Source organism: Gymnoscopelus braueri, assembly GCF_963280865.1.
Source record: "Gymnoscopelus braueri genome assembly, chromosome: 20".
NCBI classification, from domain to species: domain Eukaryota; kingdom Metazoa; phylum Chordata; class Actinopteri; order Myctophiformes; family Myctophidae; genus Gymnoscopelus; species Gymnoscopelus braueri.
In genome coordinates, this window is record NC_137622.1 from 2,619,496 (window position 1) to 2,691,584 (window position 72,089).

General features: G+C 42.9%; 2 protein-coding genes across 22 annotated transcripts in view; one reads left to right on the forward strand and one right to left on the reverse strand.

Annotated features, from left to right (window-relative positions):
* Positions 1-660: 660 nt before the first annotated feature.
* On the reverse strand, positions 661-55,505 carry ankhd1 (ankyrin repeat and KH domain containing 1). 19 transcript variants are annotated; one of them, XM_080415924.1, is made up of 41 exons: positions 55,027-55,505; positions 47,076-47,229; positions 42,084-42,207; positions 41,103-41,265; positions 37,671-37,818; positions 35,983-36,216; positions 35,389-35,483; positions 33,260-33,421; positions 32,272-32,353; positions 29,016-29,207; positions 28,339-28,448; positions 28,077-28,164; positions 27,238-27,365; positions 25,798-25,941; positions 25,153-25,252; positions 24,333-24,610; positions 23,466-23,753; positions 22,815-22,970; positions 20,831-21,296; positions 20,098-20,237; positions 19,864-19,975; positions 18,768-18,913; positions 18,081-18,223; positions 17,206-17,419; positions 16,452-16,627; positions 15,319-15,481; positions 14,592-14,687; positions 13,443-13,559; positions 12,876-13,044; positions 12,223-12,422; positions 11,037-11,404; positions 10,195-10,347; positions 8,882-9,031; positions 6,580-8,122; positions 5,954-6,143; positions 4,855-4,971; positions 3,924-4,166; positions 3,504-3,584; positions 2,589-2,773; positions 2,052-2,216; positions 661-1,345 (listed from the first exon to the last, which is right to left on the reverse strand). In XM_080415924.1, the coding sequence occupies exons 1-41, from the start codon at positions 55,327-55,329 to the stop codon at positions 1,286-1,288; spliced, it is 8,346 nt and encodes a 2,781-aa protein (XP_080272050.1). In that variant the 5' UTR covers positions 55,330-55,505; the 3' UTR covers positions 661-1,285. The 19 variants fall into 19 exon arrangements, with proteins under 19 accessions (XP_080272050.1, XP_080272052.1, XP_080272051.1 ...); XM_080415926.1 differs by having other exon boundaries at positions 33,260-33,415; positions 41,103-41,250; positions 55,027-55,504; XM_080415925.1 differs by having other exon boundaries at positions 41,103-41,250; positions 55,027-55,504.
* Positions 55,506-63,317: 7,812 nt separating this feature from the next.
* Positions 63,318-72,089, forward strand: part of LOC308076011 (heterogeneous nuclear ribonucleoprotein H-like) — a 14,299-nt gene continuing 5,527 nt past the window's right edge. For 2 of the 3 annotated variants that reach the window (XM_080416067.1, XM_080416065.1), the window contains exons 1-6: positions 63,318-63,438; positions 65,257-65,355; positions 65,649-65,804; positions 66,460-66,603; positions 67,610-67,748; positions 68,731-68,942. In XM_080416067.1, the coding sequence (XP_080272193.1) occupies positions 65,274-65,355; positions 65,649-65,804; positions 66,460-66,603; positions 67,610-67,748; positions 68,731-68,942 (733 nt within the window). In that variant the 5' untranslated portion in view covers positions 63,318-63,438; positions 65,257-65,273. The remainder of the gene's footprint in view (positions 63,439-65,256; positions 65,356-65,648; positions 65,805-66,459; positions 66,604-67,609; positions 67,749-68,730; positions 68,943-72,089) is intronic. The other variant, XM_080416066.1, reaches the window with a different exon arrangement.

A 72,089-nucleotide genomic window follows, 5' to 3' on the forward strand; every position in this document is an offset into this window, starting at 1 on the left:
ATGGAAACATGTGTTCATTTGTCCCTGTAGGTTGTTTATTTGAATAGCTATGCCGTTTTGTCTTTTTTTACATTTTCGTATTTGGGTAGGAGTTGTGTAAGAAAGGGTTAAGAATGTACCTCATGGGACATTTTTTCAGCCTGTTACCTGGCAGGATCTTAAAATACAGGCTTCAAAGATTACGAAAAAACAGGTGGCGTCAAAAAGTCCACCCTATGCGCGTGGACCCCCCTTTCCATCTAGACTAAAGTACTGTCTTGTATCAGCCAATTGTATATAATTTGAATATCTGACCTGCTTTCCTTGTTCCATCCTTTCTTCTTGTGCACAGCAGTGGCTCAGAAGGTAGAGCAGCTGCTTGGGAATCTGAAGGTTTCCGGTTTGTGAATGTGTGTGAGAATGTATTGCACATTGTTAAGCGCTTTGTATAAATGCACCATTTATCGTCTCCTTGTATGAAACATTATTTCACCCATTTCTTTACAGTTGTAAACCTGTAATTGACAATTAAGTTCAAGTTGATTTGGGAAATTCTTGTACACCCGAGCCCTCATAACCCAGCTTTTCCGGCACCTCAGCTATTCAGTCATATATTTATTTAATTATATCAGTCATAAACAGACAAAAACTATTTCAGAAAAGAGCACACATACAAAGAAGTACTTTTCAATATTTTTATTGAATATTAAGGTAAATATTTCACATTAATACAGGCTACATAAAGTAGAGCCACTATACGACATGAAATTTACTCTCATTTTAACCCTTTTTAGTATGTAAACAATTATACATGTATTTACCACTCTAAAAGGTTTGATTTCTCTCTCTTTAGGTAATCATCAACTAGTTCTGGGCCGAGTTTAAATAGCTACGTCACGTTGAGCGCCCCCCGCAGCCCAAGAACGGTGTATGTGGGTTTAAGTCTCAAAAAAAAAAGAAAAAAAAGAAAAGAAATGGCTAAACTACGCAGAGAATGTTTCCTGTTGAACAGGTAATCACGCATGTGTTTGCAGACATCATCAGGACTTTTGATAATAGCCCTCGCCGAATTTCTTGTTTCTTATCTGACATAGGCACATCAAAGAATGGTGTCAAGAGAATTTTTTCCAATTCTTCAACCGCTTGCTCTGCACTCTCTGGTCTCTACTAAAGTTAACATGTTGCAAATTTTATTTTTTCATTTTTTAAACTCTTTAAAACTTCGTCTCGGTTCGTCGGTTGGTACTTCAGGTTTTGCGCTGTTGGGTCATCATGCTGTGTGCGTTTTGATTGCTGTTGACGCCGTCTAGTTGACGTGGTTCAGGTGCACGTTGCCCACGTGAGGGGCCCAGGTACCGGGCCACACCTGGCAAGGGCGAGAGAGGAGAAAGATGAGGCTTCCACCCTTCCACTATTAACCACTTAAACCCTCTATACTAAAACAGATCCGAGTTGCAGCTGTACTTGGCATGCTCTTTTTTCACTCACCACACCAAATCTCTTTGCCAAAAATGTCTATTTGCACGTTCCCCCCAGAAAAGGGATGCTGAGGTTCAAGTGGTTAAAAGTGCAAGACACAACATTCAGTCACTAGATGTCACACTTTTGCATCAGAGGTGATGCAATCATGTTGGTTTGCAATATAGTAACGTGATGGCAACCAAAAATAACTTTAGAGGAAACAAATACCGTACCCAACAAAAACACATGGATAATGGCGGATGCCAGCTTACGGCTTACAGAGATAAAGAAAATAATATTTCTGGAGTTTTGTCGAACCAACAAAGTTATAAAAAAAATATTATTTCACAAACAAAATAATTCTGGTGTTTTGCAAAACCACCCAAATTAATTAAGTGATTATTTCACAATCATAATACCTTTTTTTGTGGGGGGGAGGGAAGCAATACTTTTATTCCACCCCTTTTTAAAAGCTCTGTGGATGCATTATTCTCTTTTACTAATCATTTAATAAAAAAAAATTTATTATCTTAATACCCTTTAAACACCAACACAAGCTTTCTACCTGTGAACAGTGAACCAATGTGATGTGACGGACTGGATCAGGTTACCTGCTGTGGGTCAGAGTTGTCTGCGTTATTTGGGACCACTTTGATAATGGGGCTCCATGCTGGGTCGCCAGTGTGCAGGCCGTTGTACATCGGTCCTCCTGGGCCCTCTGCCATGGGAGGATGAGGGGGCAGCATGGTTCCTCCATACATCGACATAGGCATCCCCTGCAAAACACACATGGAGCTTAACGGTAAGGACCAAGAAAGGATAGTCATTTTGTATTTTAAAACAAAATGCCAGAGGGTTACCTTTGCTTTCATGAAATATCTGAGATTAGGATTTTCTGGAAGATTGAACTGAACACGCATTCTGTTGCTAGTTTGACCACTTTGATTACCCTTTAATCTTAAGATAATGAATAACCGAAAATAGGCTATCTGCAAGCTTACAACACGTCGCAGCACGACATGTTGTAAGCTTGTATATAGCCCATTTCTTTTGCATGGCATACTTTCATACTTCCATGGAATCCCAAATGACTGAAATCGGTCGTGGTGACTTAAGTTTAATCCGTGTGTGTGTGTGTACAAACCCACCTTGGGGAAGTCCATGTAGCTGTTGGGTAGATGCTGGGGCTGGTGGTAGTTGTTGGCGGGGTTAGCGATGCCCGTGTCGTCCTGCTCCATGGGCTGGTGCTGCGAGAAGGCTGACTGCTCCGCCTGCAGCTGAGGGTGCATCATGTGACTGCTCATCAGCGGCTGCGACCAGCCAGACATGGCCTCTGTCACAGCAAACAAAGGAAGAGGGTGAGTATTCGCATGGTGGCAAAACCACACACATAAACACCTTGTTTGTTGTCAATTGTTTTGTTCTTTCAATTCTTTTTATCATTTTCCCCTTTTTCTCCCAAATTTATAATAAGCTTTATTTTATAGCACCTTTCAACACAAAGATAAAAACCAATGCAATAACAATAAAGGTAGCTCTCCACCGCACCGACATCAGCGGCGCTAAGTGCTTGAAAGCGTCTGTGGCTGAAAATCAGTTGGGCGGTGTGCATGCTGTCGTGTCGGGTCGCAAGTTGTAGGGAAGTGTCGAAAGCCGACCAAACTTGCTCAGTCGGCTACCGACAGCTACTGCCCGTCGGTAGCACTAGTAGCAGGGTGGTGGAGAGGGGGGTAAAGGCTCCGTAGAGAAGTATACTTCTCGTCTGCTTCTGGTGCAGGAGCAAGCCTAGATAAGCCAGAGACATTGCCCGTCGCACATTTCAACTAGATACCATATTCTCAACTCTCAATTCCTATACAAATAAAGCAGTACTACGACTAGTGAAAAAATACTCAGTGTTTTTGTTTTGGTCCAAGCTCTCTGAGGCAAGACTGTGTGTCTGCAGGCTCCTGGTGTGGAGAGTTATTTCATCTGATTTCCGCTGACGCATGCGCACAACAGGGTGCCATCAGCAGACCGTTTGCAATAGTTTGTGCGGTGTGGTGACCAGAACTTTTGGGCACCTGAAAATCGGACATCATCCGACGTCGGACCCGACTGCCAGTGTGTAGTAGTCTGAAGTAGTCGGTTTGGTGGAGAGCCACCTTAATGGAAAACAAGAAATACATTAAAACTAAGAGGCCTGGGGGTTAAAAGCAGCTTTATACAGGTGTGTTTTCAGAATGGATTTAAAAGAGGTGTAAAAAAAAAAGTGGGTGAAATTATTGTATGCATAGCATGTGGAGGAACATGCCATTGTTAAAAAATGTAACCTAAATTAAAATAAGTAAGATTACCTTCAGGTATTGGTTCTAAATATCAGTTACAATATATTTCCGGTTAAGTGCCCATCCCTATAAACAAGGTTCCCCCCCGCCCCCTTTATCGTGATCTCAACACTCCAGCATCCCATAACAATTCTCTTCCAACATCACCGCTCTCACCGGAAGCACTGCCGACGCCGAAGGACCAGATGCCTCCCTGGCCGACCGGCGCCGTGTAGCTGGTGGTGAGGAGAGGCGGGTTGACCGAACCCGTCTGTCGGATCCGGGCGAGCCGCTCCGTGCCGATGGGAGGCGGGACCTTGCGGTCCTGCTGAGACGAGTTGCCCTGCTTGGGCTGCTGAGGGGGAGGGGCCACGGCCGAGGAGGACACGGTGGAGGAGGGAGGGGGCACCGGAGACTCTCCTGGTTGGGGAAGAACAGTTCAGTAAAGTGTTCAGGAAAACAATCAAAATCTGAGAGAACCTTGAACAAAATAAAACTACCAAATGTGAGAATTCATTTATGGGGTTGCTCATCAATGACATAAGTCATTGAGCAATCCAAACATCCAAAAGACTTTAGACTGTAGAGGGAAACCTAAATCCCATTATTCTGAAATGAGGACATCAGATAATATCTAATATCTACACACTATATACTATATCTATAATATAACACTATGCCCTATAATCTTCTGTGTATTTCTCAGAGACATGTGTACACTCACTGATATCAAACATCATTTCACATCACTGGTGTAAAACAATGGTATTTATATATATGATCTCCTCAATCAGAAATGTCCCTTAACTGGGCTGTGTTCATTCAGAAAGTTGGGCTGTGTTGTGAGCATTCAGATTGAACTGTGTTGTGAACATTCAGATTGAACTGGGCTGTGATCATTCAGATTGAACTGGGCTGTGATGTGATCATTCAGATTGAACTGGGCTGTGATCATTCAGATTGAACTGGGCTGTGATGTGATCATTCAGATTGAACTGGGCTGTGATGTGAGCATTCAGATTGAACTGGGCTGTGTTGTGAACATTCAGATTGAACTGGGCTGTGATGTGAGCATTCAGATTGAACCGGGCTGTGTTGTGAGCAATACCTGAGGAGGAGGCGCTCCAGGGATGAGGGGAGAAGTGCTGTCTGCTGAATGAGGGGGTTCCATGGCCGTGCAGATACACAGGGCTGCCAGAGATGCTGGTGGCATAGCTGGTCAGAGCTGCACACAGGGACAAGAACATGCACTTCATCACATCACAGAACGCATGGAAAAGGACAGTGGAGCTCAAAACAACACATTACCTTTTAACAACTTTCAACCTGGCGTCCATGTTTTGGGAATTTAATTATAGAGAAATTGTCCCAAAAGAATTTGGGGAGCAAAAATAGCAGATCATCGCGACTGCTGTGAACATTACAGGACAATTCCAGCATTTATTTTTTCCCCAACGTGTCTGTTATCTGTTGGTGTAAATGAGAGTTATGAATTAAATATGGGGCAAATGTGTCGTTTGAATGTGAAAACTACAACTCACTGCCTCTGTACAAAATAAATCTATTACCTTTTTACACCTCAAAATTGTTGAGGTCTGTTTCAACTCTACTATTTATAAGCTCTAAATGCCTGAAATGAATTTTAATTTGTAATTACTGGTATTAAAGGGATGGTAATGAAATCGACAGAGAATATGGCAGTTAGCTGAAAAACAGTATCATTAATCACAAATTTATGTTGCGCTGCAATGGAAATATATTACCAGATTTGCCCCAGTAAATCCAATCCTCTAGGGCTTTTATTGAATCAAATAGAGAACACTACAGAATGGTCAAATGACGACCATACTTTATAATTCTACATTTTAATAGTTGAAGGAACAAGGGACTTTTATTTGATCTGAACTACAGCGCTAACTACGAGACAACAGTGAGTGAACACGGCAGCTGCCTGTCTGCTATTCAGACGCACAATGCATTGTGGATAAGGTAGGAAATCCTCCATCCCTTAGTGCTTGGTAAATGTTTACTTTGTAGTGCACTTTGACAATCTATTTCAAAGTCCATTTTGCGCTTGTTGTGGAGTTTTTCAGATAGTGGATAGGACTCAGGAATCTCACTTTACCACCAACAGATACAGAGAGATGAAGTTAAAATAAAAGTCTGAGTTGTCCTAACTGTGAAATAAAAAGAAAATCTTTTCGTACCGATGGGGCTGTTCACCATCCTCTGGGAGGCTGAGCGATAACCTGGGGCCTTGGAGCTGTCGGGTGGAGGCGGGGGCATCATGCTGTCCATCTGACCCATGCCCATGTAGGCTGGCGGGGCCGAGTAGGACTGCTCGGGTGGCGAGCGGGTAGGCAGGTGACACGCACCCCAAACCTGGTTGTTACCAACCTGCAAGAGACAAAAATACATCAAACAAGGAAATCAACAAGCTGCAACTTTGTTGACTTTTGGAGGCCATATTCTGTATTTTATGCACAGGGGTTAACTTAATACATTTTCTATTACATTTTCATTAAAATATTTAAATGGGTTTTAGGGAGGGGATTTTTATATTGGAAAAATAGATCAATAAGCTTGTAGATCAGCTATTTCTGTTAATTTTTATTTCTCTTAAATGGCTAATCACACTAAACAATTTAGTCAATTATAAAAGATCAATTCGAATTTTGTTCAATTTGTTGATATAGAAAAATCTATGCTTCTTGATTATTCAATTCATCGAAAAATGAATCGATAGAATAATCTGCAAGAAACGGACCAATAGATGTAGCCGTAGCTGAGACCAGATTGTATATTTTCAGCACAGAGATGAACTTCCACTCACCTGACTGTTGTTGTCAAAGATACTGCTGAAGTTGAAGAGGCCTGCAGGTCCAAAGTTGGGGGGAATTTGCTGAGGCTTGGCCGCACTGGGGACGTGCTGCATCTGGGAACCGTTCATCATGCCCATGTTAGAGGACACCTGATGGGGGCCCTGCTGCTGCTGCGGGGGCAGATTCGAGGGCTGGTTAGCCTGGCTCTGGGTCTGTTTAGGCGGTTCTTGTTGAGCGTTGAGGGGCACAAACACAGACTGCTGCTGCTCAGCAAGGGAGTAGTAGGCACCCTGAGGCTGCATTCGATGGGAGACTCTAGGAGCCGGTGCCGAGAAGTGGGGTACGGTATTGTTGGGGTGCGTGACGGCGTGCGAGAGGACCGGCACCGCGGGGGCCGACGAGATGTGGGAGCTGACCTGTGGGGCGAGGAGGGGAGGCGGGGCGTCAGAGGAGGGCGCAGCAGAGGTGGGAGGGGGAGGCAACTGCTGCCGGGGCTCCGGCTTGGGGGGCAGCGCCATGGTGGGGGCGGGGAAACCCACAGAACTGACACTGTCACTGGCGGAGACGGGCTGGCTCTCCAGGGGCAGGGAGGGCTTCTCTTTTCCAGGAGCGCCGGCGGCCTCCGTCTTGAGGGGCGGCTGGATGGGGGGCTGCTGCGTCACAGGTCCGACAGGGGGCTGTGGGGCGACGGGGGCGGTCGTAGCCGTGCTGTGGTGGCCGGGAGAGCCTGCGCCTCGCACCGCGCTGCTGCCGCTAGGAGCCATGGCGGAGGTGGTGGACACGGGGTTGAGTCCGGCCGGCTTGGGGTCTGGCGCGAAGAGCTGTTTTCTGACGGAAGAGGGCGTGGGCACGCTGGGCTGTGAGCTGTAAGGGGCGGGGGGGTTGGGGGGTGTGTGTGGCGAGGCCGCAGCCGCGGTGGATGTGTGTGCGTTGGGGGCGCTGGTGATGACCGGGGAACCCGCGGAGCCGGCAGTAACGCTGTGCTCGCTGTGGGTGGACGAGTTGGAACGGGCCTGCTGGCCCGCACTGCCGCCGGCGCCGCTGCCACTCCCGCCGTTGTGCTTGGGGGAGCTGTTGGCGCTGCCGGGACTTACGGGCCGCACGGGGAACGGTCCCCAGGTGCTGGCGGCGGGCGAGAAGGTGCCACCGAACTGGGCCATGGGCAGACGAGGGTGTCGGATCTGATGCATGGTCTGAGCAGCCAGCAGAGCCAGCTGGGGGTGAGCGTAGGCCAGGGGCAGGGACACAGGGAAGGGCTGCCTCACACCGGACGACAGCCCCTTGCCCATCTTACCCCCGGGCTGAGAGGACGACGAAGATGACGATGAGGAGGATTGGAAGGAGACCCCCGTGGAGGTGACGAGAGAGGAGAGCGCCTTGGGGCCGACGGAGCCGCTGGTGGAGCCCGCGGAGGTGGGGAAGGGGGTGGAGGAGGTCTTTGAGCCCGGGGCTCTGATGTGGTTGCGGGGGATCAGGTCTTCCAGCTCCTTGGCCGGGTCTTGGATCAGAGCGTTGATGAGTTGGACCGCGTGCCTCGTGGACTCCGTGCCACCTCTGAAACACCACCACACACACACACACACACTAATTAGGAGACTGAACACACGTTAGTGGTCCAAAGTAAAGAGAAGGACATGCAACACAGGTCTCCAGTCGTAACCGAACCAGGGTATATCGAATATGTGGTTGACGCACTATCCGGTCTTAAGGCCAATATATGCTCCTTCCGAAGACTTCGTAAAGGGAGATGATTTAACTACAAATGTAAGACATTCAGAACTTCTGATGGGCGGTCTCAGAACCTTTTCTCAGAAAAAAAATCATGTGGACCCCCATGATCCACATGGGACCGGTGGTATGAGTACGAGTCATCCATGACATATCTGTGATGTATATTGATCAGAGCCCCTTTGACTTGCATTATGAAATTGAAGATAAATATTTAAAAAATGATAAAACATGTGAAAAAGTGGAGGTACTTCTGTGGCCTACTAGCAGTGTGCACAAGACATTTGGCACTGATCGGTCTAGCGGTTTGCGAGATTGTCTCCGGACACGCAGACACACAGACCCTCATATAGACGGCTACACTCCTGCAGAGCCACGCCGTGAAACTGTCTTTCTTCTGTTTTAAACAACTGGGGAAGGCTAGACACAGGATACTATTGGCTGTTCTACTTTTTTAGATTGTCACATTTGGTAATTATAGACACAGAATGATGGATGCTATTCATGGTGGCTGAAAATAACCAGGAGGAGAGCGTGCCTTATCAGCAGTTGCCTTTACTGTCCACCAGAGGGCTCCCGTCCTACCTTATGGTGATCATCCTCTCCCCGTTCTTGTCTTTCTGTTTGTCCACATCGATGTGAGCGCCAGTCACGTCCTGGATGGCTGTGATGTTGCAGCCTCCTCGGCCCATGATCCGAGACACCACCGAGGCGGGGACAGACAGTTTCTTAGATCTGACACAGAAAACCAGTGAACAGAGAATTAATTTATTTGTATAGCGCGTTTCCAAACAAGGTTACAAAGTGCTTTACAGAACAAGGTAATAAAAACAAAGCGGCAAACAGCAAAGTAAAATCTGAATACATTACAACAATAATAGACACTTGACTTAGAAGTATGTTTCCAGAAGGCACTGATTTTGCTAGCCTTACATCCTCAGGTAGGGCGTTCCGAAGCCTAGGCGCCCCGGGCCGCAAAAGCCTGACCACCCCAGGTAAGGAGGCGAGTTTCAGGAGCAACCAGGAGGGCCCTACCTGAGGATCTAAGGCCGCGCACAGGCTTATAAAGGGACCAGCATATCCGAAATGTGACTGGGACCTTGTCAATGCAGGGCTTTATGCAAAGTAATCAGTAAGATCTTAAAAATTTACATTGAGGGACAAGGTACCAAGTTCTGACTGGAAGGAGTGGGTGGAATAAAATAATCTCAGATTTTGCCTCATTTACCTGGAGTAAGTTCTGTGACAGCTAGTGGTTTGAATGGGTCGGTATTTGATCGTGTCTGTGCCGATTTTCTGATAACAGAGCTCTGTGTGCGTCCACATGGATTAAAGCAAAATCAAATCTCACGACTGAAAATTTTGTACGGTCAAGTCCTAATGTGCGATTTGTGAACCATTATGAAAGGAGCCCCCCCCACACTAGCATGGATTCCTAAACAATTAACACAATATGTAAAATGATGATGCTTTAGTAATATTGCTCCTACTGTTCTTCATACTGTCAACCAGGTGAAGAAATCCCAGATTGAGGCTTTAACCTTTTTATATGAAATATCCATATTGCTTTGACCACTTCAAATGCTCTTATCTTGAAATAATAACCGGAAATAGCCCTTCTCAATGCGGAGAGCTTGTAGATCGGCTATTTTTGCTGCGCGAAATGCTTCCATAGAAGACATGCTGGCTTGTATGGAATTCAAATGACTGAAATCAGTCATGGCAACTGAGAACTTTAATCCATGCGTCCTCAAGGTATGATAAAAGACGAAGGATTTCCAAGTCAGGACAATGGCGTGTTGCCCTTATTTGCTCTTGCAAATGAGAGCCAGGTGCTGTACGTACGAGGGGTTATTAGGATCAATGACAAAAGCGAGCTAATGAGTTTGCTTACTGACCTTCTGACGACCTCTTTCCAGCCCTCCTCTCTCTTCTGGCCTCGCTTGGGGCTGGTGAGGCTGAGCTTGCTGTTGGGGGAGGTGACGGGCAGAGACATGGTCTTGAATGGAGACGGCAGAGAGCTGAGGGTCGACTCGCTCGTATCGGGAGCTCTGAGGGAAGCGAGAAGACAAGGTAGAGTTCAAATAATGAATGGATAAAGGATGTGTCCCCTTTAGGTTGCTGTTGGGGTATTGGCCGAGTACATTTTCACAAGGCTAGAATGTCGTCTCCTGCATTTAATAAATCTAAACATGGAGGGTAGCGCTCAGAAATAAAAATCCATATACATCAAAGTCCATATTCATCAGCACTGATGAAGGCTATCCAGCCAAAAGTCTGGTATCATTCATCTCGACTCATGCTCATAAAACATTTGGAAAATACGTTCTCATATAATCAGTTTCTCGGCTGAGTGTTCCTCTTACAGGCGCTCGCACTTCCTTGAGTCATGCTCACACAGTTCCTTTCACGAAGCTCTAGGGATTTATTACGATGAACGTCCTACACGTCTGCTTTTGAAATAAACGAGGAGTTGAGACATGCGTGTCCTTCGTTAGGGACGCACTACAGTAGGTCACCTTTATGCATGCGTCTTTCCTAATCCATTTCACAGCACCAATGTCACGCCCAGGAATCAAACCCAGGTCTCCTGCACAGGAAGGGCCACTAAAGCCAAACATCTGATCCACTAGCCTAATCGTTGATATATAAAAAATTATCGACAGAATAATCTCAAAGAAAATAATCTAAAATCGCAGCCCTGACGCATCACTAAACGCTGCGGCATCAACCGACTCACTTTTGCGTAGGTTTGGAGATGGAGACTGTGACCTTGTCCACCTTGCTGTCGTTGTACGGCGGAGCGATGGTGGAGGGGCAGTGCCTCTTCTCCGGGCCGGGCGGGAGCGTCTGAGAGTGGGGGGCCATTCCCGACGGGGCCGAGGAAGAGGAGGAAGAGGAAGATGAGGAGGACGAGGAGGAGGACGAGGGGAGATCAGGGAGGTAGTTGAGCTCCTGGCTCTTGCCCCCACTGCTGCTGCTCTCGCTGGCGCAGTCGGTGCTGTCCAGGGGGTCCGAGTCACTGGTGCCTCCCGTCACCCCCCCGCCCCCGCCCCGCGGCTCTCCGTGGATCTTGTTCTTATCAGCCTTGTGCTGCGCTAGCGCCACCTGGCGGGTTAGGAGTGGACAGAAACACAAGTCAAGTTTAACTTCTCCCCAGACCACTGATACAGAATGGAAGACAGTGTGTTTATGGCAAGCTTAGATTGTATATCACACACCATGTAACTTTCACCAGCAAAAAAATAAACACATTTTACCAATGACCTTAATATAAATATATATCTCGTATCGACCAATTTGACCATGCATTTAATCGGATATCGGCCAAAATTGCATAATCATGCAATCGATTTGATCGATTATTGATAATTTTGTATATCGTTGCTGTCCGGCAGGAACCAGCTAACTCAATTTTTCCGCTTTTGCTTTTTTTTCCATAAATCAGTGCTATTGAACACCCTTTACGTCTGTGTGTTGGTAAAACAAATATTGAACCAATGAAAAGTATTAAAAGGTGCTTCTGACAAAACCAGCTAACGCCTCAAACTTTCTGCTAAACCAGCTAACTCCATCAAAGGGGGGGTGGAGTGAGCTGGTTTTGCTGACTCCAGGCTCCACCCCCTTTTGACCTCCAACCTCATTGTGAGATTGGAGGTCCATTCAGCTGTTCTTATCAATGACGAACAAAACCTCCTAACTAAATTTTTTTTTTCATTTCCTGAAAAATGAAAATTTTGGGGTTAGCTGGTTCCTGCCGGACAGCAGAGATATATTGATTATATTGACTAGTTCGATTAACTGTTGCACCCTATATCGTTGTCAGCTGGAAAGCGTCTACAAAAGGCTGTCATCTGCCATAATTTCACCCAAAAAAAAACTGTAAAAAACAGTTTTCACTGTAAAAAAAAAAACATGGCAGTTACCTGCGGGTCTTGTAATATGATTGGTTCGTTGGGCGAGGAGTCCTTGGTCTTGTTCTTCTTGCTCTTGCGGTTGGCGCTGGGCGCGGCGGCTACACTGGCTCGCTTCTTCCCGAAAGCGGTGGTGAAAGTGGTGGAGGTGGCAGATATACCGATGGTGGTGGTGGTGGTGGCACTGGGAGGCTCGATGGGAACATCTGCTTCTGTGTGTGGGAGAGAGAGGTGTCAAATTGTTTAATGCAACAAAAAGTGCTGTTAACTCGTTAAGCTTCAGTTGATGAAACGGGCGTATTTCCTACAGAAAATATGCAATTTTTGTTAGTCTCGCTTAGCCAGTCCAGCAGAGATCTCCACCTATGGATACGTCTGGTTAAATTCAGATTCAATGTTGAGGCTAAAACTGGGTGGGAACAATTCAGAAATGTAAGAAGAAATGACTGCATTGCAGAACCAATTCAAAGACTTTAGGGCGGATCCTTCATATTGGGATAGTGATATGACTCGTTTTCAAAGCATTGCCACCAGACGTATCGGTAGGCGGAGATCTCTGGCTACGCAAGACTAAGCAAACGACGTCATGTGTATAAATCAGCCGTCAAGTCTTAGAAAAGCCCAAACCAGCAGGTTGGGAGAGAGGCTTTCGATCCATTCTTTACCTTCAGCAGAGTCCTCCTTCAGCTCCTGCATCTCAGCGTACTCGTCCTTCGTCTTCTGCTCCTCCTCCTCCTCCTGCTTCCTCTTCTGCTCCTCCTTCTTCTTCTTGCGTTTCTCCTTGCGCTTCTCCCGCTTGGCGGCCAGGGCCTGCTTCTTGCTCTCCTCTCTTGACTGTTATGCCGAAAACACATTCAACACGCGGTCAGGGTGAGCAGAAATAAATAGCAGATCTACAAGCTCACAATGTGACGTGTTGTGAGCTTATAGATCGGCTGTTTTCACAGCGTTTTTTGCGAGACACTGCGTTATGCAATGCAGTATAAAATAGGGATTAATTGATATACAGAGTGTCAGTGTGTGTGTGTGTGTGTGTGTGTGTGTGTGTGTGTGTTTGGGGGTGTGTGTGTGTGTGTGTGTGTGTGTGTGTGTGTGTATTATATATTTTTTTAAACATGCGCTTCGCGATTATTCAATTAATGAAAAAAGCAAAAATCGGTAGAATGCTAAATACTGAGAAAATAATGGACAGGTGCAGCCCTAAAAGCTAGTCCAGGTCTCCATTGTTTTACCTTCTCCAGGTCCAGCTCCTTGAGCAGGATGCTAGCGTTCTTGTTGGCCTCCGCTGCCTGCTGGTCTTTGGCTTTGACGATGGTCTCCATGCACTGGTGGCACTTCTTCAACAGCTCCTGGCAAAGCAGCGAACAAGAGGTTAATAGTGATGCACCGATTGTGGGCCGATACCAATAAGACGATTTCTCAAATACTCTCATTGGCTGATACTGATATTTTGTTATTTAATGACCCATTAGAGCCCTGGCAAAACAAGTCTAGGGTTAGGGTTATTCTGCCTTCATTACATTTAGCAATATACAGAATAAAAGGAACTGCTTCAATTGCAACATTCTTTCACATAATGAACAATGAACAGATAAAAGTGGATCTTTCAAACAGATTATCATTAGCAATGCAATATATGTTGATAGATATATTTATATGTATTCATCCGTCACTACCACTGGTAAATTAAATCAGCCAATGTGCATTGGCAATGTGCATAAACATATAGTCTTAAGCAACAGCTTTTATTAACATTATTTCACATAACCAACAATGAATCAGAATTATGTAAGCAATGCAATATATATTAATGGAAATATTTTTATATAATTATCGGTCACTACCATTTCTGAATTAAAACTTATTAGCAATGTCCCGATTGTATTCAATAAAAAGGTCCAATTCCTACATTGAACAGATATATTGGTACAAGTGCAATGCTAATGTTCCATTCCTGGGGAGGGCAATTGCTAATGAATGTACATACAATACATTTACAGACACTACCAGTTACTTTGGTAGGAAGCCTGCCATCATTCAAAGGCCCTGTATGGTTTTTAAAGGCCTAGTCAGTGGCTCATTACATGTTCATTTAATCAGAACAAATAGTTGCAGTCAGGAAGAACCTCTCTTATCTCCATGCCCTACTTGATCATACTACAGCGTCACACAAAAGTATCAAAATTAGCAGATCCGCAAGCTAGAAACGTGGTGCGAAGCTGCACGTTTCGAGCTTGTAGATCTGCTACCTTTGCCGTTTTGGAATTTGAATCCTGAAAAGTAACAGTTTTGGACATCCGAGGTTTCCACCCCGACAGAGACAAAATATTCTATTCCTGTGTGGTGTGTTAATACATATAAAGGTGTCCCCTCCATCCTACCTTGTCAGCGATGGTGGCGATGTATCTCATGCACTCGATATCTGAAGGAAACTGGTTGACCTCCTTCACTAAGTACTGCACCACCTTCACGTGACCCTGGAAACGTTCAAAGTCAAATTGATTAGACACCAGAACCATGTTCCACCAATAACACTTTATCCCACTGGACAGGATGAAGAATCACATGTTGGAGTCATATGTTGGGACGGCAGCGCTCGTTTTCCACTAATTAGTCTGACCCCCTAAGGACAAGGCAAGTAGTCAGCATGGCATTAGAGCTGTCACGATCATGACAAGTTAATTGACGATAAATGTGCAACTAATGATTTGATTTGGCATTGAAAATTGGAACATAATAAATAAAAATTACATTTCTATTTGTCTTTTAGGCTATGTAAACTAAAATTGCACAGGGGAGACATGACAAATAGCTTGATAGCAATTTTTCTTTTCTATAAGTAGTGTGTAGATCTGCTATTTTTATTTTTATTTTTTGAAAATAAATAAAACCTTTTTTCCCAAAATTCCTTGGGAGTCGGTTTTAAGCGCTTAAGAGATTGGACAATGACGTGGAAGCAATGATGGAAATATGACATTTCTGTTAATTTCATCCAGCTGTTTTCATCAGATTAATCAAAAAAAGTAATCAATAGAATATTCAGTAAGGACATTATGGAGAGTTATAGCCCTACACCACATCAAATGTGTTTTTGTGTTGAGAGCGAACCTTGCGAAAGGCAGCCATGAGCGGGGTGATCTTGCGGTTATCGGCTGCATCCACGTCCGCACTGTCGTGCACCAGGAGCTGGACCACATCAAAATGGCCGCCGTTGGCTGCCAGCCAGAGAGGCGTGTTCCCTTTCTTGTTACGCACGTCGATGTGAGCACCCCTGGAAGGAGAGGAGGTGGTTATCATGGGTAAGATGTCAAGGAAGCCCACAAAACAAAACATGTATGACTGTATGCCAGAGGGCCTTTATGCGAGGAGAGAGAAGCCTGAGTCGATCTACAAGCTCACAATTCGTCTCAGTGATGGGCGACAGCGGTGTGCAACCAAGTATAAATCAGGCTATAGTGGGATGAACCGACAAGAGGAGAACTCCATTCTAGGCACAGTAGGCAGTGGTGGAAGAAGTACTATTTGTTTTACTTAAAGCTGCACAATATGACTTTCCTGTTCTACCCTGGATTTGAACCCGGGTCTCCTGCGCAAGTGCTGCCATTTCTTTTTACCACTGAGCCAATGCTTGCTTGCTTGCTCGGGGGAGCATGAAATTTGACCTGAAGGTCAAAATTCATGTCAAACCATAAACAAGGATTGTGTCAAAGGTCTTGTCTAACCTAGACACAGAATCTAAATGTCTCAATAGAAGAGCAGGGAGACCAAATACAACCACCCCAATTGTATGAGTTATATTGTGTTAACATAACTCTACCATACAGATTGGACAAAATAAAATGTTATTCACAAAAGTACATACTGTAATACAGCTTTAGGTAGCAATACCACAATATGAAAATACTCTGTTACAAGTAGAAGTCCTGTATTCAAATTCTTACTTGAGTAGAAGCACAACATTGTTAGCAGCTAAATATACTTCCAGTACCAAAGTAATTCGAAGTATAAAATAGGACTTAAGTGGTTAATGCATGTTTCGTATTAATAATCTAAATCTGCTAAGTACCTAAAGCTGTCAAATAACTAATGGAATAAAATATACAATTATTTGCCTCTGAGATGTAGTGGAGCAGAAGTTTAAAGTATAAAAAAACGTGAGTAAGTGTACTTAGTTACTTTCTACCCGTGATTCTAGACAAAGTAAGATAACGTGCTTGTTTGCAGCAGCATGAAGCACTCACCTGTTGATGAGCAACTCGCAGAACTTGTAGTGACCTTTATCGGCGGCGATGGTGAGCGCGGTGTCTCGAGACGAGGGGACAGGGGGAGCGTTGACGTCGGCCCCTTTGTCCAGCAGCACCCGGCCCACCTCTGCGTAGCCCCCCGACGCCGCCTCCATGAGAGGGGTGAGACCCGTCTGATGGAGAGGAAAGGAGAACCATCCAATGATCAAAACCACACAATGCCAGTTAAATAAACAGCAGGAAGACCGCGGATTGTTTCTCACCAACTCCAATTTAGGCATTTAAGCAGAAGCTCTTATCCAGAGCGACTTGATAAGCACATAACAAATAAATCAAATATATATATATACACACACACACACACACGCACACACATATATATACACACACACACACACATATATATATACATACATACACACACACATATATTTGTGTCCTTTGTTTTGCAACGCGTCTGAGCTGTTTGTGTGAACTGCTACCAAAATTACATATTAACCTTGTGGTCAAAGAAGAAAAAAACAAGCCTAAAAACTAGGTCAAGTGCTCCGGGCTAAGATGGAGTCTGAAAAGGTGAGTCTTCAGATAACGGCGCCGGAAAATTGGGAGAGGTCTTGTAGTGATTAACCATTAAGTCGGTGTCATGCAAAAAACAGTATAAATAGCTCAGATCTGCAAACTCACAGTAGGTCACGATGCGACACATTGCGAGCTACATCCCGTAATTAGCGAGACCAGCAGACTGTCTCACCTTAGCGCGGTGCTCTACGTTGGCCTTGCGGTCCAGCAGCAGACTCACGACCTCGGCGCGCCCTTGGAAGCAGGCCAAGGTGAGAGCCGTGTTGCGGTTGGTCTCGATCTGAGCGTTGATGTCAGAGCCCATGTCCAGCAACAGCTTGACCGCCGGGACGTGGCCGTTCATGGCCGCCAGCATCAGAGGAGAGATGCCCAGCTTACTGCCAGTCCTACACACACACACACACACACACACACACACATATAGAAGAAATTTTAAATGAGTTAAATGATCAAAGAAATCATCTCTTTGATCCTTTACTATGCACAGAGAACGCCAAGGAGGGTAGAAGAGGATTATCTGGATCAGGTTGGGTGTAGCTTTACGCCCCGTCATGACAGCATGATGTGTCATGATCCGTTCAGTTTGACAAAAGTAATGTATTATGGTTTGAGAGGCAAATGTTAACATTTGTCACATACCAGTGGTTCTCAAACTTAATTTCAAAGACGGCCAGTTTGGTATGCATTAGGCCGCTGACCCCCATAATTCTGACAATGTACAAATGGAACCAAATGGACTCATAAGGGTTAATTTGGTTCCATTCCTACAGACCTGTAGGGTCTATTTGGTTCTTAACTATCAATGATTTAGCTGAGGGCCCCCCTGGAACCCCCTCAAGAACCCCACTTTGAAAACCACTGTTCTATACAGCTCGCCCTGTGGGAGCTAAGCAGTAAAAAATGGATAGGTGTCAATGTTCAATGTGTATCTTGCAAAGAAGAAGAAAAATGGCATGCTTCTTCAAATGCGAGTACAAATACAGATCCTCTATTAATACAACACTTCTTGCAGGAGTTCTTTTAGCAAACTAAACAGTTGCTGCTCACCTGGAGTTGATCTCAGCCCCGGCGTTGAGGAGGATCTTGATGATGTTGACGTAGCCTCCGGAGGCCGCCAGGCTCAGAGGCGTGTAGTCGGAGACGTTGCGGTGTTCCTTATTGGCTCCCCGCAGCAACAGCAACTCCACCACCTGACCGCACACAAGACACAACGCTCCGTGTTCCAATACCAGTATATTCAGCACTTTATAGCAACAGTAATACTATATTATGCTTTGGCACAACATATGCTGTACTTCATTAGCAAGAATTTCTGAGTGCGCTGCCGATTTTACTAGACATACAACACTTCGACACAGACTGGATGGCTTAGGCTGGAATCCAGACTGATTAGCTCCGTTCAGCACTTTTTTTTTTACTTCGCTTGTCAGTCTGGCCGTCTCAAGAACTCCGAACGTCACCTAAACGTCATTGCTGATTGGACAAATCACAATAAGCCCGCCCACAGACCAATCAGAATCCTCTGCGCCTAAGTGCCCGAGACCGCCCCTTTCACATAGGAAGCTTCCCAGACTGAGAAGCGAAGTGAAAAAAATAAAAGGCAGCTGAACAGAGCGAATCTGTCTGGATTCCAGGCTATGTATGGCTAGGCTTTTGCCTATAATTTCATGCCCAAAAACAGGAGACGCCTGGTTGAAATCGGTGAACTCAAAGAGTTTTTAAAAGTGGATTTACCTCCTGCCTTCCCCCAGAACAGGCCAGAGAGAGTGGGGTGTCTTTGGTTCTCTCCGACTGGGCCTCGATGTCACCCCCTTTGTCCAGGAGGACCTCCACCACCCCTACATGGCCGGCGGTGGCAGCCAGGATCAGAGGGGTGAAACCTGAAAGGGGAGCAGACATTTGTGATTTTTTTTTTATACCATTATGTTCAGGCCGCTATGCAGCCTTCACACCTAGATTTTACAGTTTCCACAAAATCTGGTTTCAAATGGTCTCCATATATGGACGCGTCACGTCCGCGACGTAACCTAAGAAAAAACATGGTGTCCCAAAACGTGAAATTCCAAACCAGTCCAACCCAACATTGAAATACAAAAGTCGCATGACGTCACAGGTCATGTTTTGGGACAAATCACACCCTTAAACTTGCTGTTCTCTATCTGAACTAAAATTGAATTTTTGTGGTTTTTATCCCCAGTCGCAATTTACCTAATTTCCAGGTAATTCTAGCCGTCTAATTGTGTGCTAGTTAGACCTAATAGGATGGGAAAAAACAGCTAGCCCAGTCTAGACTTTTCTTCCTAAGGAAACAAAGATCTTTTAATGTCAGTGTTTATTATCAGAGCATTTTAGTATTTGCTGGAGTGGCAGTATTACGGCTGATTACATTACAGAAGATAGCAAAACACTAAATTAAGTCAATCAAAAAGCCTTGTTCCATTATTGGAATTACCCCCCAACTCTTTGGAGATTGTCACAGAGCAACGTACAAAGAAAAAACTATGCACCATACTGCAGTACGAGGGTCATTCTCTGCCCAGGATAGGCTGAGGAACCCTTTTAGTGGTCGTTTAATCTTAAAGTGTTCAATGAGGTAGCAGTCTAACTGATGAACTACACTGTATGTTTAGTGATCTTTATGATACTGTACAGTTGTGTCACGGAGGAACATGCTATTCCCCCTGGTTCCACACCCCACTGAACAGGCCTCAGGATCAACCTGTAAGGAGTCACTAGTGCAGTGACAGAAATCTCCCTCCCTGCCCGTCTTCTCTCCCGTGGACAGAGCCAATTGTGCCAAGCCAAAAGCACGGAGTGCGTAGTGTCCTACCTTTCTTGTCCCGGTGTTCGATGTTGGCTCCTCGCGCGATGAGGACAGACACCAGCTCCTCGTGTCCCCCAGCGCAGGCCAGCGTTAACGCAGTGTCATGGTTACTCTCCGTCTGCAGTAGAGGGAAAAACGAAACAAACAAAACATTTTAAGTCATTCAACAGGCATGCATGTACATACAAACTTTTGTTAGCGCTTGAAGCGTTGTGTTGTGTCGATGGCTCGAGGACTTACATGTGCGTCAATGTCAACGGAGGGGTAGAGGGGCAGGACGGCGGGGGGCGAGGCCATGTTGGTGGGCGTTTGCGAGGGCGGCTGGGACAGGGGTGTGGGGGAGGTGGTAGTGTTCAACATGGGCACACGGTTGCTCACAGCTGCAACGCAGAGAAAAAACACCTTAAACTCTTTGTAGCAAACATTTATGCATTTTCAACTGAAAATGTGTTCAGGGGCGCACCAATAGCTGACCGGATATAGTGTGTCTTTCCTACTCTCTACCCTCAGTTCCTTGTTTCTATGCTATACGCTATCTAATAAATAAATAAACTAAAATATATAAATAAAAGTGTTGTTTGATGCTAATTTAGTTGAAAATACACTACAGTGCAGCAACTTTAAAAAATTCAACTTCGATCACCTTCAACAAACAAAACTCCAAACTTCATAATAAATGCAATTTTGTAAAATTTTTTGGGGGGTCATTTTTAACCTTAACCACAATCCCCAACTACTACACCTAACCCCTAAATGTCTAATACCAACCCTGACCCCATATCCCCTATCTTTTCCTAATTGTATCCTTAACCCTAAACATCTCTGTTAACCATGAAAACAACACTTATTTTCTGGGGTCCACGTTCCTACACGGTCGATTTCTTAAATTCTACTATACTTTGCGGGGACATCTGGCCCTCACAAGTATAACAATACCTAGTGCACGCACACGCACACACACACACACACTGACCTGCCATGATGTCATCCAGCGTGTCTGTGAGTGTCTGTGCGGGCGTAGCCACCATGAGTCCGTCTGGGGCCTGCTGCTGGGCCAGCATGCCCGGTCCTAACCCGGCCAACTGCTGACCCGGCACCTGCTGCTGTTGCCCCAGCATTTGCTGCCCCGCCAGCACCCTCTGCAGCTCGGGGCTGGTACTGCCCGGGTATTCTGCAGGGTTGTAGTCCGGTAGGGGCTGGATGGGGACGAAGGCGGCCTGGAGAGGCAGGGGCGGAGGTTGGGGCTGCTGCTGCTGTTGCAACGTCTGGGGCGACGGGGGAAGAGGCGGCTGCTGTCCGTCTCGGTACAGGATGGTGTCCACCTGAGGCAGCTTGGCGTAGTCCACGTCTTCGCCTTCCGCCTCCTCCTCTTCCTCCTCCTCCGAGCCTTCCTCCTCCTCTTCCTCGTCGTCCTCATCGTCGTCGTCGTCCTCTTCCTCCTGGCCAGTGCGGAAGCAGATTCAACATTAGCATCTTGTGTTTTTCTTTTTCTCCCAATTTAATCATCATGCCAATACCCAATTCCCACAGACCCCCATTTGATACATATTTCTACCTCTAGGACACCAATCTACACTGTAAAATGTTGTCTGTTAATCTAACTGCCAGAGTTTCGAAATGTAAGGGTCCCCTGGTGGTCCCCGCCCGGACCCAGTGCTCTAGCTCTAGTCCCTCAATACTCTCTTCTCTAGTCTCTTCCGATAAGCGTGACATGAAGGCTGCTTCTTTTCACCCGACAGTGAGGAGCTTCACCAGGAGGATGTAGCGCGTGTGGAGGAACACACCATTCCTCCCAGTTACACACCCCACTGAATAGGAGAGTCGCCGCCGGTGCGGCGACAGAGATCGACCTCCCAGCAGCCAATGGGTGTTCGTACAGACGCCCAGCCAGGCCTGAGGAGGATTCGAGCCCCTAGTCTCTGCGGTGGTGGGCAGTCAAATATCATCGCTTGTCAGGCAGAAACCTCGTATTTCCATGTTGAAACTTTTCTGGGGGGGGGGGTTCTTAAATTTACACTACAGTGTCCCACAAAGCTGATCCTAAGATATCTACAAGTTTTACATTTTAAAGTGAATGTGGTGAAGCCTGATGATTTATAAATACACTGCTTAAAATAATTAAGGGAACACTTTGATCCCTTAATTCTTTTGAGCTGTTTTTGTTCGCAGTATGTACACAGTTCATGAAAACTCAAAATAATTAAGAGATCAAAGTGTTCCCTACATTTCTTTGAGCAGTATATTTAACCAATGGAGAGTATTAACCCATTAAGACCTGGAACGCATCTGTGTCACTTTAGATTTCTTTGGCTATTCAAAAATAGCAGATATACAAGCTCATAGTGCGGCACCGATGCCGCGCTATGAGCTTGTAGATCTGCTATTTTTGAAAAATCTTGAAACTTTAGGATTTAGAAAACATTTGTAAGAATCGCCTCAGGTCTTAATGGGTTAACAAGAGCTTGTGACTAAATAACAACTACATTGGATCCATTGGAACTAGGGTTGGGATCCTTTAGGATTTTAACGATTCCAGTTCCTTAGCGATTCCCTCTTAACGGTCCCATTCCTGAACGGTTCCCTTTAACGATTCCTATAGGGGGTTCCAAATGGACCCTTACAGGTCTGTAACTCTGAGAGTGTACAAATGGAACCAAATGGACCCTTACGGTTCCAACTTTCATGTGTACACTCTCAGAGTTAAGGGTCATTACACACCGGCGATTATGCGAATATACGCTAAATTCGGACTCGGTCCGAATAAATAAAAGAAGTTTTTTCACTCCGTGAAACTGATGTGGAAGCTTGCATTGACTTTATAAGATTTTTAAAAAAAACATTATTCGCATGAAAAAAATCGCCCCCGGTGTGTAAGGACCTTTATGGTGATCCTTGAAATGAAAACGTTTGAGAACCACCGGTGTTGTAATTGTATAGCAGACGTGAAGTCCACATACCAGCTCTGACAGTGTGACAAACTGGATAAAACGGTTCCAAATGTGAGGGAACCGACTCCGGTTCCCCAATGCTGGATCCGGTTCCTCCGGTTCCGGATCCCAAGCCGAATTGGAACATAGGTTCTTTCTTTTTTTCCACAATTTCCTGAAAAGTAACTGTTTTGGACATACAAGTACACTCAGCAGTAGTCAGGGATTAAAGCAAAATAAAAATCTCACAACTGATAACATTTTGTATGGCAAAGTCATAATGTGTGACTAGCGCTGTTTCTTAAACAATAAGCCAACATGTAAAATGATGATGTTTTAGTAATAGTGGCCCTGCTGTTCTACATACTGCCAACCATGTGAAGAAATCACTGACTGAGGCTTTAATATAACTTTGAATTTATGAAATATCCGAGACTATTAAGTTTTATGGAAAATGCTTCTAAACATATTGCTAGTTTGACTACTTCAAATACTCTTTACATTTTTTAAATAATAATAGCTTATCTACAAGCTGTCAATGCGTCTGACGCATTGACAGCCTGTAGATCGGCTATTTTCGCTGCGCAACATGCTTTCATAGAAGACTAGCTTCCTTCTATGGAATCTGAATGACCGAAATCGGTCATGGCGACTGAGAACTTTAATCCACGAGTACTTCACCTCTTCCCCTTCCTCTCCCGGCTGCTCCTCCTCCTGTCCGACGCCGTCTCTGTGCTGTGCCTCCTCGTCCGTGTCGGAGCTGGTGGCGTGCGTTAGGGCCCCCGGCACGGTGGGGAGGGCCCCCAAGGCACCGGGCCCCGGGCCGGGCCCCTGGCTCTGGCCGGCCTCCTGCTCCTCCTTCAGGCCCTTGGCCTCCATGTACTCTTTGGTGAACTGCTGCTGTGTTTTCAGCTGCAGCTGACGCTCCACCTTCTGCAGCTCCTTTAAGATCTTCTTCTTCTTCTGCACCTTCAAGACAGACGCAAAACACTTTAGCGTTTATCGGATTATCAAAGTATCACGTTAAAGACTTGTTGTAATATATCGTCGCGGTCGGGCAGAATCCTCACATCTCCATATTTAAACTTTTTCAAGTAGTGAAAATAGCACATCTAAAAGCTCAAAGCGTTTTGCGATGTGACGCGTTGTGAGCTTGTAGATTGAATATTTTTAAATATTTTTGTATATAAAAATACAAAAAACAAACAGTTTCTACCCAACAGCGAGGATATTGTATTTACAACTTGACCAAAATGTGAATGCTTATCTTTGGTCCCTTTAACGTGATTCTACCATTAGAACAAAGTTGAAAAGGTGACAACTTAAGTCCAGGTGGTTAAGAGGTGCTCATGAAGTCAATGACAATTCATAGATCAAAAGGAAGCCTTAATAGACGAACTCTGAGCACACATTACAAACCATTCCGATATGGTCTATAAGGGTGAAAAGACCCTTATAGACCCGTATGTGTCCTTTTCTTAATGGACACAAAACTTTGCTACATTTTGCTATTTTTCAAAATGTGATTATATTTGGTGCGGAGCCTACCGGTGGCCTCACCTGCTCCTCTCTGCTCTTCTTCAGCTCCTCTATCTTGTCTTTGGTGAGCGGCTCCCCCTGGATGAGCTCCAGCGACTGCAGCTGGGCCTTCTCGATGGCACTGATCCTCTGGCCCAGCTCGTTCAGCTTGCCCTCCGTCTCCTCCACGATGCACTCCAGAGGCTGGCACAGGTGGAAGGGCGGTAGGGGCTCCACCTCGGGGCCTCGACCCGCCGAGGTGGGACTGCTGCTGGGCTGGAGGGCCGCTTGCCTCTGTTTGGACGCACCTTAAGAGTGGACAGAGAAGGTTAATCTCACAGTGATTTATGCCGTTCACATCAAGCACTAGAAATATAACTGCAAAGATATAGTTGATGTGGATGGTCCACACCACAACTATAACAAAGACTATGGTGAACGATATAGTTATCTACAGTGCAAACCAGAACGGTGATATCTTTTTTTTCTCCATTTGTGTATTTGTATTGCATATTGTCAATTGCAATGTTCCTGCATTTTGTTAAATGCCAAGGTCTAAAGATTTCAATTACATTCTTGCCAACTCCGACTTGTTTAGATCACATATTATTTTATATGGATGTTAATTAATGTGCTGTAATGTAATGTAATGTAATCAAACAAATAAAAACAACAGAGGGATGCATTTATAGAAAGAACGGCAATGAAATAATTCAAATACAAAAGCAAGAATGTGAAGCAGCAACTGAAACTGAATAAAATAAACTAATATTATTTAGGATTTATCAAAAAATAATGATTTTGTGAATGAATGTGAAGATTTTAAGGCATAAAGGTGTGAGGCTGTCACCTTTGCTGGCGACAGGTGGGGGCGTGATGTTTGAAGGGGAGCGGTCTGGCTCCTGGGGGGGCACCACCATGGCGAGAGCTTGGAATGGGACACGAGGAACCTGCAGGAGAAGAAGGGAGCCATGTCAGTTCTGGTACATTATGCACGCACGCTAAATACTTAAAGAGGGATTGTCTTCAGGTGAACTTATAGATCGGCTATTTTTGGTGAAGAGATTTGGAGTGGACGGAAAAAAGCAGTTCAAATACAGAGCCACCTCAGGTCCAGTTTACTAAGACTGGGTTTAAGTGGTTAATTTCTCCACGCTATATCGCAGTGGGAGAAGACGACGGAACAGGAAATAAGAATACATTTTAGTCATATGTTCTACGTACATTGTATTTAGAAAAACAGGCATGTCATCATAGAATATTTTTATCATTATAATTTGTTTAAAAAAATACCCAATATACTAGCTCACAATGCGACACATTGGAAGCTAGTAGACGGCTATTTTCGCTATTCGTCCTTCAACATGGTATATAGGGATTAAGTGGTTAAGACGATGGAAAGAAATCTTCTAGCCTGGTCACCACTCGGGCCAAATGGCTCTGGAATAGTCTTGCAGCCTGGGCCATCGGGCAACGTTGAGGGTTCTCTGCTTACCTGAGAGGCGTCTTGCGAGGGAGGCGTGAGCTGGGACAGGTCGGGGGTGGGGACAGACAGGATGTTGTTGGGGTAGTCCAGCAAGTAGGACACCACGTTGGTGTGTCCTCCCTTAGCAGCTTCTATCAGCATGGTCGAACCATCCTAACGACACAAACGTATGGATGGATGGATGGTGGTTTACAAATGCAGGAAAACATGGGTATATTGGAAGAGTTGCAATTCTGTACAGTCATTTTGGGGGGAGGGCGATTGTTTCATATTCCATGATTTAAAATGTGTATAAACACAATATATCTTGTAAACATCCCAAAATATAAAAACAAATGTCAAAAATGATCTACATCAGTATTCCTTTATTTATCGAGTGTATAATCCCTTCTATGATGAGCTAGGTGCAATGAAGAGCACTTTCAGCCACAGACACATCATCCCCTGGTACAAAAAACAAAGTGACTTGGTCAGTTCTTTGTGCCAGTAGCCATTAAACTCCATAACCAAGCCCCCTGCTCCGTTATTGAATTAATGACTCCTGCTTGGCACATACAAACCACAGGAATGTACACAGGAATGTACACTACAGAACCATGACAGATGCATGTTTGGCTAATTGCTGTAAATGTTTCATTGTTGATAGATTGTATATGTAATCATTACATTCACTGTCGGGCAGAAACCTCATCTCTCCATATTTAAACTTTGTATCTTTTTTCATGTCAAAACATACAGAAGTAGTGACAATAGCAGATCTACAAGCTCCACAACGTGTCGCAATGTGACACGTTGTGAGCTTGTAGCTTAACTTAGCTTTTTTTTCTCTCTTTTTTTTAAGAACGGTTTTGGACATACAAGGTTTCCACCCGACAGCGATATATTTATTGATATAATAGTGCAGATGGCTATGGTCAGACTCTAAGTCTATTTATTAGAACTTATTCTTATCCCTGTACTCCTTACTGCAGCTATCCAGTGTTTCAATCTTACTGCTTTTGCTGCTACGACACCTGAATTACCCCATGGGATCAATAAAAGTTTATCCATTCTGTCGGGTTACGTTTTCTAAGCTCTGTATTTTATAATGACGGTCTTGTTGTGGCGGTGATGTAAAGTGAATATGTATTTGACGGATTGTTTTTCATGTGTTTTTCTGTGTTTTTGTTGTTGCTTTTGATAAAATTGTGTTTTGTCTCATGTGCTTTTGGTATTTTTTTTGGAATGTATCGTCTGTACTGTCTGTGTGGTTGAATGTTACAAAAACAAAATAATTTAAAGAAGTAGAAACATAACAGTTCAAGTACATTCAATCTGTGTGTGTGTGTGTGTGTGTGTGTGTGTGTGTGTGTGTGTGTGTGTGTGTGTGTGTGTGTGTGTGTGTGTGTGTGTGTGTGTGTGTGTGTGTGTGTGTGTGTGTGTGTGTGTGTGTGTGTGTGTGTGTGTTACCTTGAGTCTGTGTGTAGGATCTGCCCCATGCGCCAGCAGTAGCTCCACCACAGCCAGATGTCCGCCAGCGCAGGCCAGAGACACCACGGTGTGGTCGTTATTAGCTGTCGCTCTGTTCACGTTAGCACCTGGACAGGACAGGTCAAACACACATATTCATTAAGTCATGAAGGATTCCGCCATTGGTCATGGAAACGCCAATCGCTTAGTTAGATAAATCCTAATCAACCGTTAACCATTTTGGCAAGGTGTCGATAACGACACATTTGTAAGATATGATATGGCTGTCCTGTGGTCAAGTTATGGACCACAGGACCACATCTATACAAGAGCATTTCACTCTCAAAACCGACAGAATCACACGTTTATAGCAGATAATAACACTAATAACAAGTGTGGTGAATGTCAACTTTTAGTGTATGAATTCAATTGACAAAAACTAAAAACAACGCCTCTCATTTCCTAAAATTTTAAACTCGTAATAATAATAATAACAATATCAAAATCTAAACATTTCCTGATGAAGTTAGTCTAACATTTTGAACAGATAGGGCACCTGTCAAGACCAATTCATTTCCAACCATTCTCTGGGAAAACATAATTTGTTTAATTCCCTTTGTATTTAATCAACGTTTTTAACAAACGGCCTACAACACCCGGTTCGATCTGACGGCACCTCTAGGTATTGTGTCAAAGTGTGCTAACGCAAGACACTGAACCCCCTGTGATGCTCCCGGTGAGCAGGTTGCCTCCAGTGTGTGTGAATGGGTGAATATAATGCACATTGTGAAGCGCTTTGCACAAAAGGGAAAGGCGCTATAGAAATGCATTTAACTGACCTTTACTGATGAGGAACTGTACAGTACAGAGGTGGCCTGCCCTGGCAGCCTTCATTAGAGGAGTCCTCCCCCCTTCTGACTCGTGTTCCTGGAGAAAACACGACAACACGCTCAATTAAGGTGACAAAAGCCCATTTCAGAAACCACAAAGAAAGCGCGCTACATAACCACAAAGAAAGCGAGATGATGTGTGCATTATTGTGAGAAATGCCCAATTTGTGCTCCGTCGTACGACAGAGTAGAAGTTGTGCTTGATGCGTACCAGGTTGGCTCCAGCCTGCAGTAGCACGTCCGCCACGTCCGTGTGCCCGTTCTCACACGCGTACGTCAGCGCTGTGTCTCCCGTCGCCGTGGTCGCGTGAACGTTTGCCCCTGAACAACGACAACCGAGTGGTTAGGAATAATAATTGTGCCACCCAAAAAAAGTGGAGAGTCCTAGGGTTCCCAAGGAGGAAAAAATCCAACATAAAAACAATTGAGGACGGATACCACTGTACAATGCAAAAGAATAGTTTTAATGCCTTCAAAAAGCAACAACAAAAAAATAGGCTTAAAATCTTACAGACTAGATACCAGGGTTGTGGCTCTTTCGGAGCGGGAACTTTGGGGGGGTGGGAGGGGTAACATACATTCACTGTTTTTGTATGCCCTTTGTTATAGACCTGTATGTGAAAATATAAAATAAAAAAACCTTGAACAAAAAAAATACTATCTTACAGACTTCCCAACCACTCATTGCTGCCTGAGGAAGAGTTCTTGTACTCGTGGTTCTTGTACTCGAAACGCGCTGCCGGAGTAGTGGCTGAGAAATGGCTGTTTGAAGGCATTAAAACTATTCTTTTGCATTGTACAGTGGTCTCCCACCTCAATTGTTTTTGCATAGGAACAATAATCTCTTGCATGTTGCCATGTGTGCATTTGGTCTCTCTCCGCGCTCACCTGCAGCCAGCAGGTACTTGACCAGCTCCAGGTGACCCTCCTGTGCAGCCTCCATGAGGGGAGTGGAGCAGCCCAGCTCGATGTCGGCCCCGGCCTTGATGAGGAAGTCGGCCACCTCCAGGAAGCCACCGCAGCAGGCCAGGGTCAACGCTGTCTCCTGCGTTTCCTCTGTCTGGGCGTTAATGTTAGCACCTGGACAACCAAGCGGAAGGATTTATAACCGGATGTGTTAAGATTCAAGGTAAATCTCAAATTTATTGTGCCATTTTGATAGAACTAGACATGGGCTTCCGACCCTCACACAAGCTTACACGTTACATCATGATGTGACATGTTGTGAGATTGTACTGCTTGGGAAAAATACATTTAAATTTCAAATTAAAAGATTTCACCAATAATGACATGCCCAAACTAGGGATTGAGTGATGAAATATATTTTTTGTACGGAATTTGCCTCTGTATTGGGAAATGAGTACACAAAGTACTGATATAGTAAATTACAAGGTAATTCATAACTTTATGTATGGTTGCATTTATATAGCAATAATAAATAGTCACAAAATCCCAAGGCACACCTAGACTTGTCTTATAGAACACCGTTTGAGAACCACTGACTGTAGGTTATGGGAAGCAAAGTCATGTACACTGTATGCACTGCACAGCAAAATGAGGCATCTTCCCTTGCAAGCTACTTGTTATCCATTAAGTCAGTTGCCAAGCCACAGCCTAAAACCATGATGAAAAGTCTGTTTAGATTGTGTTCTACATATTGCCAAACCACTGTGAAACAGTTTGACTAATATTCTCAACAAAGTCTGTGGGAAGAGATTTTCTGTCTCCATTATTAGACAAAGAAAGAAACTGGGAGACCAACAGTGTATTTATAGTGGAGACAGAATGTGTCAAGAATTACTATGGCTGCAACCATAAACCACCCCACATACATTATGTACGTTACTGGTTCAAATCAATAGCCTACAATTAGCCTAAATGAACCAAAGCCTGCAAGTTATTAGCGTCATACTCAACCATTTTGTCTGACCCAAGGCATTTACAGCAGCTTGCCAAACATTTTACTGGTGACTAGAGGCTTTGTTTCACAACAGAATCTCCATGTTTTTAGACTACCTTCTGAGCTGGATTGCAACACTGATAAACATGGACACTTTCTCCAATAGAAAGAGAGTCACTGACTCTGCTTGGAAATGTACCTAGGGGTTCATCAATCAACCAGCCTCCCTCTTTATTTATCTCAACACCAAACTGTGTCAAAAAATAATATGCAGATAATATTTGGCCAAATGCCATTACCCCCCTGTGACTTCTGTGCTAACATAACGAAGTTTGGCTCAGCCAGACAGACCATATGGTCCGACTCCTTGTGAGTCGCAAGGAGCTGAGTTTGAATCCAACTCCTGTCATGTCTGTCAGCTCGCCTAGTAGAGCCTGTGTTCAATAATTAGGCATGAAAATGTCTGCTCGAGCCAAGCAGTCAAACATTCCTCCACCCCATTTCACCTATGTTGAATATACACCGCCCCAAACCACTCATCTGACCCATAGAGGGAGGTTTGCTGGTACAATAATAATGTTGTAAAGCGGCCCCATGGAGCAGATAGTGGAAAGATAAGAGAACCAAACAAATACCTATAATTTCATAAGCTACTTGATATAGACACAGTCTTGCACAGAAAAACAAAACCAATACAATTCCCTAGCCCCATAGCAAGCCTCCTAATACAATAACACAGCAGTAATTGTTATTGTTTGAGGGCTGATGTCCATCTAGTGGCTTTGATCGAACCCAGTGTGACTGCCTGGGGATCAGCATGTTCTCTGGTTGATGAGTGATAGAAAATAGCAACATATGAAGGTAAAGTTCAGACAATTAAAGAGTCCAGTTCACCCCCAGCGGAGTGAGTCCCTCTGAGCAGTGAGTCAGAATGACATCACACACTGCAGTGCTGGCTCTTACGTTTCCATTGTTTGGGGTAGATGAGGATTTTCGTTGCACAACTGAATACGATACTGAACGTATACTTAAGCAGGTGTAAGAATAATACGCAACCTTTTGAATTATTTTATACTAGAGGAACTCTAATTAACCAATTTTTTTATGCATTCAGGTTTTGACTACTCGACTGTTAAATAATACCATGCATGCATTCAGAGCACAAAGTTAACATACTACACAAGCTTGTAACTTTGGTAAAAAGTTGCTTGGGCTTATAAATAAAAATAGACTGTGTACAGTGCTATTAGCACCCAACTTTGGGAAAGAGTTGCTTGGGCTTATAAATAAAAATAGACTGTGTACAGTGCTATTAGCTCCCATTGTTTATTTTGATCAAGGATCTTAATCAGGATGACATTTTTTTATTGTTATGCTGATCTTCTGATTGTCCTGCACCTCCTTTATTGCCCAGGTTTATAACCACAGACATCTCTTTGTCATGTGAATTATTTTAATTCTCTAATTCAGAATGAGGCCTAGTCCACTTTGAGACACCATTGTCTAAGCCAGAGGTCTTCAACAGGGGGTCCGCGACCCCTAGGGGGTCCGCGGAGGTACTGCAGGGGGTCCGCGAAATTGTTTGATTAAAACCCTTTTTTTCCTTTTTTTAAAAAAACGTTGTTATTTTTTTTCCAAAAATGTCAATATGTCTTTAAACATAACATGACATATTTGAATAGCTTAGTATTGAATGCACAATAACATGGTATGTTTATACATATTTTGTAGAGAAAGAAAGGGTCTTTTGTACACCTACTGGGACAACCTGTGGGTAGGAGCAGGCTCCAGGCAACCATTTGTTCATGTTTATACATATAAAACACAATTGTATACATAAATATACGATATATGTGGTGGTCCCTGCTCCATCACCCCATCAGTTTGGGGGTCCCTGGCCTGAAAAGGTTGAAGACCCCTGGTCTAAGCAACAGATTTTCAAACTGTGGGCCTCCAGGGGCTGCCAGGAGGGCCCATCAGAAAAGATAGGAAAAAGAAGAATAAAACTGTACATTTATAAGATTATTGTACCAGTTTAAACATTTTCAATTGGTATCTCTATTTTGGGGCATGTCACTGTCAAAAATACGCAAACATTTTCAAGAATTTTCTAAAAGTGCAGCAGACCTACAAGAGCACAATGCATCCCTTGTGCTCGTAGGTCTACTATTTTCATGGGTGTGGCTAAGTCTATTTGGGGGTCCTGGGACCCCTAGTGGTCTAGGTGTGGTGAGAGTTCCTTACCTTGAGCCAGCAGCAGTGCCACCATCTCCTCATGGCCTTCTCTGGCTGCCTCCATCAGAGGAGTGTAGCCCTCATCATTCACCTGCACGCAAAACACAAGCACCAGCATGGTTGAACACAAGCAACAACATGGTTGAACACAAGCAAAACACAAGCACCAGCATGGTTGAACACAAACACCAACATTTGTACACTCTGAAAGTCCACAACTCCTGTATAGACCTGTAAGGGTCCATTTGGTTCCATTTGTGCACTCTCAGAGTTACAGTGGTCCTTGAAATTAAAAGGCTTGATAACCACTGGAATTGTAATGTATAGCAGACATGAAGTCCACATACAAGCTCTGACCGTGTGATAAAAACCGGTTCCAGAAACAATTCCAAATGTGATGGAACCGATTACGGTTCCTCAGTTTTGAATACTGTTCCTCCGGTTCCGGATTCCAACCCGAATTTCAATGTTTCTTTCTTTCTTCAAAAGAGGACAGGAAGTTTGAAGTGATGAACCCTGATTTTATGACTGGACTCTGACTTGAAGATTATTAGTGTTTATGATGATGTATATTCTGTAGATAATGACCGGGCTAATGTGACTGTGATCTAGGTATCACCGTACCTGAAGAGTTGTTTTCCTTGTGTTAAGTGCCAGGGCAATTTGTCCACATTTCATGTAGAACAGTGGTTCTTAAAGGGTTGGAGGACCCCCAGGGGTCCTTGAGAGGTTCAAGGGGATCCCCAGCAAAATGGGTTAATACAGCATAAAAATAAGTATAACCACTTTAACCCTATATATCTAAAAACTCTACAAGCTTGTGCATACAACACAAGTCTTGTATGGAAGTCCATGGCACAAAATATTTTCACACAGAGTGTTCGCGGCCAAATACATATTAATTTTGGGGATCTTTACATGAAAACTTTGAGAACCACTGATGTAGGAAGTGTGTGTGTGTGTGTGTGTGTGTGTGTGTGTGTGTGGGTTCTCCTACCTCTTCCAGATTTGCTCCTCGTTCTATGAGCAGGGCAGCCAGCTCCACGTGGCCCCCGCAGGCTGCCAGGGTGAGGGGAGACTCGAAGGAGTCGGCCGGCATGTTGACCTGCGCGCCGCTGTCTAACAGCAGTCGCGCCACTTCCACATGGCCGTCCTGGGACAGCGGAGAGAGAGACACAATGGAGGGGAGAGGTAAGCACCTGATGCTTGGGGACACGTGCATGCGTCTAGGGCAGTCACGATTACAAAAGTTAAGTTGATGATTAATTGCCATACAAATAATTGCGATTAACGATTTAATTGTGTTTTTGGCATTGACCATTGGAACATATGGATACAAATTCAATTTTTGTTTGCCTTTTGGGCTTCATAATCAAAAATTGCACAGGGCAGATATGACAAATAACTTTACTGAAATTACTGACATTGAATAATTTTTTACTTTCTAAAAAAAAAGCTGATCTACAAGCTTACATTTTTGAAAAATGTATGAAAATGTTTCAACATGGAAACAATTATGACGATTATCCCGATCTCAAATAATAATAATTGCAATTAGGCGAGTAATAATTGTGACAGTCCTACACGCATCTTTAAAGATGCAATCCATAATTCTTTGCAAATAGCAAAAATCCAATCTGTATGGTATAGTATGTTAATACAATATAACTGCTGTGATTGAAGGTGGTCTCTTCCATTGAGAAATTTAGATCCTGTGGTCGGGTAGGGCCACTAGTGGCTGACAAGAGGTATTGGATGAAGCTCAAAGCCTACTGCCCAAATCTCTTAGCTCAGCGGTAGAAACTGCAGTGCTCACCCGGAGGCCCGATTTCGATTCCCGGGAATGACATAAATCTTACAGATTGCAGCTTGAACTCTAGGAGGAACCACCGGATATGTTGCTAGGCAGATGTAAGGATTTAAACTCAATAATCGGCAGTAATCCATTGCTTTTTCCGGTCTAATATCAGAAGCAGTACTGCTTCCAAAAAGCCAACATCAGTCACCGGCAGAGATAACACAACAGTAGTACACACAAAAAGAATTAAGGTTACAACATATACGCACAGTTTAACCAGGTGTGAGCTTAAACTGGTGCTTGTTATTCCTCAAAAAGGCTTCCCTTGAGTACATACATACGGTGGAACAAAACTGTCTCTTATGACAACCTTGATGCCCAATTAGTGCAGTGAGTCTCCAGACTCTCCACCCTAAGGCTGGAAGGTAGGGTGGAGATAGAGAGGGGTGGAGATTAGGGATGCACTATTCTGTCCTAAATGAAAATCATTTTCTGGCTTAGAATTGACATGATTCTTAACCCTTTAAGACCTGGAACGCATCTGTGACTTCTTTGGCTATTCAAAAATAGCAGATATACAAGCTCATAGCGCGGCACCGAGTGCCGCGCTATGAGCTTGTAGATCTGCTATTTTTGAAGAAAAGAAAAATAAAAAAACTTAGGATATTGGGAAAAAAAATAAGAATCGCCTCAGGTCTTCATGGGTTAAACACACCAATGTTGTTAATTTATGCTAAACATAGCATGCTAACTCCAATCCATATATTAGTTTTACATACATTAAATATAAAAACATATCTCAGTGTGTAATCAGTCCACAGACAAAGGCTTCAAGGCCCTAATGTAGTTTACACAAATACGCAAGGACGAAATCACGAAATATGGCAATGTAATACAATACTCTACTAAATAACTCTTCCCAATGTCAGGATTGGGCAAATGTGTCACCCCTTTCCCATCATCAGCAGAATCTGCTGATAATGGGACTTCTATCTGCGGATACCTGATGAAGGTCAGTGCGACCGAAACGTTGTATTTGCACTAAAACTTTTTGGCTGTAATTGAAGACCGCGTGTTCCTTTTTTCCCAAATTATTCTCTCCTGCCACAGTATGCAGTTGACTGCCGTGGGCTTCAAAAAATGTAGCTTCATCTACTCTGCTATTTCATGTCGCCTTCGTCTCAGTGGGTGGTTGCAGTCACGTTGGCGTAGCACGTTGGGGCCGCTCGTTTTAAAGTCTCCCAAACGCTGATCCCAGCCTTTTCTGATTGAAAATTGCACACAACAATGAATCATCACCGCTGATGTGTATTGAGGGTGATGCTCACCATGCAAGCCTCCATCAGCGCCGTGTGCATCTCGTCCGTCTTATGCTCCTGGTCTGCTCCAGCCTCCAACAGAAAGCGCACCATATCCAAATGACCTGGAAAAAATGTCTTTGTTACATTTTTGTTTGGGAACCTTGACAGGACACTGATAAAAAAAAAAAAAGATTTTAGATGGCACTTGTTCTCAATAGAGGGTAACTGACATTCTCATGGATTCAAGCAAATTAAAATCTAATTACTGAACATTTTTGTTGGTCCAGTCATGATCTGCAATTTGTGAAACAGCGTGAAACAACACTAGCGCTGTGTTTCCTAAACAATTAGCACAATATGTAAACTTATGTTTTAGTGATATTGTTCTTAACCTATGCTCTGGCTGTTCTACATGCAGCCAAACACAAACACAAACTTCTGCTTTTATGAAAAATAAAATTAGGTTTTTATGGAAGATGCTTCTGAACATGCATATATCTGCTAGTTTGACTAATTAATAACCAAGGGTTAGAGTTATGCTTCCATAGAAGACATGCTGACTTCTATGGAATCCACAAATGACATGAAATCAGACGAGAACTTTAATCCAGGCGCTCTGACCTTTGTAGCAGGCGAGTGTGAGTGCACTCTCCTTGAACTCGTTGGAGTGTGTGTTGATGCCAGCGCCAAACTCCAGCAGCACCCTGGCCACTTCCACATGGCCCGCGCTGGCCGCCTCCATCAGGGGCGTGTGTCCGTTCTCGTTGTGGTCCTCGATGTTGGCTCCTTCTTTAAGCAGTACCTTCACCACGTCCACGAAGCCGCCCGCGCACGCATACGTTAGAGCCGTGTTACCTGGAGGAGAGGAGCACAGCAAGGGGGGCCGTTATCACATTATCTATATGGATCGGGGGCACCGATGGCCTTGCGGTTAAGGCGCATACCACATATAGGCTCTAATGCAGCCTGACAGTGAGTCGTGGGTTCGATTCCCGAGCCAGGCGGCCTTTGCTGTGTGTCAATCCCCGTCTCTCTCCCAATTTCCTGTCACACTCTACTGTACTATCTGAATAAAAGGCAGAAAAGCCCCCCCCCCCCAAAAAAAAAACATTATCTATATGGATCAAACACAAAAGTATTTCCTTTAGGGGTGCAACAGTAAACTAATCAAACTAGTCCAAATTAATCGGTTAGAAAAATGCTAAAAACTTCATTGATTAATATTCTCTTTATTTTGTCAATATAGGCAAAAAGCTTAAAAAGAATTATGCTATGACATCTGAATTTCCCCACAGTGTTAAATAAAGATCAATCTATCTATTAGAAGAAAGAACAGATTAATTAGGTGAATAATATTCCTCTCACACCATTGAATGATACAATGCTATTTTTGATACCTCCATATAAAATGTGTCTTATCGTTCATTAAAATACCATCCATCATACCGGAGGATTCAAAACATTGCCCAGCCCCGATTAGAAGGTGAGGAATCAATTGATTCGATTTGTTTCCATGCGCTACAGCTCTGTTTCAGATAAGGTTCTCGGAATCTAATCGGGGCCCTGCTCAGGGGGTGGTACTAACCCAGAGTTCTGGTAACCTAGAACTTACACTTTTTGTAAAATAGGGAAAACGGCAGATATATAAGCTCACAATGCTTCCCGTTGTGAGAATGCAGATTGTGTATTTGTTTGACAAGGTTTATTTTAACACATTCACTGCCAGAGGTTTTTTTAAACAGGGTACAGCCAGTGCCAGCGTTTTTAACGATTTAGTTAGTTACAAAATATTTTCCGTGATCACCGTCCTCACGGTGATCCCCTCATTACAGACACACACACACACACACACACACACACAGAAGTCTCGTAGAATCGGGGGGGGGGGGAAATCCGATCACGGTAATCCGTGTATTAATTGCAGCCAGTTGAAAATAGCATGTCTACATAGTAAATACATAGTAAAAAAAATAAGTACACAGGAGCCGAGATACAGGATTTTAAAGTAATACGTTAACCAGGAAGTGAATGGAGCAGTAAATCTTCGAATCACGTTATCTTGGGTTATGGACTTTTTTTTTCTTCGTGGATATAACCGTGATTGGCAGATAACAGGTTGGATTTGCATTCACGGATATAACCGTGAATGGCAGGTTAATGTGTTAATGATGTACCTCCCACTTCAGGGATGGAAAACAAACAAAAAACAATCACAGCACTTCACATGTTCTGGAAAGTTTCAGGTTATGGAAGGTTCTGAGTCACCCTTCGCAGTCTAAAAGAGACAACAGTTTGCGTTGAGGTTTCACCTGTGGATGACTGCGAGTTGACGTCTGCCCCGTGGACCAGCAGCAGTTTGACGATGTCTACATAGCCTCCACTGGCAGCAGCCATCAGGGGCGTTATGTCACCTTTGATGCCCCGATCCTCCACGTTGGCATGCATGGCCAACAACACCTAGAAACACCAAAAGAACAGGATCACAGGTTGGAGAAGGAGTTGTGACATTTATTCACGGGAATACCTCAAATTATTGTGAACTATCAGGTTAGGGCAATAATTTGATACGGCAATATCCAGAGTTTCCACGTTAAATCAAAAGCCAGGTTTCTCTATTTTCACTTTTAAATACTGGTGAAGTCGTTACATCTTAAGGCTGTGACACACACCAAACTGACTATAAGGACTACGCCGGGAGATCAAAATGGGAGACGCAAATTTTAAAAAGGGCGCCCGCTGGCCTAGTGGTCCAGGCGCATACCACGGCACATATATGCTCTAGTGCAGCCTGACAGCGTGTAGCGGGTTCGAATCCCGATGCCGACGACCTTTGCTGCGTGTCACACCCCGCCTCTCTCTCCCTGTTTCCTGTCAATCTTCACTGGTACTATCAATAAAGGCAAAAAAGCCCCAAAACATATTCACAAAAACAAAATGTGTTAAAAGTCGCTGTGTGCACAGTAAACTAACACACTACATCTGATGGTCGGCTGATGTGCGCCTGCGTGAAGAGAAAATAAATCTACCATAATGGCCGAATCAGTGAATGAAAACATTATACGGTTATGTTATAGACCCCTCGCAAAAACACGACTAGGTCTGTAATGAATGCAGCTGTTTGAGTTGTTGAACAAAGCCCTGCAGTGGGCAGAGGTATTGTTCATCTGCAACATTGACAGCAACATTAAACATGAAGTTTGTTTGCCAAAAGTGAATGCAAGCCATAACATACTGTGCCAATGAAGTCAGTGCGTCTCTCTCTCTCACCCTATCCGTCTCACACACACACTTGTTCTCTGCCTTGCTCTTTTTTTCTCTCTTTGTGTTTGCACTGGGCAAATGCAAGACAGTTCTCCCCACCTCTAGCTCTACACCCCCCCTCGCCATCCCCTCTCTCTTCCGCCACCGATTCAACATCTGAATCGGGTGACCAACCTACGCAGACATCTGACTACCACTGATGGCACAGTACACACTGCACAGTCCACGACCAATTTTCGGGTCAGCTTGGTGTGTCACAACCTTTATCAGGGCTTGACGCTGACCGCTTTCCCTAAGGAGCGCATGTGCTCGCATGTGCTCTTAAGTTGATAATGTTTTTCCTTAATAAAAGGGATGGGAGACCAAGGGGTATGAGCATGATTCAATGAATCCAAAAAAAACAATTAGCAGTACCAATTATAGGTTGATGTCAACATTATAGCAGCCTTTTGATGTTTGGATCATAGCGTTTATGCTAGTTACATACAGATGAGCAACTGGGTTTGGGATAAGTAGTAGAACTTAAGATTTCTGCAGTCACATATTTGGCTTCAGGCCGGGCAGTACATTTATAGGCTATATTTACAATAGCAGCGCAGCCTAATAGCCTTTTATATTACGAACCTAGGACACTAGGACCCAGGAGCAACTGAAGAGCAGCTACTGTCAGTGTGTAGCCAACGAAGCAGGCAGACAGACAGCCTGCCTCTGAAGAGACAGTGTTGGAGCTACAGTAAAGGTTAACAGCCTTCGATTAAAGCTTTAATAAGTAGCACCTATATTAAATCAATAGAAATGTATTATTTAAAAATATATTGCACACAGCATGGCTTTTTTATTTAATACATATAGATTATAGAGAGAGAGGGGGAATTTGAACAAAATATTTTTCTATGAAGTTTTTATCTTTTTTGCAAACTTACTCCACACTGGGTGTAAGTTGTGCACGGAACAGCGACTGTTCAGCTCTGACGGGATTAGCTTAGCTAAGAGAAATGGCTGTGCTGGGCGAGCAACAGGACAACAACCCTAGCAAAGTCTGTTGTCGGCCTTTCAGTGGCATTGCTACGTTTGTTGTGTTTACCAGATTTCGTTAGCACTGCTCTGTAGCATCATTTGCATATGGGCTTGCTTTGTAATAGTTATTTTTCAGTTCAGTTTTTATTTATGGCTTTGTATATTTTACCTTTCCTTGTTCATTTCCCCCACACAAAGTATTTCCAAACAGCAGTCTTGCTGCGTTCTTGTTTTATTCAACTAAACCCCGTCAGGGGGGCACTTTGCGAACAACAAAGCAGTGATAAACGATAAACGAGTGATGTCATCCAATACAGAGGAAATAAAGCAAAAGAAAGGTTTCGTCAGGCCAAATCCCAATCTGTGATTAGTTCAAGTGCACCAAAGGAGCCCCCCACACTAGCACGCCGTTTCCTAAACTATTAGCACAATCATATATGGAGCACATCATATGTCAAATCATTCTGTTTTGGTATTATTGTTCTAAACCTATGTTCCTAGTGTTTTACATACAGCCAACCAGTTGACAAAATCGCAGATTGAGCCTTTAACTTTTCTTTTATGATATATATGAGGCCATTATCGTTTTATGGAGGATGCATGATTCTGAACGTGTATTCTATTACTAGTTTGATCAATTCAAATACTCTTTAATCGTAAAATAACTTCAATCTATTATTACTGTAAGGCTTGACTTAACCAACCACATTTGTTGGGTTATGCCTGATTTATACCTGATTGCGCAACACCGACGCGCAACTAAGTATCATCCTTTTTTTATCTCAAAATGTTTTATCCCACAATTTTGTAACCCATTTTTTCACCCAGTGTCAATTGCCTATGCAATCCTGGGCGCTACTCTCCCTCTGCCAGCCTGGGGAAAGCCCAGAACTGAGCTTATGTCTCCTTCAATGCATGAGGATCTAGCAAGCCACTTTTCATCACCTGACAAGGGGGAGTTTCTCCGGTTGGACGTAGCGTGTGGAAGGAACACGTTATTCCAACCAGTTCCTTTCCCCTCCATCAGGCGCACCGGCTGACCAGGGGGAGGCAGTATAGAGACCAGGATTACTGCATGTTTTTTGTGAGGGTATCTACCCTAGGGGACACGAGGAGAACATGCAAACTCCACACAGAAAGGCCCTTTCGCCAACCCCACCTAGGGCATGGGCACTGATGACACAGAGGAGAGGACACACCCCCAGCGCCCACAGCGTCCCCAGCGGGAATTGAACACCGGACCTTCTAGCTGTGAGGCGACAGCGCTACCGACTGCGCCACCGTGCCCCAACTAAGTATCATCCTTTAGAGAAGGCCAAGAGTTAGCCAAGAGAAAGACATGCTGCTGGCCTCCAAATGACTGAAATGAGTCGTGGCAACTGAGAACTTGAATCCATGAATACACAAAGCTTAAAATGCACCAATAACAGCCATAAACGGTCCAGCGAGTGCTGTACACACACCTGTGCGAGTTCGTAGTATCCTGCGGAGCAGGCGAGGCAGAGCAGGCTCTCTCCTTCCTCTGTGTGTTCGTTGACGCTCCGTCCCTCGTCCAGCAGCTTGCGCACCGCGTTAACGTCGCCGTCTGAGCACGCCTCCGCTAGACTACGGCTGAAAATAACCAGACTGCTACAATTACTGCCACTGTGGCAGGACATACACACCTAATAATTACACCGCTACAGTAGTTGTAGTGGTGTAATTATTAGGGAAAAACAGAGCAAATAATACACACCTGGAGGTAAAAAACTAAATCGCATGTGTCACAAGCTTTCAAAGACAACATGAATGTAGTCTCGCGTAGCTAGGCGATCAGAGATGTCCGCCTACTGATTCGACATCTAAAGTCAATGTAGGGGTTAAAACTGGATGGAAAATGGTGCGGATGCAATTAGACTTTATTGCAGGCCTTCATATTGGGACGGTGACATCATTCGTTTTCAAAGCATTGGGCATTGGTTCGTTACCGGACATTCTCGCCTCGGGTCTAGTAACTACACTGAAATTAGATTTTACCAGACATATCAATAGGCGGAGATCTCTGATCACATTAAATGTGGATTTTCCTAAACCAGTGTGGTTCTCAAAGTGCAGTCTATGGGTTATTAGAAAATAGCTGATCGACAAGCTCACGACGCATCGCGAAGCAAAGCGTTGTGAGCTTGTAGATCTGCTATTTTTGTAATTTTTTGAAAGATATTGAAAAAAAAAGAATTTAAAAATGTTAAGTAGAATTTTTTTTTACACAAATGTTCTCTTCTGGTGGTCCCTGTTACAAAATCTTTTTAGATGTGGAGTCCGCGGTCAAATACATACTAATTTGGCGGTCCTTGACAACGTTTGAGAACCACCGTCATGAACCACACTGTTTAAGCAGCCCCAATTCATCAAACTGCGTGAATCATCTACTTCGCTGCCAGGAGGAGGACGGGGGAGATACATACTTGTCGGCTTGGCCGGCGTTGAGTGTGTTTTCCGCTCGCATGCGGGTCAGGGCCGCCGCCGCCTCGTCCAGGGCGCAGCTCACGGATGACGTCAGCCGCCGTAACACCTCGGGGTCTGCAAAAGCTTTACCATCGGCAGTGGACAGTTTACCGATGCCTGCCGGACACCAGAGGGCAGAGGTGCATAGGACAAGGCAAACCACAGTGGGAGCACAGCCACACCCAGCAGAGACACCAGATGGAAGCAGCCAAGTCCAATCCAGCCAATCCAGTCCAGGGGGTTAGTAGCAGCATCCACAATAAAAGAAAAAAAAAAGAACACGCACACACACACACGCACACACACACAGAAAACACACACAAGCAATGTTGTTAATATGGCCAATTTCTTTTTTCGTCAATATTATTGGTCATCGGAATGGTTTCAATTCTCACTGTGGTCATTTCTATTTTCGATTGGGTGAAGGATTACACAAAGTACAACTCATGTGGGCGTTCAAAGGACCAACACTGATGCAACACTAAGACCAGTGACCAGAGGTATGATAAACATCATCGCTGTTGGGGGGGAAAACCTTGTATGTCCAAAACCTTTACTTTGCAGGAAATGGAAAAAAAATAACCTGTGTTCCAATGGATTAAATGTACTTTTTTTGTCACAAGCTCTTGTTAATATTTTGTATTGTTTCAATATTTATAAAAACACACAGACTTACATGTTCAAATACAGAAAATAGCTTGTGAGCTTGTAAATCAGATATCATAAGCACCTACTCTAGCACTACTCCCCCCCCCCCCCCCTTTGCAAAGTATAAAGTAGAGAATTAGTTTATGAGAAAACATCTAAAAAGTTTAAAAAAATAATGGAGATACAAGGTTTTTGGCCGACAGCAATGATGCGTGTGTGGTTCTACACTGACCACCACCTGAGTAGCAGCAGAGCAGACGTTAAGAGATCTGGCTGGAGGAGGGAAAAAAGGGCAGAGCCCCCTTCTGTGTGAATTATAGATGGAGAGAGAGACGGTGAATGTGAGAAAAACAATGCAGAGACACTGGTCGGCAAGTGAAAGAGAGAGACAGCTGGGACAAGATCAAGAATGCTGTACAAAAGAATAAAAGTCACAGTGTGTGTGTGTGTGTGGGGGGGGGGGCACGGAGGGTGAAGAGAAAGCCGGAGAGGGGCGCAAAAGTAAAGTATAGGCAGACGGAGAGAAAAGGGAAGGAAAAAAAACGGGCCGCTTGTTCTGATGACCTACATTGAAGGACCTTTCACAAGACGGGGCAAGGAGGACCATTTCCCAGTCAGAGACACCGATTGTGTGTGTGTTTGTGTACTTTGAGGGCATGCGTGCACAAGAGAGGCACAGAGCAGCAGACACAGCGGGGTGGGAGAAAAGTGATGGCTTAGAACTATAGCTCTAGAATGTTAGCCTCAGCCTCAACCCATCCATTAGCCCGTGCAGCAGAGAGCTGCAGTCCTTGCGGTCTCTCCTGTGTCCTCAGCGCTACGCCTGCGACTCCGTCTAAACTTAGCCAGGCACCGCTGTCAGAGCGCGATTTCGTAACCCCCCCCAACCCCCCTTCCCCCCACCCCGAGGCAGCGGAAGCAGAGGTCTGGAAGGGTTGATCATTAATGCAGTGTGTTTATCTGACAGGGAGCTAGAAGGAGTCGGCTGAGCCAGAGTGCGGAATGCTCGGTGCACCGTAAACACGACGCAGGAAAACAAAGGCCGAGACATGCGCCCAGGCATCTTCTGACGCCAACACGCCCGCTTCTGTATTCAACGACGACCTTGGGTTCAAACTCTGAACAGAATATTTGGTGATTTTCCTTTATGGAGGAATCACTGCAAAAGGATCTTATCTCAAACTTATAGCTTGAGTTCTACTTGAAAGCCTTTTGCAATATGACATTTTGTGTGACTGTATCTCACGTTTCGTTATCAATGTGGCTGAGCTTCTCTTGATCAATTTAGAATCTAAACTTTAGATAGATCATAATTAATAGAAGCTAAAACCAACCAGGAATCATTAGCCCACTTTCCTATCTAAACAAAATATGTGGAACTCAGGAACTTAAGTACTGAAGAACTGATTTCCTACAGAAATAGTCGTTTCTAACCAGTTTCAACAATAATCAATCTGATTTAAATACCTAGTCATTACACTGCTAACCAACTGTGGCGCTCTAGTTAGCTAGCTACTAAATTCTACTGCCAACACAAGGCAACTACGATTAAACCTCATTAGCAGCTGGCTATGGTAATCATGATAACATGCTAGCTTTAAGAATTTAACAGTCTGATCATAGTGGGAGTGTTCTTTATTTAATCTTTAAGAGCATTGCAGATTGTAAACTTATAAATAACCCAAATGCATTATTTCTGAATCATTAAAACAGCTCACTCTGCATGAATGAGATTGAGGCCCATCGTTTTGGTTTGTTGAGTCGAGCCATCATCATAGTTTATATTATCATTTTAGTTCAGATGGCATACTTGCTCCAGGGCTCACGTCATTCACCTTTTGGCTGTCCCTGTGGAGCCATGCCTAGCCGGCTCCACATGCCTAGCCTAGCTCAGTGAAAGAGGGCCCGTGGAAGACCCTGGAGCAAAGTTCAAACACCAGGTTTGGACAAAGTGTTTACCCATAAGCACCTACTCTAGCACTACTCCCACAATCAACAATATTTACACGTGAACTATCTTTTAGGTCTTATCTTTTAGGTCTGACAATATATGCATGTCAATTCTTGTCTTCAGAACATGAGAATAATTCCAATATAGGCCTGAAAACCAGTTTGACTGACAGCAATAGTGTAGACACTGTCTCTGCATCACATTTGGTAACAACAGAGACTGTTATTGCTGCATCACACTTAGTAAGAAGTAACAACAGAGACTGTTATTGCTGCATCACACTTAGTAACAACAGAGACTGTTATTGCTGAAGAAAATTATTGGGTTTATGCAAGGTATAATAATCATCGCGCAGTTTAGCCTTTGCTGTAGCATTTCTGTGAGAGATGGTTCAGTTACAGAATGCATAAAAGTAAGTAAATTGCAAAAAGTTATAAATGGGGCGCTTCACCAGTATTTATCATGAATACCAACATCCTATTGTGAGTGAACATCTGAAAAAAACACTGCCTAATAATGTGTTGTGTCTACAAAATCACCGGCAGCCTACATGGAAGTCATCAAAACGCATCGCTTCATGTGAGCTGGAAGCCATTTGATCTCAACACGCAAAAAGCTTCGGGAAGAGTTATGTCAGATTTTCACATCACAAAAGAATGATAAGGCTTCACATTAAATATCAGCAAAGTTTCCCCCTTAAGTTGGACTAAACTAACTGACATGTCATAATGTAATTGAATTGAGGAGCAGTCATGTTCTCAGGGTGAATATCTGAGGACGTTAGGCCCAATGGGCATTATTCCGTAAGACATGTTCAGAGATGTAAATGGGTGGGGGTCCGTGGGCATGATGACCCCACGAGAACCTTTTGAAAGATATTCGCTTTACATGCTCATTTCTAGTTAACATTTAAGACAAATGTGCATCTGCCTGAAAACGAATTCTAAAAGCCATTACCTAGTTATTATCAGTAATGTCACAAAACAAAGCGTTGAATGTTATATTGAACTGCGGAATACTATTTGACAAAGGCAGAGTCAGGCACTACTGTTGAAATTAGAGTTAGCCAACTCTGTCATCTAACCCGATCAAGAGGGGTAGAACTTCAAGTTTGGTCTCCCGCGTGGGAGGCCCGGGTAGGACATGAAACTTACGGGATTGCAGATTTAATATGTAACAGCATTCACTGTCTCCTGCAAGCTTTTAATTGGCCTAAGGGCAACCACCTACAAGTTTGCATGCGTCTTCTAGTAGACAAGGCCAGGGGAGAAACCGGAAGTGGTGCGAGATTAGCCGTTAGCCTATCAACCTGGTTTCCATGCAAGCTGTGAGTCGCAGGTGAGGTGAGGTTAATCTGCCTGGCTAGGCAGTCCAGGACACAGATTAATGTACAGATTACATAGACAGAATCCAGGTCCTAATCCAAATAATTTACTCAAATCAACCTGGGAAACTACAGTATGTTGATTTAAAGACTTGCACAACAGATTTTGTTTACCATCAGAATCCTGAGCATGGCAACAGTTATAACGTGTTGTGACTGACAAGTGTTATCTTTTCTTTGACAACGCATGCTCTAGCTGCCATATGTTGCAAAATGCTGTGAAAACTCCAATACACAGTAAGTCACAGTTAAAGTGTATAGTGTCAAAAACACCCTTCTCCCATTTATATCATGCAATCTATTTTCTGTATATTCTCCTCTGGCTGCAACCTATAGTTATAGTTCAGCCTTAGGTCATCTACTGTACAAACTGAAGTCTCAATAAAAGGTACAATTGTGATTGTGGAAAAAAGGGCAGAAAGACAAGACATTTCAGCTGATGGGTTCTAAGGTCTAAGTCTTGCTCAATGTTCTCAGTTAGTTAGTAGGATGGGTTCACAGATTGAATTATTGAGGCTACGGCTGGGCAATATGGATATCACAATATATTTGACCAAATACCTCAATATAAATACTATGACGATAATATGATATTGTGACGATAATATAAAACAAATGCTTATTTGTGTTTGTTTTTTTTAAATAGCAGAACCTCACGCTTACAATATTGCTGCGATGCAACGCCATTGTGAGCTTGTAGATCGGCTAGTTTAGAAAATATTGATAAAATAAGGTTTAAGTGATTACAACCAGGAAAACAACACTTATGCCATATCACCATATTTGCGATATCCAAAATCCCAGACGATATCTAGTCTCATATCACAATGTCGATATAATGTCGATATAATATTGCCCAGCCGTAATCGAGGCGTCAGTGAGTTGTTGAAGTGGACAGGTTATGGATGGTGTTGTCAGCAGAGGTTAGGATGATTCATACAACACAGACTAGAAAAACAAGTCATATACCTGCGGCCTCCAGCAGCGCTTCGAGACGAGCCTGCGTTTCTGGATCGACTGTCCTCAGGTCCACTCCGTCTGAGGCGCTCGACATCAGCAGCTCTGATGCCGTCTTCATGATGGGGTTGTCCAGGTCTTCCTGGTCCAGGATAAAAGACTCCACCTGCACAAGGAAGCGACGGGGGAAGAAAGAGCAAGAAAGCAAAATCAGAACCGTTAACCGACATGCATGTTCATACCGTTTCCTAAACCACTTGAACCCCCACATTCATATTCTGGGGGGAAACATTAAGCCAGAAATAGCCGATCTACAAGCTCAGAATGCTTCGCAAGGCGACGCATTGTGAGCTTGTAGATCGGCTATTTTTGGCGGCGCAAGTACAGAGCCAAGTCAGGTCCAGTTTACCAAATCTAAAGGGTTTAAGTGGCCAAGCATGGTCTCCAGTTTAAATCTCGGGCACAATAGGCTCTGTGCATTAACTGTAGTCCCGGTTTTCTAGAAGGTGGCATACTCGTTTCCTGTTCAGTTTTCCAAAGCTTTGTTTGATTGACTCGGCAGCAGGGAACTGTAAACATATATGACAACTTCATATGCGTTTCCCGTTCGAATCTGCTGCCGAGCCAATCAAACAAAGCTATGGGAAACTGAACTGGAAACATGCACTGTAATGCCATCTTCTAGAAACCCAGGACTACAGTTATGCACAGAGCTTATTAGGATTTTTTTCTTTTTTACACCAGTGCTAGCCTAGTACTGTACTAGTATTGTAGTTGGCTACTTGATAGTCAACCACTGGGCAGATTCTCTGCAGACACAGAGACTGATGGGCCGTATCATAAGTGACGATTGAGAAGCATAACAAATTCATAGTGTTTCAAAGGGGAAATCCTGCTCAACACACCTGTAGTGTTGCATTTTAAAATCTACATAAAGATGATAACTGATGAAGGTTATTAGGCCCCGCCCATGCACTAAAATGTTGCTTTTGTCCATATGAAAACACTATATAGTGTCCCAGAGCAATATTATGAACACAAAAAGATTACATGTGCTGCAATTTTGTGTTTGTTGTTAAAATAAGTCTTAAATAGCTCTACAGTATATTCCCATAGTGAACATCGCTATCGAGTGTTTGTTCAGTAACAGGTCTCTCCCATTCTTCTCTCCATCTTTTTAGTAAACAGAAAATGCATTTTCAGGTCAGGGTACCAATTTCATCCAATCAAGAGGACAGCACTTATACAGGTCAGGATACAGGATAAACAATTGAAATTGGAAGTGATTAAACAAAAATGAACTGACAAATTTGAAACTGGAATACTATCAAATGTAAGCTAATAAATTAGTTCTCCGTCGTGATTGGATGAAATTGTCCCACTTGAAAATATATTTTCTGTTTCCTAAAGATGAACAGACTCTATAGCAATGATGAAAACAAAAATATCACTTACACCACCTTTAATATAGTACTATTGATACTCTAAATAAATACAATACTAAATAAAGTACTAGTACCCGTCATGAAAATGTGTATGGGTGCACCCTACACTTAACGCAGGGTTCAATGGTGGTGAAATATGAACTACCAATTAACACGAGTGTAATCAAACATGATGCGAACACATTCTCCAATCAAACATGCTGTGAACACATGCTCTATTGAGTTGGCTTAATGCACCAATTAACTGCTAATTAGATTGTTCTGTATTGACCTTAAGCGCCACAATACTTGCTGCTGATGGAATGGGCTTCTGGCCTGTCACTACACTCCATTTAGAATGACTTACAGTCACTGTTTCATGTCGTTTTCACTGCTGCTTTAAGCCATTTTATGAGAATATCTGCATAAGAGTACCACACAAATAGATGCAACATGAGTGGGCATATTGTGCAAGTTTAGAAGCTCTCAACACAGTACAAATAAACAGATTGTATCCGTTATAACTAAATATCAGCTAGTATGGTTCCGTGCTACGGAGAATGACCTTAACAGCTGTGACAGAAGGGCCTGAGTTTCAATCTGGTGTTCCTATTTTGGGCATGTAGAAAAACCTTAAAGATTTTCTAAAACTGTGAAAATAGATCTACAATCTCAAAACCTTTTTTTTACCTTGTCAGAGATCAGCTATCTTTGCTTTTTTTTCACTTTCCCAACTAATTTCTTGCTGTTGCTATTTTAAAAGACTCCACGTTTTGTTGCACTTTGACTGTCTGTCATATTGTCATTTAATAACACTGTTAAATGATCAAGCGAACACTCTCCCCAGAAGTCAGAGAAGTGGATGGTTATGAATAAGGTCAATAGGATGTTACTGAATGTTTAGTTTTAACAAAAGGAAAGCTACAAGTACAAGAGGTTTAGACAAATAATCACAACACACCATGGACTGCAATAATATTACTATTGTCCATTTACATGGGCTGCAAACCGAACTATTCTACTCATATTCCCGTTTACATGCTATATGTTGAGCATAGCCTGATTAATGATCGAAGACACTCCCCTTCACAGTGGCATAGTACTGTGGTTTTCAAAGTGAGGTCCAGGGACCCTCAGGGTTTCTTGAGGAGGTTCCAAATGGACCCTTACAGTCTGTAACTCAAGAGTGTAGAAATTGAGAAAAAAAGGAACCTTCCATTTCTACACTCTGAGTTATAGGGGTCCTTGAAATGTTAAGGTTTGAGAACGAACGGCATAGTCGATTCTTATAGCATCTCCCAGTGTTTGTGACTAGATTAGGTCCTTCATTGGGTCAGCAACCTTTTTTTTAATATAAAATCCCCATCTGATGTCTGCACCCATCCAAAAAATGTATGATATCCAATGTGATGCGTTATTAGCTTGTAGAGCTTGTAAGGCAGATCTCTCTAGCTTTACCTTCCAAATCTTGAGCATGGTGACAGTTTCAGCCTCACCCCAGAACATGTTGGGACTGACATGTGTCCTCTTTTTTTAAACGTGTGCTCTAACTGCCATATTTTGCAAATTTCAGCAAGAACTCACAGTGAGTCAGATTAAAGTGTATACTGCACACTTAAAACACCCATCTCCCATTTACATTCATCTGGATCTTTCATCTGGATCTTTTATTATGCCTGCTGCAAGATAATTATATTTCCTACCATAGTAACCCAGGAAAGATGCAATGCCATTCCATTTCTAAATGATCTGTGCATTCTGATTTTGATTCTGTTTTTGTTTGTTTTCTTACAAACCTATATTATTTTAAATGTTCTACATGTTACACACATGATACACTTTTCTTATTGCTGCTCAGTACCTTTGTATTACACCTTGCCTTGTATTATACAGTACCTTGTTTTTATTTTTATATATATGTTGGACATTAGCACAGTCTGGCAGAGCATGCCACACCAACATTTCACTGCACATAATTGTATGAGCGCGTGACAAAGAAATCTTGTTCAATCTTCAATAACCGACTAAATTTGGAATACTCTACATGTCTAATTGGATTATGCTTACTCCGACTATGACCTTACTCGGGCTAAGGCAATCAGAAAATTCCGTTTACATGGCAATTGGATTATTGCAGTCCATGTAAACACATGTGCCGCTACAGCCAGAACTCGAACCCCTGCACACATGGGAAGGGATTCAGCTGAGAGTCAGCTGCCCCATGTACAGCACCACAGGCCTGTTGGCTGTCTCATCTATTACACAGTCTTACAGATATTCCAGTCTTTCGACAATTCTCCAGGGAGTGCTGCTTTAAGCAGATGTTATGCCTTAACATCATTCTTGTTTCTGCAGTGGACACTAGATTTTCTTCCTCCAACATGGTGAACTTGTCAAATGTAAAACATTTCATTGTTAAGTATTAGGCCTATTTATTACTGCACTACAGGTACATGTACACATGACCCGAGGTGTTCAGACACACTGTGCAAGGCAGCTGACACAAAGCTTTAAGCTGACACCATGAATCTAACAGCCCTAGATAACCTCAATATGAGTAATCAAATATATTCAAAATATGGCAGATACACCAACATAAGTACTAGGATAGGGCAGTTTGGGGACAGTCAGATGAATACTGTTAGTTACAGTAGAGTCTTTAAATAAATGAAAATATTAGATTACATTTTTATGTTGACGGATGGTCTGACTGTATGGGAATAGTGTTTTGATGCTCAGCAAGGGGTGTAAAGTATCAGCACCTGGGTGTGCAGTTGACCCATATCTAGCAGTTAAACATGGGGGAAAGTGCCACGCTGCATTGGATACAGCACTGGCTGCTTTGTGTGGCTCAACACCACTACATTCAGCCCAAGGTCAAGGCCAGAGAGGGGTTTGTGTATACCAAGCACCACACAGTCTGAAGTGTCTTGGTTCCATTCCACTATACCATTTAGTAGTCTAAGCACATAGATGTTATATACAAGGGAGGGAATGACAATATGATCATTCAGCTTAACTACAGTAAGAATAAAGGCTACCTCACAAAATTAACTGGGCCTATAAACCTTGTTTAGAAAGTTTCTTAACAAAAATTATGATAATAATCTGGCCATCAATATTTCTATACATTCAGATCTTATTCAGTGATATACCTTGGATAATTATGCCAAACAAAAACAAAAAGGGGGGGGGGGGTCGGTAGACTAAAACTCAGCTTATTTTCCTCTATAAGCTGCAGCAGGCTTTTGGTGAGGCCTGGTCCAGTGAGCAAATGCTGGAGGGAGTCGGCAATGTGGAGGAATGTAGCTATATGACAGGAATGCAGAGCACAATGACCCATGGGGGATGTAGTCCTGCACAGGCTTTTATAAACAACAATGGAAATCACAGTCTTTACAATTAATGAACTACAGTTCCCAGACTGTATCCACAGAGCTGGGGAGGCCTAGAATGGCATCTGCTTAATCCTGCAGCTCAGATTTTAGCTACTGCCCAGAGCAGTGAGTCCTCCACCGGGGTATTATACCACAACAACACTCAGTTCCAGGCAGGGCGTCTAGGCCCATGCAGCAGAAGGCATATATTTACCATCTGATAGATCATTTTCAAACCCAGTAATAGTTTCTCCCCTCTGCTGCTAACCATCTACTTCTTCAGATAAGGGGACAGACTGTATCAACACAGGGTCGAAGCTAACTGGTTTAGCCATCTTACCATCATGTCCAACAAAACACTTCACCTCAGTGTATAAGTAAGCAGGTATTCTGAAACGTATTTCAACAGGTAGTGTGCAGCAACAGATACTGCCAAACCATCACTCTGACTAGTGCAAGTGAATGTTGCATCGCCTTGTTATCGGGACAGATGAATGTGTCATTGATCGACAATAATGAATACTAAACTAGTATGGCATTGTAATGTGATTAAGAGCGTGGATAGATTTGTGCCAGGCTCAAATATTTACCAAGTAAACCTTCTTGCATGTTTCAGTCCTGTGTCAGACTGTCATATGATCTGGTCAACTCAATTACATGACAATAGTCTGGGAGAGGCATCATGCCTTTAAACTTGGAGCTCGCATAACAAGGAACACAGTGAAAACATGCTTTCTTTTTTTATGATGGCATTTGCAGAGGCGGACGGGGTAACGATTTCTCTTATTGTTTAATGCCAATTTGGAAGGGGTGGCTCTCACTGAAGCCTTTGTCAACCAACAAGGCCTTGTTGTTGATTGTTGATTTACAGTAAACTAACTTGGATCAGCCAGGAATCATTACTGTAACGCAGACAGACAGAACCTTTTGTATTATCAATGCACCTCCCGGGCTGAGCTAACGTACAATAGACCCACAGTGTGTTCAACTCAGCTGACACACCTGTCCCTGTGTGTGAATGCTGCTCACACATGGAAAGCTGGGCCACTAATCTGCATGTACTATCGGCTGCTTGCAACTGTGACAAGGCAAAACAAGTTGACACAGATTGTGAACATTTACCCTATGTCATTAGTGCAGTGGTTCTCAAAGTGGGGTCCAATGTCTCTCTGGGTTCCTTTAGAGGTTCTAAACTGACCCCGACAAGTCTGTAACTCTTGACAGTATACACATGGAACCAAATGGACCCGTTTGTATACTGTCAGAGAAAAGGGGGGGGGGGGGGGGTCCTTGACATTTTAAAGTTTGAGAACCACTGCATTAGTGAGTGAGGAGGGCTGAAACCGACCAACCCCATAGCCCTCTTCCACTTGTCACGCCGTGGCGATCGAACCCGCGACCAGGCGAGACAAAATAATGCATCATTATAAACGCATCGGAAAGTTAGTAATTAAGTTGAAGGGTAGTGGGAGTTAATTTACATAATTTTGATAATTTTGAAAGGTGACGTAATTGCACCACTTCTTACTGTGTGAAATGGCAGCATTAGTTAGCAGGCCGTTTAGTAAGGTGGGTTTACAGTTTACACACATCTTCCATTTGCTGTGGCAAGCCCAGCTACTGCAAAGTTGTGGTATGTGTGTGTGTGCGTGTGTGTGTACGCCTGTGTATGTGTGTTGTGTGTGTGCACAGCACTGACGAGGCCGCCCGTCGTCGTATCCACCCCGAACTAGGCCGTGGTCCCAGCCCTACGCCGCATAAATGACACATTTCTACGCGCTAGCGTGACACATTGCCCGTGTCTGTACAAAATAGTGTATAAATATAAGTATGAATATTGTAAATACAACGTGGGACGTTATTTGAATAAACTGCGCGGTGTTTTTACGTAATTTAATCGGCCTGGGAGGGGGGGGTGGTGGTTGCCAACTTAGCTAACAGCTAACTCGCTAGCTAGCTTTAGCCAGGACAGGAATGTAGAGGCGATTGAGAGACCAGGGATGCGTCGGTGATGTCACAACTAGGCGCCATCTAAGCGGAAGTGCTTCAGAATCATGGGGCCACTCGAATCCCCTGACGTTGTAAAATTAAGGGATATTTCACTTTAAAATAAAATAAACCTTAAATATTAAAATTACAAAAATAATGGAAAATCACGGAACCCTCACGCATTAAAATGTCCTTCTAATGCGTAAGGGGCCGTGATTTTTCCAATACTTTTTTCATTTATTTTTCCTATAATTTTTTTGTTTACTTTATATTACAGAGAAATATCCCTTTAACCAATTAACTCAAGAAATAGTGGGAAAATACTTTAAAAAGTAGCCATTCTACAAGCCCACAAGGCGTAGCGTTGAACATCTGCTATTGTTTAATGTTTGTTTTTTTGGCCTATAATGACATGCCCAAAAATAGAAACGCCTGGGTTAAAGTGGTTAAAAGGGCACAATTTATGTCACTTCGTCGCGTGACAATGTCGCATGACAAAAATGACGCAGGTTTCAGTTAAACAACACGTAATTTGTGCCAAAGCCACACTTGCTGCAAAAGCTCGGGGAAATATACATCTATATATAGATATACATGGATATGACGCAAGTGTTCATGTTCAGGGTCCCCCTGGAATACCAACAGGCTACCATTGGTTCTCAAAGTGGGGTCCGGGGACCCCCAGGGGTCCTTGAGGGGGTTCCAGGGGGTCCCCAGCAAAATGTGTTAATACCACGTCACTATCCTTGTAAACTCATATTTTATACGTTGGCTCAAAAATAGCAGATCTGCAAGCTCACAGTGTGTCACTTCGTGCCACGCTGCAAGCTTGTACATCTGCCATTTGACAATTTTCGAACATTTTTTAAAGTGCTTGAATAATTTTGAATAATACTGCATTTTTAACACAACTCTTCTATTCTGGGGGTCCCTGGCACAAAACATATTCAGATGGGAGGGGTCCGCGGCCCAAATACATATCAATTTGGGGGTCCTTGGCACGAAGAAGAAGTATGAGAACCAACTGGGCTACACAACACATTCTGGGTGGCGTGTAATGGGTTCGTGTGTGTGACGTCACGGCCCCATCCTTGGCGTACTCCTTCTAGAATCATGTAAGGCTATAGCTGTGGTTAGCCAGCTTAGCTAACATGCTAGCAGCTCCCCCGTTACCTCCGACACCTCGTCCTCGTCGCTGCCGGATCCCGGACCACCCGAGGAGGAGAGCACGGCCGCTGCCGCTAGTTTGAAATCCAGTCTTTCTGTTGCCGTTGCCGCAGGCCCGCCGCCGTGGGACTCGCCGCCGAACAAACGCACTTTCTTTCCGCCCACACCGATCCCAATGCTGCCCCCGAGTCCGATTCCTCCGACCCCCATCATCCCTCCTCCTACCGCCGGGGAGCGAGGAGTCACCGAGTCAATCTCGTCCTCGAAGCCGTCCGTCAGCATTGCCGTCCCGGCTACTGCATCCTGCATACTTGGGGTGTTCGCTCCACGATCGCGTATATTAAACGAGCTTATCGTTGCCTTAAAGGTCCGTCCGGGGCTTGATCGCGTGATTTGGACTTCAGGGGAATCCAAGAAACTCTCCCGAAGCGAGGTTGTCGAGGAGGATCTCTTCTTTCCCCTCAGCCATTAACTTTCTAACAACCTAACCTAACACTACGCACTGTTTCTTCGGCAAGTCCCGCCTCTCAGGGGAAAATCCAGGCGTCCCTGTTGGCTCCGCTCGAAGAGTGCCCTCTTCCGATTGGTCCGTTCCTCACGCCTGTCAACAGGAAAGACCGCAACGTAATGTTAGGTTTACCAATATCACGAGGCTGTGTAGAACGAACGTCAAGACTTGATATGGTAGAGAAGAGCAACTAAACTGGTGGCTGCCAGTGGTGAAAAAGTACTCACATTTTTTACTTAAGTAGAAGTATCAATACTGCAATGTAGAAATACTCCGTTATAAGTCCTGAATTCAAAATGTACTTGAGTAAAAGTACTAAAATATTGGTATCAAAATGTACTTAAAGTACCCAAAGTAGAAAGTACTCATTCTGCAGAATGTCCCATTTCAAGTTTTCAAATTTATAAAAAATCTTTTGAAAATAGCAGATCTACAAGCTCACAATATGTTGTGATGTGAGCATTGTGAGCTTGTAGATCGGCTATTTCCAAATGGCGGAAATGTATATGGGGCTGAAGTGGTTACTGTATGTTTTGTAATATAATCAATCTACAAAGTAACTAGTAACTAAAGTTTTCAAATAATTGTAGTGGAGTAAAAGTACAATATTTGGATCCGAGATGTAGTGGAGTAGAAGTAAAAGTATTCGAAATTGGAAATACTCAAGTAAAGTACAAATACCTCAAACTTGGACTTATGTACAGTACTTGTATATGTACTTTGTTACTTTCCACCACTGTCTTTGGGAAGTACGAATTAACTGGATAACTAAACGGAAATAATTGGTCTACTGCCATTGTGATTTTTACTTCAGTGTTGATTAACTGCAAAATATGTCAATTATTTACAGCACCTTGCAAAGTACTTAGACTTAAACTAAAAGTGTGTGTTCCAATATATGACAAACTTGCAGTAGTCTTCCAGTCAGACATAGTTTACACTGACTGCACGAATCAACACATGGTTCCATAATGTCCAATGACTTGCATAAACTTACGTACAGTATAAATTCAATAAAAGGAAAGTCACTGGAGAGCTAACCTATAGCAGTGGTTCGCAAAGTGGGGTCCGGGGATCCCCAGGGGTCCTTGAGGAGGCTGCTAGGGGTCCCCAGCAAAATGAGTAGCCTAAAAATAGCACCAAAATCAGTTTAACCACTTTAACCGTGTATATACATCAGCTATTTGAAAATAGCAGATCTGCTAGCTCACAATGCAACGTTGATGTGAGCTTGTAGATCTGCTATTTTCAAAAAATCGTGAAAGAATTTGAAGCATTTGGAGTATTTTTAAACATTTTAACAACACAAATGCTATGGGGGACCGTGGCACCGTTTACAGATATTAGGCTAAATACATACAGGGGTCCTGTGATATAAAATAAGTTTGAGAATCACTGATCTATAGCCATATTTAAGGAGTCTTCCATTTTAAAAGACATACTATTTCTGGACCTCAATTGGTTTATATGTAGATACAGTATAATTAATATTCAGACTGTTGCACCCTTGCTTGCTAATTTGTTGGCATGTGGTCACTAAAAGTATTTTGAACAACAATGTATATGGCACTGTTGGCACATGACCAACATGAAAGTCTGACAAGCAAGTGGCCGCAAATAAAAAAAACAAAATAAAATGTGTTAAGGAGAAGTGAATTACTTGAACTGAAATGAGCCCCAAATAAAATATTTTGAAATGGGACCTTATACGCCATAATTGGAATTAGATGCTATTGTTACATTTAATGGGCCACTGTGAACTGGCAAGCAATTTAAGATATTAATTTCCATAATAGTGGAGTAAAAAGTACAATATTTGTCTCTGAGATGTAGTGGAGTAGAAGTATAGAGTATTGAAAAATGAATATATTAGAGTGAAGTAAAAGTACCTCAAAATTGTACTTAAGTACAGTACTTACTTACTTCCCCCCACTGATTTTATTTAAACTTAGGACTTCTGATGTGGACCTGCAGTGTGGTGGTGATATGGGTACTAGGGTACTACTGGTGATCAAGTGGGACCAGGGGTGGGGGTGTCACTAAATGCTATTATTTGTCATCATATAAAAACAAAGTGTTGATGGTTTACTTATTATAAGTAATTCTTAAGCACTTAACCACAAAAATGTTGTAAGTGATTTCGAGTTTTTCAAGGCTTTTTTCCCTCACCTGTAATGACATCCCCAGGGTTAAAGTGGTTAAGGAAGTGGTTAACAAAGACACCCATGTACCTGTCAAACTACTTCAAAAACGTCAATGACGTCCACAATCACAACACCAGATTGAGCTCCAATAATCACGTTCAACCCAGATTTGGCTCAAACAAGGGGTTAAATTTGTTCTTCTACTATGCCACAAAAATGTGGAACGCTGTAAAGGAGTGTAAATCCCTACTCTCCTTCAAAACCGCTCTAAAAGAGCACTTAAAGGGGTACTTCACTCTCGGGCCGGGGACACATTTAAAAAAAATATTAAAAATAAATGAAAAAAGTTATGGAAAATTCATGGCCCCCTCACGACACGCAGTGTCCTACTAATGTGTGAGGGGGCCATGAATTTTCCATAACTTTTTTCATTTATTTTTAATATTTTTTTTAAATGTGTCCCCGGCCCGAGAGTGAAGTACCCCTTTAAGTGGCTGCAATTCGAAACTGGCCCATGTAAAAAGTCAATGCCTAGCCCCCCCCCCATACACATTTTGTTTTTCTAACTGTTGTTATGATGTTTTGTATAGGATTGTATATTTGTCTGTCATTAAATGTTTCGATGAATTGAGTACAAAGTACCCCAATGGAAACAAGCCATAGGCTTTCTTGGGTTTAAAATCCTCTTAGCAGACCTTGTATTGAACTGTACTTTCCTGTGCTTTTTTTGGGTTGCAAACTGCTAATAGAGTATTCAATCAATCAAGAGCAGCAGCTAAATGCCTAAAAATGCTAATATCTATTAACAGACCAACGCCTAGTGTAATTGTAAGAGCTCATCATACATTTTCCTGTCCTCTTCCTTCCTCTTGGTGGATGATTTTCACATAAGGACCACCGTAGAGTGTGCATGTGGAGAGGACTATGAGTCATTGTAAAAATCTGTCTGCTCTACTGTCCGCCCAAATAAAACATTTGTCATGCTGCTCTTGGAAAGCTAGTAGGTGCCTGATTGGTTTCAAAACTTGCTCTTGAAGTAAATCCCCATAGAATTGTTGATGTTTTTGCAGTGGTGAAACACAGCAGCAGACATGATATAAAGGCATTGGAGATGGTGTGGAGGTATTTTTTACATCGCATTTTCAAGCATGAGCAATACAAATAGTAAATGCACACGTCATTTGATTACAAAGCTGTTTTTGCATACCAACCTAGTGACCTAGGTTATGTTCATCAGTGAAGTAACCTGCTCAAGGGCACCTCAATGTCATCGAGGGAGTGGAAGCCATTCACTTTCACTACCAAAATTTTCTTGCTGGTCTAATTCAAACTGGGTTGGCATGGTGGTTCAATGGTTGGCACTGTTGCCTCACAGCAAGAAAGGCCCTGGGTTTCCAATCTGACTGGAGCCTTTCTATGTGGCTTTTGCATGTTCTCCCTGTGTTCACTCAGGTTTCCTCCAGGTTCTCTGGGTTCGTCCCACGGCAAAAGACATGGATGTTAGGTACATAGTCCCTCTGACCTCTAGGCGCTCGCATAAGAGCATGGTGGTGGAGAATGCCATTTAAAGGTAGGGTAAGTGATTTTCTTTGGTTAAAATAAGTGTTAAATAGCTCTATATTCTGACAGTACTCATTACTATAGAGTGTTTGTTCAGTAAAAGGAGTCTCCTTGTCTCTCCAGCTCTTTATAAAACAGAAAATGCATTTTCGTTTCAGTTTCAGTTTCATTTCCAATTTTATCCAATCAGGATAGAGAACTCAATCAGATTATAGATTAAACAAGTGAAATTGGAAGTGATGACTCTAAGAAATGAGCATGCAAAATTGGAACTGGAACACTATAAAAATGAAGCTTAAAAATGGGTACTTTCTCCTGATTGGCTGAGATTTTGACACCTACCGAAAAATGTATTTTCTGTTTATTAAAGAGCTGGAGAGACGGGGAAACTCCTGTTACTGAACAAACACTCTATACCAATGATTACTATCAGAATATAGTGCTTTAACCTTTTAACAAAATACTTTTTGTTTTAACCAAAAAATATCACTTACCCTACCTTTAATAGTTAGGGTGTGATAAATGCTAAATAAATGAAATAATAATAGGTGTGTTTCTCAAGAGGTTTGCTGAGGGTGAGAAATAGTCTCCTGTCCAGATTTTAAGTGAATTTTATGTTTTGGCAATCTTCTCTATAACTTCAGTCGTCAATACCTCAAGCAGTCGCCTAGGACAATTGTTCTTGCTTGTTCGCTAAGTGCCCTTAAGCCCTTATGTTCCAGGGTAAGACTGTGGTTACAATGGGTATAGCTCCAGGGTGGCAGTGCCTCAGGAGGTAGAGTTCTCCATTTGGGAACAGGAAGATTCCCGGTTAGTTTCCCGGCTCCCCCTGGCTATGTGTTGTAGCCTAGTGTCCTTGAGCAAGACACTGAACCCCAACTGCTCCCTGGCACTATTCAATAGTTTGTCCACTGCTCCTTATTAGGATGGTTAAATGCAGAATTCCAGATATGTGCAAATGTAATGGCCAATAACAACAACAAATATAGCTGCAAGCAGCTATAATACGGGGCCAGTGAATGCAGAAAGAAAAAAGAAAGAAGCAATGATAAGTAATATGCACAATAAGCCATAGAAACATAGAATACTGAACTTGAGAGAAAGAAGACCATGCAATTAACAAATGAACATTTTAAACCCTCATTAACCCTAACCTTAGTAAAACTATGCCTACCCCTAACCTCAAGAAGTAAGCCTAAGAATGCCAAAGCATGATGACCTCAACACATCGTCGGGGACAGGGATCAAACTAGTGACCTCCGGACTCGTAGGCTGCCTTTCTTCTCATTGAGCTAGAGATATGATAGCCCTGATAGTGTCGGTTGATATATATGTCTTTCCGTCCATGATGGACCAAGCCTCTGTTTTGCTAACTACTCTAGATCACTGGTTCAGGGAAATTGTACGTCTCCTCGGAACCAAAACTAGTGAAAGTAGCCGATCTACAAGCTCAGAAACACGTTGCTATCTGAAAAGTTGTGAGATTGTAGATCGGCTATTTTCAGAATGAAGTATGTCATAGCCTACATTGAAAAAACATACTTTCAAATAAGTATTTCAGGTTATCTTTAACAATTGCACATGCATTAATTGACACAATCATGTTGTGTGCAACTGCAATGCAACTTAAATGAAGTCTGCATCAAGTGAAGCTTGAACTGGCGACCTTGAGGTTGTAAGACACACGGTTAAGCGAGAAGCCATTGGACCAACAGACCTGATCTAGTGAAAAAGGAGGTCAGACAGATGATATCGTGTCACGCAAATAGCTAAAAAATCCTGGGTTTAAGTGTTCTTCAAACTGCTCAAAATTGCGGAAAATCTAAGGGCGGAGCTTACTGGTCAAAGTGATACATGTGTTCCTCATGTGTCAAGGCACATGTGTAAGCAAGTTTCATGGCTGTCGGCCAAACGAGGCATGACTTTTGTCTGTTTAAAGTTTGCATTTTAAAAAATTGCTATTGAGTGATATTTGGAATGAAGTTTCAAAGAAATGTGAGTCTGCATGTATGTGTTAGGGGCAGATGAATAATTGTCATAAAACTGCAATATTCATTGGCTCATTAAAGCTTAATTTTTTCACTTAGAAAAAATCCGCTCGCAACGTTTTGTCGGCATAGGTCCAAAGTTCATGTGTAAAACGTTTCGTGCAGATTACTCAAAAATCCCAGGAGGACATAGGTTTTAACTGTTTTTCATATAATTCAAAATGGTGGGAGATCTAAAGGTCAGAGGTCAAAAGTCAGTCGAAAGTTGTTCAGCGTGAGGAGACGCATATGTGTATCCAAGTTTCATGGCTCTAGGTCAAACAGGGCATGAGTTGTACCTGTTCAAAGTTGGCATTTTCAATTGAGTGCTATAGCGCCACCTTTTGACGAAAGATTGTGAGAATTATTTCTTGATAGTTTTTCATGACCATCTACCATATGGCCGAGTTTCGTAAAAAGCGACAGCACGGTTCAGCCAGAACTGCGAAAAGTGGCAGAACACTCGGAAGAATAATGTGAATCTTAAAACAGGGCCTGCTGCCATGCTGGCAGGCTGGCCCCGTAAGAAAGTACATCTTTGTCATAATTTATTGTTCACTTAAAACTTAAAACCAAAACTTCACTGTCTCATTTTGTCAGACTATTATGACATTATGTTTTTCTGTTTGTATGACTTATTATCAACGTAACTAATCCCTATTTTATACATTTAATACAGTAGCTGATCTACACACTCAACACATCGAATCACGTCAATCTAGGGAGAAAAATAAATATAACCAAAATAGGATGAGCCCACCGTCAGTGGTGGAAAGTAAATACGTCCCTTTACTCAAGTACTGTACTTAAGTACAGTTTTGAGGTACTTTTACTTTACTTGAGTATTTCAATTTTTTGATACTTTATACTTCAAATCCTACAACTTTCAAATAGCTGAAATGTATATAAGGCTGAAGTGGTTAATGTATGTTTTGTAATAATAATCAAAATCTACAAAGTAACACCTAAAGTTTTCAAATAATTTTTGTGGAGTTAAAGTATAATATTTGCCTCTGAGGTGTAGTGGAGTAGAAGTAAAAGTACTGAAAATTGGAAATACTCAAGTAAAGTAAAAAATTGTACTCAAGTACAGTACTTGAGTAAATGTACTTAGTTACTTTACACCAATGCTGCATACTGCATAAGGTCCAGAGAAGGCCACACAGGGCCAGCAGGAGCAGCAGTGGCCAAGCCAAGGCACATGACGTCATCATTCTTGGGCGTGGACCGTTCGGTTGTGTAGACAAGGGATGCCAGGTTGGGGAAAAAACCCTCCATTTGGGGGTTTTCATTTTTGATTGATTGATGTAGTTTATTTAGAAAGACATGAGAATAGTACATGACAGTACATAACAGTACATGGAAGTACAAATTCACAATACAAGGTCTACTAAACTGGAAACCCTCATTAAGCACTAAGCTTGTTTAAGATGAGAACCCCATGCACACAAATCATGATGAAATATAAGAGGCAGGCAGATATACACACTACTATACAGAATGTCATACAATCAGCTTTCAGGTTACTGGTATGACGAGAGAAAAAAATAATATATATATATACAAAAGAGGAAAATGAAGGAGGGGGGGGGGGGGTAGGAGAAATTTGATTAGACAGGGTTTACTCACCCCCTCACCCTCACCCCCCCGCCCCCCCCCCCCCCAATATCAAACGTCGTTTTATTTCAAACATAAACAAATATATGTATAAGAAAATTACATACAGCAGTGTTTTAAGAAATGGTCATGGCTGTGTATGTGTTGGTAGAAACATTAAGTGGCGTTAAAGCCCTTCGTGATTGGACTGTTGTAAGTCAGCGTTGCCACATTTTGCGAGAGAAATAAGCAACCAGGTGTAGGAAAACAAGCCCAAAAGCACTTTAAACCCAGACCCATTTGAAAATACCCATTGGTTTAAATAATATTTTTTGTTTTTGGAAACAAGCCTACATAAGCAACTGCACTTTAGAAACAAGTCCCAAAAACCACAACCACCAATATTTACAAGCAACTTGACTGAAAAACAAGCCCAAAGTAGCTTATAATAAGCGGACATGGCAACACTGAGCGTTAACTGGCAACCAAATCGTGAGCAGCAGCAGGACAGTAACTATCTATCGGCGGAACGCAAAACTGGTTCATACCAAAAAACGATACGTCTTCGTTTAATAATTATCAGGTAAGGTTATAATAATTCACATATTGGGTGTTTTTTTGTAACGGAATAAGATCGATCGGTGTATGTTTTTGTATTTTGATTGATTCATTGATTGCAATTTTGAATTAATTTCATACGCAGGCCGGCCGGTACGCCTGGCGTTGACTCCATCTTATACTAACGTGAAGCTAATGCTAATAATATGGCGCACAGGCCGCTTTGTTCTGGATGCAGGTCTTGTGCGCGTGTCTGCGATCGGTGTTCAAACGATTTCATACGATCGGTTTATCAAATGTAAACTATATAAAACTCCAAAAATGCCAGTCAAGGCTTCTGAAATATGAGATATTGTCTGAGGAGATCAGCTGAACCACAGGTCATAGTAGGAACTAGGAAGGAAGCAGGCGGTCTCAGAGCGGCCGCGTTTTGTGAATGAGCTCCCCGGCCGTTCTGTTGAAGGCCCAGAGTTGCTAGCCTTGGCTCAAGACTATCATAGATGTATTTTAATAGATTTTTATATTTGCATATCTATCATGTATGAAAGTCAGACTCTATAAAATAAATCTATGATCTTGATCCAAGGCTTCAATGTAGCCATAACATAGGTTATGGGATACAATGCAACCCTTACATTGGTTTATTTAATAAACCAGTGATTCACAACCTTTTGAATTTCGAACCCCCCCCCCCCCCAGTTTTACCGATATGTGCATCACCACTCGTCGCCAGGCCACAGACGCCAATTTGATACTTTCTTCTTCATTTGGAGCATTTACAATTTAGGCATTTAGCAGACTCTCTTAATCCAAAGCGATTTACTGTAAGCAAGGACAACACGAGGTAATGCATCAAATGCATAGAAATAGTAATCTAGGATCATAGGTAATACAAGAACCTATCATCAGTATTAACAGTATCTAATAGTAGAATATCCCAAAAATCTATAATCTATTGAAAGTGAAACTATACACACTATAGGATGCCAGGTCAACAATGACCTGGCAGGCCATTTTCATCATGATTTGTGTGCATGGGGATCTCATCTTAAACAAGCTCAGTGCTTAATGAGTCTTCCAGTTTAGTAGACCTTGTATTGTGAATTTGTACTTCCATTGTACTGATGTTCTCATGTCTTACTAAATAAAGTACATCAATCAATCAAACCCCAATCTACCCTGTAAAATCATCAGTGTTAATTAAACTCTGTAAGGGTCCATTTGGACCCCTTGTGGTCCACATACCCGACGTTGAGAAACAGTGGTTTATTATTTGGTCAAATCAACTTTTATCAGGGTTGGAAGGAGAACAAATATATTATAAATGTTATACTATATCAACAATTCTGCTACTCCGTCCACTTGGATAGGTGGGTTACTCAAGGGGAAGTAAGATCATTTGCGTCTGATACTACTAAAGGTTTAAGTATTATAACTATTTTTGTGAAGATTTATCTGAAACTGAAACGGTTACTTCTCATTACCATAAACTGTTCATTAGACAACTTATAAAGGAACTGGTATTCAAAGAATATATACTGATCATGCCTTAACAGCAGAACGGCTAATTCCTGCCTTACACCACACTTGCAAGCTGTGTGATTACAGTAACAAAATGGTACTTTAAATTCCACCCCTACAGGTTACCAATATCTTAAGACACAGTAAAAAGCAGGTCCAAGTTATGGAGTTGGGAGTTAGATGTGTACAGTGCACCCACCAGCTCTCTGAAGAAAGAATCTCACAGGACCGAACATCAGGATTCACTGCTTATTTGTCAAACATTTGACGTTCACCAGTAAATCTTATCTTGTGTGTACTTTTTTGTTTTCCTTCTCCAAAGGATCGCAGTGACTAATCATGTCTGATGAAGGAAATGTGATTCGCATCAGGGGTCTTCCTTGGTCCTGCTCAGTAGACGAAGTGCAGAGGTTCTTCTCAGGTAAATTAATCCGGGAACGCATTTTAAGATGTCTTTGGGCTATTCAAAAATAGCAGATATACAAGCTCATAGCGCGGCACTCTGTGCCGCGCTATGAGCTTGTATATCTGCTATTTTTGGAGAAAAAAAAAACGTTTGTGAAAATCTTTGTGTGTATATATATATATATATATATATATATATATATATATATATATATATTTTTTTTTTTTAAATTATTATTATTATTATTTAAAGTGTTCAGACCTGATCTGGACCTCTCTAATAAATAACCCTTTCCTTCAAACACACAGATTGCAAAGTCGCCAGCAATGGCACCGCTATACATTTTACCTACACGCGAGAGGGGCGGCCCAGCGGAGAGGCATTTGTCGAGATGGAGACCGAGGAAGACACAAAGATTGCCGTGAAGAAGGACAGGGAAACCATGGGTCACCGATACGTGGAGGGTGAGTAGAGCCGCCCTTTTATTAGCAAATCACACAAACGGCCCCTTATGCGTCACAATTCTCGCTTTAAAGTTTCCCTTTAACCCATTTAGACCCGAGGCCGGTTCTAAAAACGCCTTCTAAATCCTGACCTAAGTTTTCTGGAAAACTTCAAATATTTATAAAAGAAAAATGTATATAGCTATATACTGTACATGGCAACAACGACCCCAAAAGGGTTTCCCGGATTGAAAGGTATAGTTACATATAGGGGTTCCCGGTCTAGATGGGTTAAAAAGTCTCAAATGCATGCTTCAAAGGTCTTAAAAAAAGCCACAGACGGGTAAAATAAGATTTAGGATCGATTTTTCTTGCGTTGTATTTAATAATTTTAATAATTGTTGTTATGGATTGATCTTAACCACTTAAACCCTGTGCTGTATATTTAGTTCAAATGTTCAAATCAATCCAAAACGACAGCCATGTTCTTTATAATTTCTACATACATTTCTTCACCAAAATTAGCCGACGACGGTCAATGTCCTTTCTAGAATATGGATTCTAGGGTTCAAGTGGTTACATTTTAAGTCTTAGTGGCATAAAAAAAAAAGTCTAGCGTCCATCTTGGTTACCTGCATAAAGCCTGTGAGTGACTGTTGTACATCTCCTGATCTAGTTTTCAAATCCAACAACGTTGAGATGGACTGGGTGATGAAGCACACCGGTCCCAACTGTCCGGAGACGGCAGGAGACGGCCTGGTTCGCCTCAGAGGTCTTCCATTCGGCTGCAGCAAGGAGGAGATCGTGCAGTTCTTCTCAGGTACGAACAGGTCACTCTTATTGTAGGACGTGGTTGAGGTCTTTTCTTTTTTTCATTTTTTTCGACGATGACAATTTTTCTCCGCCTTCCTTTTCTTGCTTCCTTCCTCTCGTGGCCACTGAGAAAGTTGTGCAGTAAAAGGAAAAAGATCAGTTATGCTGGAAAGAAAAATGCCGTCATCTGAACTCTGACCTTAATTAAATAAGGAAGGGAAGGGCTCATTAAAGTTATATTTTTGGGTCAGTGATGGCGAGCAAAGGACACAGGAAAAGGAAGCTGGTTAAGTCTAAAATGAAGAAAAGTTTATGGATGCCAGTTTTGTGTATTTTTTTCTTTTTCTTTTCTTTTGCTCAGAGCAGGAAGCTAGAATTCAAACACCCCCATTCTTTCCACTTCATAACCATACTTGGTCCCAGACATTCCATCACATTGTTTTCTTTAATTTAGGTAATTTTAACATTTAAAACTGAGTCTAGTAATACGTTTTATAATGTAGCTTTTTTTTTTTTTATATATACTGTATATATTTTTAACCCCCATTTCCACATGCCCCTGCAATAAGAAAGTAATTTAAAAGAATGCACTATGGCAGTGCAATTCTAATCGTCTTTAGACCAGAGCACAATGGGTGAAGACGATAATGTTAACTCATGTCACTCACCGGGGTGGGGTTCCTTGCTCTCTTCTGTTCATCAACACACCAACTCTAGCCCGACGTCTCATAATGGCACTCTCTTTTTCATATACTTTCCTCTCCTCCCATCTCTCTTACTGTACGCCCCCCTAGAGAACACAGCAAAATAAAGTCGTCCAAATGGCAGCTCACTGGTAAACACTTTGAACTGGTTTGTAAATGATGATGTTATGTAGAGTTTGTTCTTCTCTCCATAAGTTTTCTATATATATCTATCTCTCTCTCTCTCTTTAGAGAAAGTAACCTCTCTCTGTGATTGGGCATGTGATTTAATATGTCCCCTGCTTGGGGTTATCTGTCCTTGGGTTGAAGGGTTGGAAATCGTGCCAAATGGGATAACATTGCCGGTGGACATCCAGGGGAGGAGTACGGGGGAGGCCTTCGTGCAGTTTGCTTCACAGGATATAGCTGAAAAGGCTCTAAAGAAACACAAGGAAAGAATAGGGCACAGGTGGGGATGGTTGGTTGGTTGGTTGGTTGGATGGCTGGAAACGTTGATTTTTCTTATTGGTGTGCACCTTCAACATCTGCAACAAAACATATATCACTGACAGTATATATAGTATGCATATCGGTTTACGCCTGATTTATACTAGTCGCATGCCGGTGTCATGCATCAGATGTAGCAGATCTACAAGGTCAGAAGGCAATGCAGCGCGTTGTGAGTGCGTAGTTCGTCTATTTCCGATGCGCGACACGATGCGCAACCAAGTATAAGTCAGGCATAACTCAAACACATTTGTGATACCGGTAAACAAACACATAGCCTCACTGCCATTTTTAGACCAAACTACTCTCACAATGACACAATGGGAGAATTAGTGGTTTGGCACCATTCCACAAAAAAAATAAAACGGTTTGACCAATGTTTGGTGTATTTATAACATTTTAGAGTCTAGAATGAATGGTGCCTCAGCACTAAATGTCAGTCTAGGTTGACAAATGGGAAAGGAGTATTCCCAGGTGTTCAATTAAAGAGGGCCGCTGTACACTCAGAGGAACTGGAGCCCACTGTCACACAGGTAAAACTTTAGACTGTTGCAGAAGGGCCTGCAGGAGCCCTCTCTGTTACTCTAGAACCTCGTCAATGGCTGTCATGGCAGGGACACAGGATGATGCTCTATTGCAGTACATTCAAGTCAATCAGACGTATATCATCAATCAGTAACGGGTAACCATAAAGAAAAGTCTTGTAAGTCGTTCAAGACCCCTTTTAGTTCTGATGTGGTCTCTTGTTTATTTTTTTGGGTCTCCTTTTAAATGTTAAAACAATTTATCACAATTGCAACCTTTTTTGTTTTTAAAATACTTTAATTATTACTACCTATGGGCCACACCATGACAGTATCTTTCTGAATGTCCCCAATTTTATAATTTATTGAAGCAAACGCCATCTTCTGGGAGTGTTCACTGTGGCGTCTGTATGCTCTCAGGTACATTGAGATCTTCAAGAGCAGCCGCGCTGAGGTGCGGACCCACTACGAGCCCCAGAGGAAGCCCATGGGCATGCAGAGACCCGGCCCCTATGACCGCCCCTCTGGAGGGCGTGGTGGTGGCTACAACATGATGGGCGGCGGCGGCCGAGGGGGGTCCTATGACAGGATGCGCCGAGGCGGATATGGAGGCGGAGGAGGTGGGTGGCAAGGTTGTTAAAGTTTAGAATTTTTTTTTTTCATTTAGCCTTTTTTATCAAGTGGATTTGCGGCTCTAAAAGCTCACTTTTTTTAAAAACCTAAATTTCTGTAGGATTTTAGTTTGTTTTGTAAACACACTACGTTTTTTTCGTTATGGTAAAGCCGCGGGCTCAACCATTATTTTTATTTCAGTTAACTAAAATGTTTTGTTAATTTTCATTATTTCATTAGTTTTAGTTATATAATAATAATCTTGGTAGGTGGACCACGCTTGAGAGAATCAAAGAAGTACTTTGCTATCAAGTGTGAGATTCACACAAACTTTGGCGCGTTCCAGTGGATAAGCGGCATGTTAAGTGCAACATCCGTGGTTCAATTCTAGTTCAGAGGCCTGTGTTACATGTAACCCCCCTCTCTGCCCTCGCTCCAGTCTTGGGTCTACTGTGTCCCATCATAAATAATAAGCAATGCCAATTTTATTTTTATTTTAATTTTGGCATCCAGTGCTGAGACAAAAAAAAAAAATCATCACTCAATTTTATGTCTCCTCGTGTCCTCGTTCCACTGTCCTCCGGCTCGTGTTGTGAGCCCGTTTTCGAGGACAGGGGATCCTTCCTGAGGAGCTTGGAGTAAGGCTACAGAAGCGGCTCCTTAGCTGAAGGTTATGGGCTGCAAGAACAAAAGATTGAAATAAAAAAAATCCCGCTCTGTACCTTTTCACAATTTGAGCATGTCGAATAACATTTACAAATTTAGTAATGATTTGATTGGTCTGGATTTACAGCGTTCTTAACGTTTGTTGTGCTCGTGTAGAAATGTCTGGAAAATAAGGGTGGGGAAGGGAATGATTCAGAGGTACTCGGGCTTGTATACGCACTTGCTGCAGTGCCTCATGTACAAACACTACGTAACGGTCTGGATGACATGAGGGCTCTCATAAATCCTCAATGATAATATTTAGGGGAAGTACTGAAACTATAGATTATTTTCTTAGCGATTATTCTATCGTCACGTAGCTTTGAAGATCTGCTATGTTCACTATTTTAGAGACGTTTTTGAAAATCTTTGCCTATAATGTGTGATGACCCATCCTAATATGTGTGTAGTGGTGGCTGTGATTCTAATGGTATTCTCTATCCCTGTGTAGGAGGAGAGGGCCAGCCTGCTGGGGTGTGTCCTGGGAATGAGACACACCTGGTCCCAATCATTCCCTTGGGTATAAAAGCAGGCTGGCTGAGATCATTCTCTCTCTCTCTCCCACACAGGCAGCAGTGCTTGGATTTGTTTGGTTTGGTTTCAGTTGCTTTTGCATCCGCACATACAATACATGCTCATACATGCTCATACATCCATACACCTTTTACACTACTGATATCACTGATTATTCACATCTCATACTTTATGCACCTTTTTTAGCTATAAATAAAAGAACGTTAAGTTTAATCCTGTGTGTCGTCTCCCTTTTTGTCATGATGTGAGCCAGTTCATGACAAGATGGGGGCTCGTCACTTTTTAGCCTAAATTAGTGATAATATACAACTTATGTTTGATATCACACAATTCATTTGGTAAACTTAGGCTTTGCTTGTTCGCTTTTGTTCTTAGTTTGAACATTGTTTTGGGAGAGACACATAGGTTTTGTATTTTGGTTGGGGGGGAGAGAGCAGTAGGAACACTTTTTTTTTTTTTACGTGCAGGTTTTTGGATTTTGTGAGTGGTTTAGTCTTTGGGGTTCCAACTCCCGGTAGATTTCAACAGTGGTTCTCCATATGGGAATCACTGTTTTTTTTTTAAGGTTTAGACTGTGTTCCACAAAAGATGGGATGGGGTGGTACCACTGAGATGCCTTGTCGGAATGGGGGACTCGGGAGGGCCACTGAAGACTAGGGTTGAGCGAGTGAGTCAGTTTGTGGTAGGCAGGTTAGATAGGGGAGTTGGGCTCCGGGGTATTTTTCCACTTTTTGGTTGAAACCTTTGCATGTTTAGTTTTTTTTTAAGGACAAAATGAGTTTGGTCGAGGAGTTTATTCAGGCTCCCTCTGTGGATGTACTGGATAAATGCACAAAAGAGCAACTGTTAAAAATAGCAGAACACTACAAAATTGAGATCCGTGACAAGCGGTTAAAGTATAGGGTCAAGATATTTCTGATGGACAGCTTGGTGTCACAGGCCGTGTTACCAGAGGAGGAGGTCCTATCGGACGATGAGGTAGAAGTTGGTAAAACGTTTTCATTTTCTTCTATGCAGTTAAGCTTTGAACAGCAAAAGGAATTGCTTGAAATTAAACTTGAACACGAGAAAGAAATTGAAAGGATGAAACAAAAGACTGAATTGCTAAAGTTGGAATTGGAGCAGGAGAAATTCAAATTGAGTGTTCATGAAACGAAGCAATTTAATGTTGGGTCTAACTTGAAATTACTTCCCAAGTTTGCAGAGAGTGATCCGGATTTGTTCTTTTCCCTGTTTGAGCGTGTGGCAGACGCCAGGGGCTGGTCTGATAGTGAGCGCACTCTACTACTCCAATGTGTTCTCACAGGTAAGGCCCAGGAGGCCTATGCTTCTTTAACAGTAACAGACAGTCAAAAATATGAAGTGGTTAAAAGTACAGTGTTGCGGGCATTTGAATTGGTACCAGAAGCTTATCGACAACGTTTTAGGAATTGGAGGAGAAATGAAGATCAAACGTATGTGGAATTTGTGAGAGAGATGTTGGTCCAGTTTAACCGATGGTGTGTAGCGTCAGAGGTTAAAAGTTTCAAAGAGCTTTGTGATTTGCTAACGCTGGAACAATTAAAAAACTGTGTACCCGCTAATATCGCTACCTATATAACTGAGAGAAAAGTTAAAACACCCCAAGAAGCAGCCATCTTGGCGGATGAATACTGTTTAACACACAAAAAGGTAGTTGGTGGTGACTACACGCATCAGACCGGTGGTCCAGTGCGTACGGAAAAACGGTTTGGGGGGCAGGGGGATTCAAGTTTTTCCAAAGTTGAACATAGTTCAGGGAAACAGGATGACCCTAATTGTCATTTTTGCCATCAAAGTGGGCATTGGAAAAAGGAGTGTTTTGCTCTCAAAGCTAGAGAGAAGATGTTAAGTGGGGCACCAATCAAACCGGCCGCTTTGGCTGCACAAATTCCCTCACCGCAGCTAAT

Bases quoted from the DNA above. Each gene is read 5' to 3' on its own strand.
- ankhd1 (XM_080415923.1), bottom strand. From the start codon at position 55,329: ATGCAGGATGCAGTAGCCGGGACGGCAATGCTGACGGACGGCTTCGAG. The intron at 14,688-15,318 runs GTTCGCTCTCAA...GAACGTTTCCAG, and splicing joins TCATGGCTGCCTTTCGCAAG to GGTCACGTGAAGGTGGTGCA. The intron at 13,560-14,591 runs GTAGGATGGAGG...CTGCTTTGCCAG, and splicing joins TCGCCACCATCGCTGACAAG to GAGCTGTTGAAGAAGTGCCA.